The 70201-nt window shown below is 47.2% G+C and overlaps 3 protein-coding genes across 3 annotated transcripts in view; 1 reads left to right on the top strand and 2 right to left on the bottom strand.

The window, feature by feature from the left end:
* LOC148222967 (TOG array regulator of axonemal microtubules protein 2-like) overlaps positions 1–8338 on the bottom strand; it is a 38845-nt gene extending 30507 nt beyond the window's left edge. Inside the window, exons 1-2 of the mRNA XM_088168640.1 lie at positions 8190–8338; positions 7718–7898 (exon numbers count right to left, since the gene is read on the bottom strand). Coding sequence (XP_088024766.1) covers positions 7718–7898; positions 8190–8338 — 330 coding nt within the window. The remainder of the gene's footprint in view (positions 1–7717; positions 7899–8189) is intronic.
* Positions 8339–29620: 21282 nt separating this feature from the next.
* LOC148222966 (TOG array regulator of axonemal microtubules protein 2-like) lies at positions 29621–36732 on the top strand. The gene is made up of 6 exons (XM_088168600.1): positions 29621–29722; positions 30682–30785; positions 32137–32341; positions 32919–33135; positions 34220–34306; positions 36497–36732. The coding sequence occupies exons 1-6, from the start codon at positions 29621–29623 to the stop codon at positions 36730–36732; spliced, it is 951 nt and encodes a 316-aa protein (XP_088024726.1).
* Positions 36733–44367: 7635 nt separating this feature from the next.
* LOC148222965 (uncharacterized) lies at positions 44368–64700 on the bottom strand. Its single transcript, XM_088168773.1, has 8 exons — positions 64468–64700; positions 55626–58956; positions 55274–55447; positions 53489–53592; positions 51910–52114; positions 50210–50417; positions 45027–47351; positions 44368–44507 (listed from the first exon to the last, which is right to left on the bottom strand). The coding sequence occupies exons 3-7, from the start codon at positions 55373–55375 to the stop codon at positions 45937–45939; spliced, it is 2034 nt and encodes a 677-aa protein (XP_088024899.1). The 5' UTR covers positions 55376–55447; positions 55626–58956; positions 64468–64700; the 3' UTR covers positions 44368–44507; positions 45027–45936.
* Positions 64701–70201: the final 5501 nt, after the last annotated feature.

Here is a 70201-nt window from a genome sequence, read left to right as displayed (position 1 = left end):
GCAGCGTTCTCTTGCTCTTGGCTGCCGGCGCACTTGTGGTTGTGTGGCGCCCTTGCAGCAGATTCTGGCCGCCGGCAAGTGAAAGCGGCTCCACGCTTGGGCGAGGGCGGTGAACGAAGCGGCACTAGTCCCGTGCTTGTGTGCACCACGTTACAGGCTACTAGGAGAGGAAGGTGGTTGACTCTCGCTTGCCTTCCCAAGTGCCCTTAGCAGTCGGAAGGAGCAAGCTGAAGCACTGCTGCTTGTGCTGCTCCTTGGTTCCCTTGCAGCCCGCTGTGCAAGCATTGGCGGTCGCTTCTAGGCGCCGAGTTGCACACAGCACCACGGTAAGTGCCGCGGAGAAGGGAAATCCAGAGTGCAGCGAGGAGCTGGACGTGGCTTACGTGCAGTAAGGAGAAGGTGAACCTAGGCACTGCCTCTTCAATCTGGCCGCCTCTGCTCTGGTAGCAACTTTTGCAAGTCGGCAAAGGGAGCCGCGAGTATGTAGAACGGAGGGCAGCGAGACGCCGTGTGTTATGCGCCCTTTCAGGGCTGCTGCCAGGGGGCTAGTTTAAGTACGCTTTTTTCTTCCTCGCGTCCTTCTCCCTTCGCTCTAGCTGCATGGAGTACAGCACAGCGAAGGAGTGAGGACGGGCACTGCCCCAGCTTTTGCCCTGGCGTGCAACGGCTGTGTGCTGCTTTTCCAAGCAGCAAGAGCACTGAGAAGTGAAAGCGATTGTGAAGGAGGTCTTTGGCTGCTCGTGTGCTCTTGCCTGCACTGCGCCGCTCGCAAGCGGCTTCGTTCTTCGCCTTCTGCCGTCCGGAGAGAGCTGAACTCCAGCGGTCCGTTTCAGCTCTGCCCAACAGCGTGTTCTCAGTTCTGCGGGCAAGCACGCCCTCTTGCCTTGGCTCCGAGTGCAAAGTCCCGAGCGAGCACTCGACTCAGTGCAATGCACCCAGAAAGACGCTCTCGCTCGTCTTTCAAGGAGCGATTCCTAACAGCAGAAGCAGCAGAGGCACAAACTGGATGTTGAGAAGGGACAATGTAGAACACGTCTCTGTCCTGGCACATTTTCGTGTGCGATACTTCCCTCAGGGTCTTCGGTCCTTGCGAAGCTCTATGTACTGCGAGCGTTGCTACTTGCAGCTGAGAAGGACCGTGGAGCTAGTGGCGAATTCGGAGAGCTCTTCGCTGCACTGCGCCGCTCGCAAGCGGCTTCGTTCTTCGCCTTCTGCCGTCCGGAGAGAGCTGAACTCCAGCGGTCCGTTTCAGCTCTGCCCAACAGCGTGTTCTCAGTTCTGCGGGCAAGCACGCCCTCTTGCCTTGGCTCCGAGTGCAAAGTCCCGAGCGAGCACTCGACTCAGTGCAATGCACCCAGAAAGACGCTCTCGCTCGTCTTTCAAGGAGCGATTCCTAACAGCAGAAGCAGCAGAGGCACAAACTGGATGTCGAGAAGGGACAATGTAGAACACGTCTCTGTCCTGGCACATTTGCGTGTGCGATACTTCCCTCCGGGTCTTCGGTCCTTGCGAAGCTCTATGTACTGCGAGCGCTGCTACTTGCAGCTGAGAAGGACCGTGGAGCTAGCGGCGAATTCGGAGAGCTCTTCGCTGCACTGCGCCGCTCGCAAGCGGCTTCGTTCTTCGCCTTCTGCCGTCCGGAGAGAGCTAACTCCAGCGGTCCGTTTCAGCTCTGCCCAACAGCGTGTTCTCAGTTCTGCGGGCAAGCACGCCCTCTTGCCTTGGCTCCGAGTGCAAAGTCCCGAGTGAGCACTCGACTCAGTGCAATGCACCCAGAAAGCCGCTCTCGCTCGTCTTTCAAGGAGCGATTCCTAACAGCAGAAGCAGCAGAGGCACAAACTGGATGTCGAGAAGGGACAATGTAGAACACGTCTCTGTCCTGGCACATTTTCGTGTGCGATACTTCCCTCCGGGTCTTCGGTCCTTGCGAAGCTCTATGTACTGCGAGCGTTGCTACTTGCAGCTGAGAAGGACCGTGGAGCTAGCGGCGAATTCGGAGAGCTCTTCGCTGCACTGCGCCGCTCGCAAGCGGCTTCGTTCTTCGCCTTCTGCCGTCCGGAGAGAGCTGAACTCCAGCGGTCCGTTTCAGCTCTGCCCAACAGCGTGTTCTCAGTTCTGCGGGCAAGCACGCCCTCTTGCCTTGGCTCCGAGTGCAAAGTCCCGAGCGAGCACTCGACTCAGTGCAATGCACCCAGAAAGACGCTCTCGCTCGTCTTTCAAGGAGCGATTCCTAACAGCAGAAGCAGCAGAGGCACAAACTGGATGTCGAGAAGGGACAATGTAGAACACGTCTCTGTCCTGGCACATTTTCGTGTGCGATACTTCCCTCCGGCTCTTCGGGCCTTGCGAAGCTCTATGTACTGCGAGCGCTGCTACTTGCAGCTGAGAAGGACCGTGGAGCTAGCGGCGAATTCGGAGAGCTCTTCGCTGCACTGCGCCGCTCGCAAGCGGCTTCGTTCTTCGCCTTCTGCCGTCCGGAGAGAGCTGAACTCCAGCGGTCCGTTTCAGCTCTGCCCAACAGCGTGTTCTCAGTTCTGCGGGCAAGCACGCCCTCTTGCCTTGGCTCTGAGTGCAAAGTCCCGAGTGAGCACTCGACTCAGTGCAATGCACCCAGAAAGACGCTCTCGCTCGTCTTTCAAGGAGCGATTCCTAACAGCAGAAGCAGCAGAGGCACAAACTGCATGACGAGAAGGGACAATGTAGAACACGTCTCTGTCCTGGCACATTTTCGTGTGCGATACTTCCCTCCGGGTCTTCGGTCTTTGCGAAGCTCTATGTACTGCGAGCGTTGCTACTTGCAGCTGAGAAGGACCGTGGAGCTAGCGGCGAATTCGGAGAGCTCTTCGCTGCACTGCGCCGCTCGCAAGCGGCTTCGTTCTTCGCCTTCTGCCGTCCGGAGAGAGCTGAACTCCAGCGGTCCGTTTCAGCTCTGCCCAACAGCGTGTTCTCAGTTCTGCGGGCAAGCACGCCCTCTTGCCTTGGCTCCGAGTGCAAAGTCCCGAGCGAGCACTCGACTCAGTGCAATGCACCCAGAAAGACGCTCTCGCTCGTCTTTCAAGGAGCGATTCCTACCAGCAGAAGCAGCAGAGGCACAAACTGGATGTCGAGAAGGGACAATGTAGAACACGTCTCTGTCCTGGCACATTTTCGTGTGCGATACTTCCCTCCGGGTCTTCGGTCCTTGCGAAGCTCTATGTACTGCGAGCGCTGCTACTTGCAGCTGAGAAGGACCGTGGAGCTAGCGGCGAATTCGGAGAGCGCTAAGCACGAAGTCAAGAAGCGAGACGTGTCCCTGCAATGCGGTGCTAATAGCAGCTTCCTCGCGGCGGGGGCGAGCTCCGGCCACAAGACATTCTCGTCCTGGCAACGGATCTCTGTGAAGGGCGTAGGCGAAAAGCTTTCGTTTTCCATTCGAACTGCGAGAGAGGCAGACTGTTGCACGGAGCTCTGAGAACAAAGGTGCACGCCCTAGGCGGGCTTGGGCAGAAGCAGCGTTCTCTTGCTCTTGGCTGCCGGCGCACTTGTGGTTGTGTGGCGCCCTTGCTGCGGCTTGTGGCCGCCGGCAAGTGAAAGCGGCTCCACGCTTGGGCGAGGGCGGTGAACGAAGCGGCACTAGTCCCGTGCTTGTGTGCACCACGTTACAGGCTACTAGGAGAGGAAGGTGGTTGACTCTCGCTTGCCTTCCCAAGTGCCCTTAGCAGTCGGAAGGAGCAAGCTGAAGCACTGCTGCTTGTGCTGCTCCTTGGTTCCCTTGCAGCCCGCTGTGCAAGCATTGGCGGTCGCTTCTAGGCGCCGAGTTGCACACAGCACCACGGTAAGTGCCTCGGAGAAGGGAAATCCAGAGTGCAGCGAGGAGCTGGACGTGGCTTACGTGCAGTAAGGAGAAGGTGAACCTAGGCACTGCCTCTTCAATCTGGCCGCCTCTGCTCTGGTAGCAACTTTTGCAAGTCGGCAAAGGGAGCCGCGAGTATGTAGAACGGAGGGCAGCGAGACGCCGTGTGTTATGCGCCCTTTCAGGGCTGCTGCCAGGGGGCTACTTTAAGAACGCTTTTTTCTTCCTCGCGTCCTTCTCGCTTCGCTCTAGCTGCATGGAGTACAGCACAGCGAAGGAGTGAGGACGGGCACTGCCCCAGCTTTGGTCCTGGCGTGCAACGGCTGTGTGCTGCTTTTCCAAGCAGCAAGAGCACTGAGAAGTGAAAGCGATTGTGAAGGAGGTCTTTGGCTGCTCGTGTGCTCTTGCCTGCACTGCGCCGCTCGCAAGCGGCTTCGTTCTTCGCCTTGTGCCTTCCGGAGAGAGCTGAACTCCAGCGGTCCGTTTCAGCTCTGCCCAACAGCGTGTTCTCAGTTCTGCGGGCAAGCACGCCCTCTTGCCTTGGCTCCGAGTGCAAAGTCCCGAGCGAGCACTCGACTCAGTGCAATGCACCCAGAAAGACGCTCTCGCTCGTCTTTCAAGGAGCGATTCCTAACAGCAGAAGCAGCAGAGGCACAAACTGGATGTCGAGAAGGGACAATGTAGAACACGTCTCTGTCCTGGCACATTTGCGTGTGCGATACTTCCCTCCGGGTCTTCGGTCCTTGCGAAGCTCTATGTACTGCGAGCGCTGCTACTTGCAGCTGAGAAGGACCGTGGAGCTAGCGGCGAATTCGGAGAGCTCTTCGCTGCACTGCGCCGCTCGCAAGCGGCTTCGTTCTTCGCCTTCTGCCGTCCGGAGAGAGCTGAACTCCAGCGGTCCGTTTCAGCTCTGCCCAACAGCGTGTTCTCAGTTCTGCGGGCAAGCACGCCCTCTTGCCTTGGCTCCGAGTGCAAAGTCCCGAGCGAGCACTCGACTCAGTGCAATGCACCCAGAAAGACGCTCTCGCTCGCCTTTCAAGGAGCGATTCCTAACAGCAGAAGCAGCAGAGGCACAAACTGCATGACGAGAAGGGACAATGTAGAACACGTCTCTGTCCTGGCACATTTTCGTGTGCGATACTTCCCTCCGGGTCTTCGGTCTTTGCGAAGCTCTATGTACTGCGAGCGCTGCTACTTGCAGCTGAGAAGGACCGTGGAGCTAGCGGCGAATTCGGAGAGCGCTAAGCACGAAGTCAAGAAGCGAGACGTGTCCCTGCAATGCGGTGCTAATAGCAGCTTCCTCGCGGCTGGGGCGAGCTCCGGCCAGAAGACATTCTCGTCCTGGCAACGGATCTCTGTGAAGGGCGTAGTCAAAAAGCTTTCGTTTTCCATTCGAACTGCGAGAGAGGCAGACTGTTGCACGGAGCTCTGAGAACAAAGGTGCACGCCCTAGGCGGGCTTGGGCAGAAGCAGCGTTCTCTTGCTCTTGGCTGCCGGCGCACTTGTGGTTGTGTGGCGCCCTTGCAGCAGATTCTGGCCGCCGGCAAGTGAAAGCGGCTCCACGCTTGGGCGAGGGCGGTGAACGAAGCGGCACTAGTCCCGTGCTTGTGTGCACCACATTACAGGCTACTAGGAGAGGAAGGTGGTTGACTCTCGCTTGCCTTCCCAAGTGCCCTTAGCAGTCGGAAGGAGCAAGCTGAAGCACTGCTGCTTGTGCTGCTCCTTGGTTCCCTTGCAGCCCGCTGTGCAAGCATTGGCGGTCGCTTCTATGCGCCGAGTTGCACGCAGCACCACGGTAAGTGCCTCGGAGAAGGGAAATCCAGAGTGCAGCGAGGAGCTGGACGAGGCTTACGTTGAATTGAACTTCTCAGTGCTCTTGCTGCTTGGAAAAGCAGCACACAGCCATTGCACGCCAGGGGAAGAGCTGGGGCAGTGCCCTTCCTCACATTTTCGCTGTCTTGTACTCCATGCAGCTTGAGCGAAGCGAGAAGGACGCGAGGAAGAAGAAGGCGTTCTTAAAGTAGCCCCCTGGCAGCAGCCTTGAAAGTGCGCATAACACACGGCGTCTCGCTTCCCTCCATTCTACATACTCGCAGCTGCCTTTGCCGACTTGCAAAAGATCCTACCAGATCAGAGGCGGCCAGATTGAAGAGGCAGTGCCTAACTTCGCCTTCTATTTCTTGGACGTAAGGGACGTCCAGCTCCTCGCTGCACTCTGGATTTCCCTTCTCCGTGGCACTTACCGTGGTGCTGTGTGCAACTCTGTGCCTAGAAGCGACCGCCAATGCTTTCACAGCGCGCTGCAAGGGAACCAAGGAGCAGCACAAGCAGCAGTGCTTCAACTTGCTCCTTCCGACTGCTAAGGGCACTTGGGAAGGCAAGCGAGAGTCAACCACCTTCCTCTCCTAGTAGCCTGTAACGTGGTGCACACAAGCACGGGACTAGTGCCGCTTCGTTCACCGCCCTCGCCCAAGCGTGGAGCTGCTTTCACTTGCCGGCGGCCAGAAGCCGCTGCAAGGGCGCCACACAACCAGAAGTGCGCCGGCAGCCAAGGGCTCGAGAACGCTGCTTCTGCCCAAGCCCACCTAGGGCGTGCACCTTTGTTCTCAGAGCTCCGTGCAACAGTCTGCCGCTCTCGCAGTTCGAATGGAAAACGAAAGCTTTTCGCCTACGCCCTTCACAGAGATCCGTTGCCAGGACGAGAATGTCTTGTGGCCGGAGCTTGCCCCCGCCACGAGGAAGCTGCTATTAGCACCGCATTGCATTTTAGGGGCACTTCTCGCTTCTTGTCTACGTGCTCAGCGCTCTCCGAATTCGCTGCTAGCTCCACGGTCCTTCTCAGCTGCAAGTAGCAGCGCTCACAGTACCTAGGGCTTCACAAGGACCAAAGACCAAGGTTCCTCAGATGCCCATGTCAACTGGCCTTGAACACCTTCAAGGATGGAGCAACAACAGATTCTCTGGGCAAAACCTTCCAGCATTGCATCCTCTTCAGTATAAAATAATACTCTCTGATATCTAATCAAATCTACCATCTTCTGCTTTAAAACTAAACTACAGTGATGCTTCCCCTAAGAAACAAGGACAACCCAGTATTGCTTTTGTTTTCCTGTTTTAGAGGCTGGCTGGGGAAGCTCCCAAAAGAAAGTGCAGATAACCTTGTGTGATGCCCTCGGCCTAAGTGCTGCCCCCAAGGTTCCTGCTTCCACCCTCGGGGCAGAGAACACAGCACTACAGCCAGAGCCCCTCAGCCGGGATTCACTCGGGAATGCTGCTTGCTCCTGGGGCTGCAACAGAAGCACTGGCTCGGGGCTTCAGCACAGCTCTACAGCGCCAGCTCCTTGGCAGGGAGTAGTGGGACAAGGATCTATGGGGTTTTCATTAGGAGTTGTATTTGGTTTCTTCCAGGTTGCACCTTGGTTGAAAAGCATTCTCCTGGACTCACCTTCACTGGAAGCCCAAGTCTCTCCAAGTCTCTCTCCAAGAGGCCTTTTTAATAAATAAATAAAGGAGAGTTGTGGAAGCCGAAAGCCCCACAGATAAAGAACCTGCTTCTCTCCCATGGAAGGAATACCCTTTTGAACTCCCGCGTCATAATGGTTATAATATTTCCCCTAGCATGCCTGTTTCATTTAAAATATTTGTAGCCTATTGTTCGTTCCCCCTTCCCCCCTGCCCCTGTGCCCTCAGATGATTAGTTTGTTGTTCTACCCCGACCCCAGGCTCTCCTGTATGAACCCCTCTCCCTCTGCCCTTTCGAGCCATTTTATCCCTGGACCCCTCGAGAAGGAATAAACTCCGCCTTGGATCACCACACGTGGCTCCTGTCCCTCTCTCCACCGTCGGCAGAAGCGGGGCTCACACAAGAGAGCTGAAATCACTTACCTCCCAAGAGCGGGAACTTGCCTGTAAGCACCACGACGTCTTTCTCCAGGAGTTTCTCTGGAAGGTCACGGCACCAGCTCGCACCCCGCTCTCACCGGCACTTTTCCTCCTGCTGCCGCTCCGCTCTGCTTCCACTCCGCTTCCGGGACAGTTCACAATGAAGCAGATTGCCCTGCTGAACCTTCAAGGGACAGTAGTGTACACCATGCCTGTTTTATGTTCAAGCAAAGCTTGTCTTGCCTTATTAGTATGGAATAAATAGAAGAGTAATGAAATGGACAATTTAACTGATCACTTTGGAGGAGATCCTCATGCTTTTGCATGTCAGCTGTGTACCTCATGCTCCCAATGCTTGTTACTCATCACCAAACTTATCAGGAGAATAATCTCTCATGTTCCATCTGAATAAAATTGCTCCAGATCATGGAGATTTCTGCTGGCAGGAACAGGACAAAAACCTTCCAAGACTCACTTGCCGTTGTCCTGGATTTCTGCAGCCCTGTGTGGAAAGCTGCTGTAGGCAGAGTGTTTGGAGTTGGTTGGATGGCCTTCATGAAAGATGTGTGGAACAGCATGCAGGGCTCTCCTGGCAGAAAACTGTTTGTCCAAGAGCAGGGACATGGTGCTGGCAGAAGTGGAGCGGCCCCGCTCCCAGCGCAAGAGTCTGTGAGCTGAGCCGTGCCAGGGAGAAAAGACACCGAGGGGCTCCAGCCCAGCTGCTTCACCTGCCGGGACCGTTCCATGGAGCTGTGCCATTAGGAGAAAGTCAGCGCCGGACGAGCCACCAAGCTTTCATCTGCTGCTCGAACTGCTCCGTGACAGCTCCTGTTTTTCCTGAGAGAGAACCCTGCACATCTTGTGCGCACGTCATGGGAGGATTTTCCTCTGGCATTTTGGGTCTTTGTTCCAGTGGGAGAGTGTTTTGGTTTTAGATGGAATTGGGTGGAAACACTAATTTAATGTACTGGATTTGTTTGTTAATTTGAAATTTTTTTGTTGTGAGACAGGATTAGGAGGTAGGTAAACCAGGCCTAGCATTAAATGGTACAATGACAATCTTTATTACTAGAAACCATAAGAAAAAAATAAGAATAAAACTTAGAATAAAACTTTAGACTATTCTTCTTCTTTCCACATTTTTTTCTTTTTTACATTCACAACATAACAGAAAACAACTCAGTTAGTCTACCATTTCTAAAATAGTCTTTTCCTTATCTATTTGAGAGAGGAGACTTTTCAGTCTATGTAGATTTTTTTCATAAGAAACAGGTTTTTTTGTGGCCTTGCTGTTATAGTGATTAGCCAACTGGGAGAATGGAAATCTGATTGTTACATAAAAAATTGTTTCTTGACTAACAGTTTTTCATAACTGTTACTAAGGACCATATCAACTCATGAGGCACACTTTAAGGATTGTAATAGTTTAATGAAAAACTGACTTAATTTTTGAAAATAGAGGGGTTTTGTTTTTCTTCTCTGGGGAACATGAGGGTTTTTTTCACTATTTAAACTTAGAGGATTATAACAATTTTAACATTTGCTTATTTTAACACCAAGGCTTCTGCTTATATCTACAGTTAGAATATTTAATCCACCCTATAATTTTTTATGTGTTATAGGGAAACAACAGTCTCTTTTCTATAGCATAAAAAAAGAAATTTTAGTCTATGACTTTCCTCCTTCCCTCAACTGGGATTTGAATCTTGTCTTTGTTTGGAGTTTGGTGTTTTTTTGCTGCTTTTGTCCATATTATCATTTTTATTTTATTTTTTTTTTTTTACTCAGGAGAGAGAACAAAGTATTTAAAAAGTCTTATTTTTGGGCAGTGAATAAGTTAATAATTTGCCTGGGAAGCAGAGGTTTTTGTGATTATTTTTAGGTGGGGCTGCCGGAGCTATTTACGATAAAGAGTCTTTTAAGGCCGCACTGGGGCTGGGCTGGGATTGTAAGGCCCGGCCAGAAAGCGGGGATGAGTTTTCTGGTTGTATGGCTGTTTTTTGTCGTTTGTTGTATTCAATTTGAGTCGTGGGCTGGTGGTTTTCTTTTTCCTTTGCCTGGCAGGCAAGGCTGGGGCGGCCTTGCCAGGACGGGGCCCGGCTGTCTCTCCCCCAGCCTGCGAGGGCACTGGGCAGGCCCGGCTGCCCGGAGCCGCTCTGGGCCGGCGGCAGGGCAGGTTCTGCCCAGCCGTGGCTCCCTGCCGGTGCTGGGACGTCGGGGATTTTAGCACCGGGCCTCTCCTCCCCCTGGCTATCGGGGCCCCTGGTTGGAAACGGGGCCCGGCGGCTTCCCGAGCCCTGCGCCAGAGCCTGCCTACCTTTGCCCGGCCTGGGTCGTGTGGAGGGGGCCGGGCCAGTGTTCCTTTGTGAGAGGCCGGAAGGGAAAAAGAGCTTTCCTGGGGCTTTTTGTCTTTACATGTGTGTTTCACAAAGATGCATCAACTTTTTTACTGCTGTTACAATGTGCCAATATTAAAAATTGGACACTGATTAGTCTTTGTTAAGCACATGAAAAACCGTCCAAATATTGACAAGTAATAATTTCAAAATCCTTTACAAACCACCACAGGGGAACAGGGTTGTCTGACTGTTGATATCCAGAAGTCACTGACTTTCTTCCTTGCTTTGTAAGCATTTTGTTTGTTAATCAACTGTTGCATTTTTTCCACTGTTATGTATCAGTATTCATATCCTATTGCTGGAAAGGGATTGTCAGAACGATTTAGAGGAGACAATTTCTTCCATAATGTTCTGTTTTAAGGTGTCTCAAACTGTGTGAGAAAGATGGCTTCACACAGGAACATCACGAAGGCTGCTGAGGGGAAGGAACCACTTTATTTGTGGTGCAAAAAAAATCAACAAAATCCCTAAGCAACAAGCTGCAGCGCAGAACTGAGTGGGAATTACAGAAATAAAGGCCTTGAAAAGTAGCTTTGGAAAGTAGCTACCTCCTAGACAGTGTCAAATCCTCAGGCCTGGCCTGGCCGGGCCTAGAGCTGGCTGCTCTTGGCAAGGGAAAGGAATGGAGTTGGGGCGGGGGCTCTGTGGCCATGGAAACGAGAGAACCAGGGGCGAGCGCGTCACAAAGGGGCAGCCCCGCGCTGCGGCTGTGAAGGTTGTGGTTGACACGGACACAGCGGCAGGAGACGCGTCTGGATCTGCCTGTCTGTGCCGACTGCTGGCGATTGGAGTCACCCCACCTTGTTCTAGGGCTGGGCACCAAGCTCCAATTGCTGTCTAGTGCCAGAGTGCTTCCAAATACAACCCCAGATACTTCTGCCAGACAGAAGCACGGGTTCAAACATGGATTTGACTAGAAAAGGGAAGATATCAGAAGGAAAAGGTGAGGCTAGAAAGGACCCGAAAGGCCTGAGGCAAATGGAAAAAATCCCAACAGATTTCAAGGAAAATTGCTGCATAGTGGTCAGTGCTGTCTCTGTGTAAGAGTAGGTGGCTGACTTACACAGAAGATCCTGCAAGGATGCCCATGGCATCACAACATTCTGTCATCAGTTTACTCTGCTTCCTCCTTTTTGACAGTAGCCAAATCACTCATAGTGTCAGCCAGGACAGGGACTGTGGCCACAGCTGACCTCAAATTAGACATGGTCATGAGATGCAAGTTCTAGTTCTTTCTTTGCCATCCATGTAGGGTCTCACTACAGATAAATTTCTTGTTCTTCCTCTGCTTGGTGGTTGGGTGCAACAATGAGGATGGTGGTATAAAAACAGCAGCAAGGCCTGCCTGCTTGCTGAGGGCTCTTTGTGGTTTGCAGGAATAGCAGTCACAGCTGTGAGGGTCTTTACAGGGTATTCACAAAAGGCCAGTGTCAAGAAGGAATCTTTTCTCCCCTCTTATCACTGGAGCCTTCCACCATTCCCTTAAGACATGATCACTCAATACTGTTCAGAGGAATTAAACACAGGCTAGTTCCATGAAAACTGAAAACAAAGAAATTTTCACAAAACTTCAAAAATCCCTCTAGTGCCCCACCCATTAGATGTGTTTATGTTGGGATAAAGGTGAGAGTTCACCTAACTCACTTGTTCCCTTATGAGCATGGCTCAGCCTCACACAGAGATAAGGTGGGAGCTGGGCCACTCTCTGGCAGGAGGAAGGCTCTTGTGCCAGCCTGGAGAGCCTGTGCACATTGCCAGGGAACAGTTCTGCCCTGCAGCTGTCCCCTGCCATCAGCTCTGCTGCTGCCAGTGCCCTATGGAGCTGCAGGGCTGCTGAGCTGTGGGGCAGGGAGAGGAGCATGTGCAGCTGAGCCATTGCTGGCAAGCACAGGGCTCTGGGCTCCCTGCTGTCCCAGGGCATCCCAGAGGCCAGGGTGTTCCCTTGGGAGCTCTGTGGAATTGGTCACTATTTCCTCTGGCGTCCGTCAAGTGGCTGCAGACTAGAGAATATTTCCATGTGTAGCTATTTAGAAGTTTCCAGGAAATAGGTCCCATTCAGATGGGCTTCAGATGTTTTAGGTTTGCATTATTTTATGTTATATTTTGTGTCTCCACTTTGCAGGCCTGGCTGGCTACCCTCTTGCCAGGAGGTTTTCCCAGGCAAATCCATCTATGCTCCTTCCCTCCAAGCCATTGCCGCCCATCCGGAAGAGCTCTCCTTCCACCAAGCCAAACAAGATGTGCAGCGGAGAGCAGGAGAATGGGAAAAACTGCACTGGCTGTGAGGAAGACAGAAAAAACAGGAGGGAGCGAGGTTCAGAAGGAAAAGGACATAAGGTAAGGAAACCAAGCTAAGTCCTGTGCTCCAGATTTTCAGCTGATGCCCTGTAGGCAGAGCTCAGAGAACTTTTCCTATGGTGTGAGCCCAGGGAAGCAGCTGAGCCAAGGAAGACCTCAGCTGGACACCGTGCTTCAGGCTGTCTTTGCAATGGGTGTGCAGTGCAGACTGCACATCCTCAGAGTGTAACAAGAGCAGGAGAGGTCTTTGAATGGTTTGTATGCTCAGCTGTGGTTCTTCCTCTGTCTTTTGGCTGAGAAAACCCCAACAAGCTGTCACAGCTGCTAAAGTTGTCCAATCTGGCCAAGCAATCCTTCTACATTTAGTAACCTATGGATATCTGTGAACCATGTCTAAGTCTTGGTTTTGGTTTTGGTTTGCTGTGTCTGGTTGGGATGGAAAAATGTGTTTGCTGGAAGAGGCAGTCCTGCAAAGTCAGTTCCAGGTTGTCTCAGCTTCTGAGTTGTACAGCCATGGCCTTGTGCACAGTTGTCTCTGATGCTGTTTCTAGAGTTCATCAGCTTCTGGGCAGCTGTGTGCTCTGGCATGGCTTTGTCCAGAGGGAAGGGATGGGAGGTGGCCATGGGGAGAGCAGCCCAGAGTCCAAACACACGATTGCCTTTGCAGCAGGACCAGCACCTGCAGTTGTTTTGGGTTTGCCGTGGGGTGCAGGAGGATGCAGATGAACAACAGCTTTGGTAAACAGAATGTCCAATCAAAGGCTTGTGTACTTGAATTTACCTTTCCTCAAAAAGTCCTCAATCTATCCCTGGCAGGACCTGATCCTTTCATAGGAGTTTGAACAGGTCCTGATTTGGCTCTTTAGCTGTGCCAGAAAGGATGGGATACTAAGGAAGAGTGTGCATCTGCCCCCTCTGCCTCCAGCTCCCTTCCTGGCCAAGGCAAGGGGACCCTGGAGCAACTTGGGCAGGCAGAGACCTTCCAGAGAGCAGCAGGGCAGGGAGCTGTGCTGAACTTCCTGAATGCCAGTGAGCCTGAGATGATGGAGGTGTGGGAGCTGGAGAGCTCTGAGCATCCCGAGAGCTCAGCAGCTTCTGGGCTGAAAGGCTGCTGGGGAACTGTAAGAGGGAAGGGCAACAGCAGAAGAAATGAGGGGCTTGAGAAAAGCAGGTTTTGACATCCTGCAGAATGGCTTTGTGGAGACATAGAAGGAGATGAGCAATGGCTATGAGGTGCCTAAGGGGCAGGGAGAGAATAGTGATCTAAACCCATTCCCATACCATCGAAAAGGCCAGTGGACACATTGGCGCCCCTGAACATCTTGATGCCAAATATGTGGATTCCACCCAGGAATCTAGCCCCATATCCAGAACTGTTAGTATGAGGCAAATCTGGGACATGGGCTCTCCTTCACCACTTCCCTTTCCTAGGCCAGCTTTGCTAATCCTGTGCAAAGATGCTCCATCAATTTGCCTTGTCTTTTCCTTCCAGGTCCCAGCTGAAAACATGGCTAAATGTCTTGAGCCATGAATGAGGGCAAGACTGGATGCTATGTCTGAGGACTGTGTTCTACTTTTTCCAGGCTTCCTTGCTGTATCCCTGTGGTGGGGATATGAAGAAGGCGTCATTGGGACTGCCTTTGATCCCCCCTATACACAAAGCAGCATGTCCTCATCTTGGCAGTGCAGTAGGGTCTCTGCTCAGCTCTGTGCAGCTGGATGTGCAAGATTCCCAGGAGATGAGGTAAGCCAAGGTGTCTGCTGCTCCACATTGCTGTTCTGCTTGCATCTCGTGAGGTTGTTTTGCACAATCAGCTCTCCCATGTATTTAAGCGAACCTCTGTGTAGTCATCATTTTGCCCATCTTTGATGATCCAGATCCATGTCAAACCCCACACCAATATGTCCCAGGAACAGAGGTGGTGGGGGGGAAGAGGAGACAGGGCTTAGAAGCATCTCAAGATAGGTCCTCTGCTGGACTTGTTGATTGATTCCCTCTGTAATGTTTGTGGTGTCATTTGGGAACTCTGTTGCGTGGGTCTGGATCCTACAGATCATTGAATACTGTGATCCTTGACTGTCACCTTCAGCATACACAAGAATATGTTTGGACAAATATTGGCTACTGGAGAAGTGTCTGCACATTCTGGTGCTGCTTCTTCTACTTTTAACATGGGGTGATGTTTTTCATGTGCCAACATTTCCTTTATTGTAAGGAGAGATATTAACAACCGACCAAACCCAACCTAAAACAGAGCGGTGTAGTTGTAGGTTTGGGGTATTAATCCTTTAGATGTGGTGGAAGTAAGACACAGCTACAGAGTGGGAGTGAGAGAAGCAAAAGCAGCTTTGGAAAGCAATGACTTCCTGGGTGTAATTGTCCAATTCTGGAGACCACTGTGGGTTGCCAATTGCTTGGAAGCAAAGGGATCCCCAAGTAAATGTCAGGCGTAACTTCTCTGTGCCTGGGCCTCCACTATGAAATGAGATCCCATCAGTTTTGGGGTATAGATATATAATCAGATGGATATTTAATTTTTAGATTTGGGATTAAAATCAAAGAGGGCAAGGTGCAAGGGAAGAGTTATAGCTCTATAGATGATGGGCAGATGTTGGCTTGGATATGCATGAGAAAATGTAGCTGTCAAGATTATCTGAGTGATAACAATAAAGAACGATTCACAGAAGTATTATTCCAATTGAAAAGCTTAGGTAGGTCTTTTAAAGTGCAATCTTGATATCCTTGCCTAGCAGCTGAGTTGGAAAAAGCCTCTTTCTTCTAGATAGAGTAAGGAGGTGGAATATCCTCAGAACACAGCAGTGCTCTGACCACATGCAGCACAAGACTGACACCAGTGTCAGGCACGAGCAGGCAAAGTCAAGCTTTCACAGCAGTACCAGAGAAGCTGCCCTCCATACGGACTCGTGTCTCAGCTTATCAGCTCTTGCTGCTGCAGAAAGCCTGTAGGAGCCCCTTGGCTCCAAAAGGAGAGACAGCAGAATTGGGGAGTTGGGATGCAAGTTCGAGAATGAGTGCTCTGTTTCAGATGAAGCTTGACCAGCTCTGTCTGACTGCAGCAACTGAAAGCTTAAGGACAATTAATCAGCTTTGCATCTTGTTGGGTTTCTATGTTACATTTCCTCCTTCATCAGAGTGACCAAACTAGGAAGGTTTGCCTCCTTTCATGCTACACCTCTTGTATCACTCTCTTTCTCTATCCTCATATGTTCTTTTTTCCTTCATTTTCTCAAGGCCAAGATCCAGCAGCAGAAGCAGAGAGAACTCAGAGCATGCCGGTAGGTACAGGGCATGTCTGTCCTTAAATGACCATTGGAATCTTGAATCAGAGGTGACATTTTGAAGGATAGCTTAAAAAACATTTTTTCAAAAACATCTGTAAATTCATTTCAATTTCTTGATGGGCTCAATGGACTCTCCCAGAGCCCAGTCACTGCCAGTGTGCTCCAGTGGTGCAGTAAAAATTCCTCCAGTGTAAAGTGCTGAGTGGCAGGAGCTGGAGTGGGACCTTGGGGCCTTGGATAGGCAGCGCAGGCAAAGGATACATTCCTCTCCATCCCACACACGCCTTTTATTTCTCTGCAGCCTTTCTAGTGTCAGAATTACTATAGAATAAGAAGGCAGTTAGCATGAAATGAGAACTGTTCCCACTACTTCCTCCTACTTTTGAAGGAGAACACCTTTCTTTGGGGCAGCTTCTGAGCTGAACTCTTTCAGATCTGAAGGAAATTGCCGGGTTTTTCACTGGGAGAAATAGGGAAACCTCCTGTGACAGAAAGACCTTATGAATTTTCCAATTAAGGAGAAGCAGACTTCCAAATGGATGCAGCCTATGCAGGGTCTGAGTTTGTCATCCTCTGACAGCACAAGCCCAAAGCCACCTATGGCAGGTTGACGAAGACAAATCTCTTGCCCGGCTCTCTCTGTCTGTGTCAGTGTTGCAGGCTGAGGCTGGGGGAGGAGATGCCTTCTGCCTTGTCCCCCCATCCCTGCCTTGGCTGATCCCTGAGAAGTAGAATTGTGGCAGACAAAATGGGGTCTCTGGTGCATCTGTGTCAGGCAATGCTTTCAAGTTGAAAGCCTCCATGAAATTTTGTTGTCATTCCTTTGCCATCTCTTGGCAAGTAATGATAGAAGAGATGAAATTTGAAGAAATAATTTTGCTGATACAGAAAAAAAGGTATCAGATCCCCTGGTCCCTTTGCTCAGGGTTAGTTCTATCAAATCCTGGGTATAGCCCCTTTGGGATGACTCCTTAATTGCTGATACACAGCTGGAATACTTTATGCAGCTAGAGAGAAGTATTGCTCCGTAAGGAAGGTGACATTTTTGCTGGACTCATTCTGGACTAGAAATGTCCTGTCACACTAGACCTTTCCTTTCTGTTTTTTATTACTGACTGGACAATTCTACAGGAGAAAATAACCCAGTTTTCAGACCGTTATTCCTCTCTTACTGCTTGGCTGCGTTACGGTTTTATCCTGTGCAATGCCATGTGAAGACTGAGTAGTTCTCCGAGTTTTAACACCTCACTTGAAGAGTATTTCAAAATGACCTGCCCTCTGCTATTTCCATTAAGAAAATTTGGTATTTTAGGTATTCGCCAAGATCAGAAATCTTCTGAGGCAGATGATGTTTATCTTGGGTTTGGATATCTCTGTAGAAGAGGAAGCAGGCAGTAAAGCGATGGAGGAATGAAGCAGAGCAAAAGTGTCAATTTGCAATTGGATGGTCAATTTGTTCCCTGCAGATTTGGGCTCCTTGAATACTGGGGATTTGTAATGGGCAGTGCAAAGATTCTTTTCCTTCTAACACGGGATGCCAATGTTTATGTGTCAGCACCTCCGTGTTGAGGTGACCAACTAAAGGCAACCCAGAACTAAGTGGGAGTTAGAGATAGAAAGGCCGTGAAAACTAGTGTTGGAAAGCAATTCCTTCCTAGTTGTAATTGTCAAATTTAGGAGACCACTGTGGTTTGCCAGTTGCTTGGAAGGAAAGGGATCCCAAAGTAGTGGATGGTAATGAGCAACACATAAGCAAATAAGTAGAAGCTCTGTCTACTGGCTTGCCAGCTCCAGATTGCTCAGAGGAATTAGAGTGGTGGTAGTTTCATGAAAAATAAAAACAAAGCGATTTTCTGAATAATTCAAAACCCCCTTGGATTCCTCACCCATTAGATGGGTTGATTGTAAAGGTTTGAGTTCAGCTAATTCACTTGTTCCCTTATGAGCATGGCTCAGCCTCACACAGAGGTAAGGTGGGAGCTGGACCGCTCTCTGGCAGGAGGAAGGCTCTTGTGCCAGCCTGGAAAGCCTGTGCACATTGCCAGGGAACAGTCCTGCCCTGCAGGTGCCCCCTGCCATCAGCTCTGCTGCTCCCAGTGCCGCGTGGAGCTGTAGGGCTGCTGAGCTGTGGGGCAGGGAGAGGAGCAGGAGGCTGCATGTGCAGCTGATCCATTGCTGGAAAGCACAGGGCTCTGGGTTCCCTGCTGTCCCAGGGCATCCCAGAGGCCAAGGTGTTCCCGTGGGAACTCTGTGCAAGTGGGTCAGGGTGTGCCCCTGTCCTGCCTCAAGTGACTGCTGGCAGGAGCATGTTTCCATGTGCAGCTATGTAGAAGTTTCCAGGAAATGTGTCTCTTGATATATGGAGCTTTAGATGCTTAAAAATTGCATTGCAAACTCTGTTATATTTTGTGTGTCCATTTTTCAGACTTGACTGGCTGCCATGTTCCCAAGAACGTTACCCTGGGGTCAGGAGTTTCCCTGCCAACTTCCCAGATGCCCTTATTTTCCAAGACCTCGCCTTCTACCCAGATTTCCCTCCTTCCTCATAAAGCCCATATCTAACTCCCTCTTCTGATTAAGCTGGCCAATCTGCACAATGAAATAGTATTGATTTAGAACACTGGTTTTCTTACACTTTGCAGCCACTTGATTTCAAGTTCTTAAAGGTTAAAAGATGTTGTATAGAATGAATAATGGTCTGAATTTTAACAGTTGTTTTGGAGACTATCTCAGAATGAGCTACATTGTTCTACTTACAATAAGAAAATCAGCGTTTAGTCAGGCTGGCCCGAAAGTAGCCCAAGCTCATACAGTTTAGAATGAAAATCCTTGGGGAAAATGAATTATCTCGTGTCAAGAAAACCATTTATGTTTGGTAACACTCCTGCAATCCTAAGTTTTTCCTTTCATGTCCTCTAAAACATTCCAACAAAGTGAAGAAGATGTTGATCTAAATGCATAAGGTATTAGAATCTGGGAGTTCTTTTAGGAAACGGAAAGAAGATGTTTACTAAAATCAGCATAAGGGCAGATAAGAATCTCTGTCAAGAGCAATCTCCATCTCTGCCCTTCCCTATCAAACACAGAGGCTCTCCAGCATTGGGGGGCTGAGGCCTACATCATGTAGCAGGTTTCAGTCTGCTGGCCAACACAGTAATGTCATGTCTGCTGCCAGTAGCCCATCCACTGGGATAGGGTCCAGGCATATGTACCTTGCTGATCTCATGCACCATCTCTGTCTTATGAGAGCTCTGCAGTCTGGAACCTGTCTTGCCTGTTGCCCAGCATGATGTTTTTGAGGGCTTGAGTCTGCCAGAGATTTACAGGAACCTTTGCTTCCAGTAGCAGGCCTCCCACTGAGCCAGGCCAAGGAGATGGATCATCCCACGAGTCCTGGTCTTACAAGTGACAAAGACCTGAGGGACGGCTTTGGAAAGGTAAGGGATAAGCACAGGGATGAGCAGAGTTCCTTTCCAGTGGCTGTTTAGTGCTTGGTCCAAAATGTGCCTGAAAATCATCATCTTCCACTCTTGAGGGATGGGAATTCTCTTGGGAATGTATTTGACTGCTACAGAGCAATGAATGGCTTGGCTATTTCCAGTGGTGCCAAAGTCACTGGTTTGGAGATGGTGCTAAGGTCATGGCTGAATCATTCTTTATGTGCAAAGGCCATTTTAGAGAAGTGCTGAATGGCTGAGCAAGCTGCATATCAGTGAAGGTGGGCAAAGGGCACCCTGAGAAGCAGAGAAGCAAAGATTCTAATGCTGAATATAAGCAATGCTGCAAAATAAAATGGGAGCATTTGTTTTTCCTGGTTACCTTTCTGGCTGTATCTCACAGCCCTCTCATTGTCAAATTTTCTGCTCATCAGTATCAGTGATCCTGCACCTTGTTTTCACATGTTCCTTCCTTTTGGTCTCCTGGTCTCAGAGACCAAGTCATTCAGAGTCCTTTGGAGCTGAGTCCTTCAGAAGCCAGGAAGTGAGAAACAGCTGCAATTCCTGGCCAGGAGTGTTAAGCAGCACCTAATTACTTCTTCTTGCTGCATATTGCACATGGTTTTTATTCTCCTGCCATGGTATGTAGGAACTGAATTGTCTGCTCACTGGTCATGGGAGCTCTTCATTTGTCTTGGAGCATTCCTATGATTTTCATGCATCAAGCAGGGCTTCCTATCATAGATGGCATTTGGAGCAGTGTAAGGTTGTGGCACCAAAGTGTTCCATCTCACTGTGTGTAATTGTCATAGTGAGGATGGGAGATATTCTCCTCAAACTGTTGGAAAGTGTATGGAGCTGGATTCAAGACTATGGCACTCTATGGACTCTGTGCTCCTGATGAGATGTTGTGCCTGGTTTGTTAGTCTCTGCTTACAGGCTGTGATGTATTTCCATTGCAACTAGATCCGTGCTGCACTGTGCATGTTGGCTGAAAAGAACTTAGAGCAAAGGATGAACTTAGAGCAAAGAACTTAGCAAAGGATGTGGAGCATTTTGAGGAAGAGATGAAGAAAAGGAGAGAGGAGAAAAAATCTTTGCAGCTGCCTCCACAGAGAGTTGAGCCCAGGGATGCAGCTGAAGCAAGTAAGTGGTGCCTACACTTGTGGTCCTTTTTGACCCCTTGCTTGCCCTTTGCACAGTGTTGCAATCAGATGGGGCGGCTATTCCACTTGCATCTGAGTGGAAGCTTGCATGGATTGATTTCCATTGTCCAAAGAAAAATCCAGAGGCATGAAGTGTCTTGCCCATGGCCTCACAGAGTCAGGAACAGAATATCAGCTTCCCACCTTCACCTCTAAAGTCTTTCATAATGGAAAATTCTCTCTTGCAAAGTCGCCTGGGTCTTCAGTCTCTCTCTTGGAAAGAGGCATGGAGAGACTTGGGCTTCCAGGGAAGGTGAGTCCAGGAGAATGCTTTTCAGCCAAGGTGCAACCTGGAAGAAACCAAATTCAATTCCTTCTAATGAAAACACCAGAGATCCTTCTCCCGCCACTCCCTGCCAAGGAGCTGGCGCTGTAGAGCTGTGCTGAAGCCCCGAGCCAGTGCTTCTGTTGTAGCCCCAGGAGCAAGCAGCGTTCCCGAGTGAATCCCGGCTGAGGGGCTCTGGCTGCAGTGCTGTTTGCTCTGCCCCGGGGGCGGCAGCAGGGACCTTGGGGGCAGCACTTACGCCGAGGGCATCACACAAGGTTATCTGCACTTTCTTTTGGGAGCTTCCCCAGCCAGACTCTCAAACAGGAAAGCAAAAGAAAGTAAAGCAATACTGGGTTTTCCTTGTTTCTTAGGGGAAGTATCACTGCAGTTTGGATTTAAACTAGAAGAGGGTAGATTTAGATTAGATATTAGAGAGTATATTTTATAATGAAGAGGATGCAATGCTGGAAGGTTTTGCCCAGAGAATCTGTTGTTGCTCCATCCTTGAAGGTGTTCAAGGCCAGTTGACATGGGCCTCTGAGGAACCTGATCTTGATGAAAATGTCCCTGCTCCCAGGGGTTGGACTAGATGGTGGTTAAAGGGGCCTTCCAACCCAAAGGTCTCTGTGATTCTGTGATGCTTGTCCCATGTTAGTGTGCCAGTGTACTACTTGAAGTTCTTTGGCATAACAAAGAGATGTTAGCCAGCTCCAGCCAGTTTTCTGGCCATTTCCATTGTCACCATGTCCAGCACACTCCACTTACAAGCTCCTCTTTGGTCCCTGCAGGCTTTAGCCTACCACCTGTCAATGGCACAGCTTCCAGTGTGCAGAGAAAACACCCTGGTAGTGCCTTGAAGAAGAAGGTCTTGAGGAAGCAGGACAAGGTGCCCTCAGTGGCCAGTATGCCCATCATCCAGGAGGAAGGCAGTGTCCCATGCAACTCCTCAGGTAAGCCTGCTCCATGGCAGCTTTTTCCCATATGGATTTTTCCTTGCACAAGGAGCACAAACTGCCTCCTGCCTCAGCCAGCACAGCTGGGCTCTTTGGTCCATAACCTGTCCTGAGAATGAACAGCAAATCTACTTTGCAGTTACTCCAGCTTGGTAGTACATCAGCAGTTGGTTCTTAGAGATCCATTGGAAAGCTGAGCTGAATAAAATAGTGGTAAAGGCCTAAGCTCTGGCTTTTGCCCATCCTGATAGTCAAAAGTACAGCGCTGGTGCCAGGAGCCAGCTGGAACTGCAGAGATGAGGTGCGGGGCAGTGTGCCAGGGTGTGCTCACTGTGCACCTACGAGTGCCACCACCATCACTTGTCCACTGACCATCTGGGCCCTCTGCCTGTGCTGCTGTCCGGCTCTGCAGCCAGCTTTTCTGCTATCCCAGCAAGGCTTGTCTCTGCATGGCAGGCAGTGGCTTGGTGCAGTCGTGCTGCAGCTGCCACGAGTGTGCAATGGCTCGTGGCTGCTGCCATCCCATGGCCTGCAATGCCAAGAGGGAACAAGCAGTGTCTCCTGTGTCACAACACCCAAATAGAGTGGCTGTGTGTAGCAGATGACAGCCAGGAGGGGCTGCCTGGTGCTCCCAGGCTGTTTGCTGCCTGCAGCATATGCACAGCACATTATCCCTGGTGGCTCTTATCTCTCTTTTCTGGGTAGTCTGCCTGTGCTATGATCCCAAGTAAGGTGAGATAAGAAGAAGGGATCTAGGAATGACACTTGGAATGCTCTTTCCTAGTGATGCTACTTCCACATTCAGAATTGGCCAGAACGAGCCTTACATGGCTCTCCACTCTTATGGAATCTAGATGTGTATGTCTACATACTTCTGTAGGGACATCACTTATGTCAGTGACAGGGGTACATCAGTGATACCCAGATTAGCTCTCGTCTGAATATTTTTGATATTACAGTTTCCCTCACAATTTTTGAGATCATGCAAAGTAGCACAAAAACCCTACTGATTCTCGACTACTTCATCTAGATTCTGTGCCATATTTATACTCCATCATTTTTGAAAGCTCAGCTGTTTTCATCTACACATTAGAAAATGAGCTTTGGAGTGCATGACATGAAATTTTTGATTGACAGTGCTTTTGATGACAAATGGGTTTCATAAGAAATGCATGTATCATCTGATTTTGCTCACACCTTGTAATTTTTTTTCCTAACAAAAAAACCTTAATTACAGTAAACCCAGGACAACATATTATCAAGAGAGTGCATCTGTCAACAATTTGCATCTCTATTTGAATGTTTTTATCCTCAGTTTGCATTTGGAAAGCTTCTGTATGTATTATCTAAACTGGAAATTACATTTTTCCACAAAAGAAAGCTTAGACATTGCAGAGTGTGCACACACGTCCATTTGACGGCAAATAAATTCCACTCAGCATGTTTGAAATACAGCCAGTGTGTACCTCGGAGACAGTAAAGATTCCTGATGTTAGGAAAGAATAAAATCTATAAACTCCTCCTTTCCCAATAGTAGGCTAACATGTATGTGCACTCAGCTACCTGCTGTCTAGACTATTTGAAGTCAATGGGATCAGAGGCGCGGTCAGGCGTGATGGGTCTGGTATGGCTGTTCCCTGGGAGTTGCTCCATGAGGATTCAGCCGGGCCCAGCAGGGCTGGGTTGTTCACGCTTGGCTTGGTGCTGCCACGAGGCAGCTGCAGGTCTTCCTCAGGGAATTGCAGTGTCTCTGTCCTCAGGGCTGGAGGCAATCAAGGTGCTGGGACAAGAGAGGCTCCTGGAAGTTTCCTCCTGGGGTAGCCAGTCCCGCTGGTGGGCACAGTGTGGCAGGGAGTGGGAGTTCTGCGGCCTCAGGAACTGCCGCTGGCTGTGCTACCTGTGGCACTTGGGAGCTGGCAATTGCTGTGTGGGCAATTGTCAGGTTTAGCCTGGAGCTGTGCCCAGCTGGGGAGCTGTCAGAAAGCAAGGAGCCCAAGGTGGCAGAGGGCAGGGAAGTGTGTGAGCCAGTGCCAGTGTGCAGCACATGGAACTCTGTGTGGGAGCTGGGGCTGCAGGCCGCTCCATGGCGCGTGCCTTGCCCGGGGCTGCAGCACTCAGGGCTGACCCTCTCCTTACAGTGACCTCGCAGACGGCCACTGGTGCCGAGCGCCGAGAGGAGCTGCTCTGTGGCAACGGGCACAAGGACACAGCCTCTCCTGTTCCACAGCAGTCCTTGCGGGAGGCACTCTCCCTGCTCGACAGCGATGACTGGTAAGAAAGGCCCCGGTCACTCTGTCTCCCTCTTAGTGTTAAGGGAGGTTAGAAGTGAATCTTGCTAGTGCCTCTGAGCCCTGACAGCCCAGAAGGCCAAAGGGCACTTGTGAAACCACCTCAGAGCTGTGAGGGGATAAAGACTGGAGTGTTGCCTTTTCTTGGCCTTGGAATGCAGCTGTGCTCCAGCTGCAGCAGGTCTGTGCTGTTTCCTTGCTTTGCCTGCTGGTCTGTGGAGTTGCAAAGGACATCTTGAGGGAAGAGAGGAAGCTGTGGGACGAGATGATTTGCTAGCTGAAGGCAGAAGCAGGATGGCAGCAGTTTTGACTGTAGAGATTTGGGAGCCTTGAGGCACTGGCCCAGTGGGACTGAGTCAGATTTCTCTCTGGTCCCACTGCTGACAGCAATGACAGGTCACAGGGTCTCCCTGTGACCTGTTGCATGTGGATCTCAGAAGCAGCTGCAGGGAGTTGCTGTTTCTGAGAAATAGACTGATCTGTGCTTTCTTGTCTCACAGCCTGTCATTGATCCTGAATGGGTCATGGCAGAAGAGAAGGAGAAAGAAATGAAATCGTCTAGGAATCTTGCACTTTTAGAATTGAACTTCCTTCTCACTGCTTCATATGGGCCTAGGATGTTTTGTCAATACTCACCAAGTATCCCAAAAGTAGACAGAATGAGGCCCAGATGTGATAAGCCTACAAATGTTAGGAGATGCTGACTGTCTTTTTGATGTCGAGTTTAGCATCCCCTCACTGGTGGATGCTTCACTCACTCAGGGGTAAAGACTCCATTCACACTGGGATAAGCAAGAAAAATCTGCCACATCTGCCACATCCTTGTGCAGAGTCATTTCCTTTGCTTTCTCTTCCCCATTTTTGTTTGGCGCCCTGTAAGGTGCTGTGAGTTTCTGCAGGTATTGGGGGGTCCAGGCGACACTCAGGGGTACCTGTGGTATCTGTCACCAGCCCTGCGCAGCAGCCCTGATGCCTCACACACCTTTCTGTAGCTCCAGGCCTGCACAGCGCAAGAGTTGAGAGACAGAGTTGTCTGCACCTTTTAAATGACATGTGTCTGTAGTGTGGATTGTTTTAGATAGAGGATTTTGGGAAAAGGCAGACTTTTGACTATTCTTGCCCAGGTGTGGAATCTTCTGGGACATTCTGCTGCTGTTTGAGAATGTGGAGGTGGAGTGGAAGGGAGTGGGTGACAGACAGGCCTAGATTGTAGAGTGGAAATTCAGCTCCAGAGTGCCAGTGCAGACTCACCCTTATGAACTGCCTGCTGAGGCTGGCAAAGAAGGAAAATGTCCCAGTGACAGCCCGATGAGATTGTGTCTTAGGTACAGGTACAGGAATGTGACAAAAAAACCCAGCATGGGCCCATCTCACAGCTTGTAGGAAGCCATGCAATAGGAGCCAGAGATTACAGATAGGCTGTCTTCTAAAACAGCCATAAATTAAGACTCTGAAGGTCCTGTATTTGCCTCTTGGATTTGTGTATGCTTTTGAATGCCACAGCATCCTGTGGAAATGAGATCCAATTCATTAAGTACTCCTTGAAAAGCACCTCCCATTGTTTGACTGAGCTGCCAGCCTGGTAATTGCAGGGGTTGCTTCTTAGTTCTCGGCTGGAGAGAAAAACCAATCTTTTTGGTACTTGCCTTTCAGGGAGATGAAGGAGAAGGGACTGGGCATCATCAAACACCTGGCTGGGTCCCATTCCGAAGTCCTGCTTTCAAGACTTCGTGAGATTTGCTTGGCTGTTACCAGTGAGGTGAGGACACTGTTCTGAATTGTCCCCTGTACTTCATACACGATGTGTAGGGTAGATATGTGCTTGTTCATCTCCATATGTGCTCAGGGACTACCTTCATTTCTGTTTTTCTACCTTCTATTTCTAATGTCTGTCAGCTATCAGTAGGATCTGTGTGTACATGGAGCTGTATTTACTGGTAGGTTGGGTATCTGACACGCATCTTTGAGTGAGCTGCCATTAGAATGAAATGTGCAAATGCAGAAACAGATCCACTAGTTATGTTATTTGCCAGCGTTCTAAGCTCTGCCCGAGCTGTAATTCAACACTGCAAATTAGTCTGTAGACCTGAGTCTGTGTTTTCTGTTTCCTGGCTGCTTGCTTCACCTGCTAGTGTAGCTTTTCTGAACAGGAGCACGTGACTCTTTTATCCTTATGACTTGTGCCTTTGTGATTTGAACGCAGCACTTGCTTTCATTTGAGTCTTTGTTTATCACATAAAAGAGCCTAAAATCAAAGCACATGTCATTATAGAGGGGTTAAGTAGAACATTTCAGTGAAATGGGGCTTCTTTTAGGCCTGAAGTAAGCAGGTGTGAGGCCAGAAATTGGTGCCAGAGGAAGTGCCTTTCTGTGCTTGTGCTCTTCTGCTCATTGGGTGCTCTCATGTTCCTCTGTACACAGTGGGACATGTTGTCATTTCCTGGGACTTTTGTCGAAGGCCACTGGTTTTCTATTCAAGGTGATTCTTATGTTTCCCCTCATGACTTCCCCAGGTGGCCAACCTCCGGTCTAAGGTGTCCCACTCGGCCATTATCACTCTGGGAGAGTTTTTTATGACCTTGAAGGAGGACATGGACTCTGAGGTGGATGAGGTTGCTCGGGTCCTTCTCAAGGCAGTGTGTAACTGCCCAGAGTTTGTTGAGAAAGCAGCCAGTCAGACCCTGGGGATCATGATGGACAACGTGACTCCTGCATGAGCAATCACGGCTCTTGTGGACAGTGGAGTCAGGTTCTTCTTCTTTCAGTGATGTTCTTCAGCTTCTTGTGTGCAGGTGGGAGAAGGGATGAGAGAAAGAATAGGAATAGTGGGACGGAAGGGTCCTGTATCCTTCATCTTCTGTCAACTCAGTGTCTGGATTCTCTAATCCAACTCCATCCTTTCCTCTTGTCTCCAGTTTCTGCCCTCCTGCCGCCTATGAGTTCTCAGAATCACAGAACTGTAGATTATGGGGAATTGGAAGGCACCCATCAGGATCATTTAGTCCAGCACAGAACACCTCGAGGGTCACACAATGTGCCTGAGATTGTTGTCTAAATGCTTCTTGAACTATGTCAGGCTTGGTGCTGTGACCACAGGTCTGAGAGCCTGTTCCAGTGCCCAACCACCCTCTGGGTGAAACATCTTTTCCTGATCTCCAACCTAAACCTCCTCTGACTCTGCTTCCTGCTGCTTCCTGGAGTTCTCCCAGTCTGTCAGAGTTGTCTAAATGTGATGAATAGTGGGGAAGAGAAAATGCCTGCAAAGGCCAAGGATTTGCTCTTTTGTGCTTTTGTGGGAAGGGACACAATTGCAATTGCAGGTGTGATCACTCTTTAATAATTCAGAGCACTAAGCACAGAGGCCTTGGGAAAAACCATGCATCCTCATTATTCCATTAACTTGAGAAATAGGGAGGGGACTTGATGGGGCATGGAGTATGTGGGGGAGAATGTGCTGCATGTGGCACAGGCTGCACAGCAGGTACAGCTCCTGCCAGAAGGAGGCTTGTATGACTGTCCTGGCCATAGAGCTCTATTTTCTATTCAAACTGATATTTCATGTTAGCCTTGAGATGATGAATCACTTCACAGGCACCTTCACATGCCAACTGCCATGAGACAGCTGAAGCAAATGCTGCCTTAAGTGTTTGTGCTGGGCCTGGTAATTGCCACTCTCTAGAACCAGTCTAAAATGACTGCCACTCATTCATCAGCTTTGCAATATATTAAAACGTTCAGATGTATCCCTTGCCAAGCCTCAGAGAAGAAACAGGCTGTACAGCTGTATTTTCTGCAACTTCAGAGCCCCCAGCATGTTTTCTATTCATTTGCTGTTTTGCAAAGCTCTGCAGATTTGGAGATTAATGGCTGGACGGAGCCTCAGTCCTTCTTCAGTGCTGTGTAGTGGGTACCCTCTGATGGGTCAGCAGGAATTGTCTTACATTTCTAAAGAAGTCATACGTAATCTATTTCTTTAATCTTTCTCAGAGTAAATATTGAGAAAGCAATTGAGTATCAGATAGTGCAGGGAGACTGAATTCCTCCCTCTTCCTTGCAGGCAGTCCTTCTGTCCAATGCTAACTTTGAGTTTTTCTGAGGACAGAACCTTCTACAGGTTTCTAAAGTGTCAGGGAGAGCCCAGGCCTCCTTCCCCCAGCAAGGACAGGGAGCACGCTCTGGCCAAGACCTGTGCTGCTCTTGCTCCTTCTCCCTGTGCCCCAGTGTTTGCTCTCCTGTTCCCAGAAACTGCCACGTCCAGGTGCGGAAGTGTGCGGCCAAACTGCTCCTGTCCCTGATGGAGAAAATTGGAGTCACGAAGCTCCCAGGCACAGCCAGGGCTGAGAGGCTGGCACACGCGGCAGGGACACTTGCTCAGGACTGTCACAAGGATACAAGGTAATGATCTTCATTTCACCTCCTGAGACAGGAAAACTCTTTTGTGTCTATAAAGGTAAAACCACAAAAGAGTGGAAACTGAAGAAAATATAAAATTACCTGTGTGCATAAAGGCCAAACTCTCAGAGAATATGGTGAGTGGTATGGGACCCATAAGGGTTATTGATTCCAGCTCCTGGCCATGTGCAGGACATGCCAAGAGTCACTCCATGTGCCCAAGAGCATTGTCCAAATGCTTCTCGAGCTCTGTCAGGCTTAGTGTTGTGACCATTGCTCTGGCTTGCCTGGGGAAATGAGTGTACTGGGTGTCCTGAGGTTGTCCAATATAAATTAGTATTGCCTACTTCCTGTGACTTGAAGGACTCTTTCCTGAGATAAGAAGAGCTCCGATTAGGCAGTGAAACAGTTTTGTTTGGTCTTAGGTGCACAACACAAAGCCAAATTTTTAGCTAATATTCATCACTGGAGGATCCCAAACATCTATTTCTCATTAACTTGAGACTTTCCTAGAAGCATTTCAGAGGTCTTTAGCTAATATATTTAGGCTTTCTAAACTTTTTCTGCAGATTTCTCTAATGCTGTCTTCTGAGGTTTAATGACCTCCAAATTTCTTCTTGAAGAGAAATGTGTGTTCCTAGTGGCAAAATCAACCAAAGCCACCAAATTCCCCTTACTGTGATGATTAAATTCCCATTAATAGCATCCAAGAACGAAGAGGAACTAGCTGCCCCTGTGCATACATATAGTATAGAATTACCAATAGGAAGCATGAGGTGTTTTGTTCTGGCTTCCCTGTTAGTTCAAGAAAGGCAAATACTGTTATTGTATTGCCATTGCAAATGGCAGGAAGGTGCTGCTAAGAGGATCTAATAAGAAAGCAGATGTGTTATGCTTGCTCCCTGGGATCCTTTGATCCCACAGAAGCACACCCGCAGTTTCAGAGTTAAATGGTATTTTTCTGTTGCCTCACGTTCTCCTCTTGCCTCTTCTGTTCAGCTGACAGCACTGCAGAGTGACAAGTAGTGGTAAAGCTCTCTCTTTGCTGAGTAGGTAATGCCTTCTCATGCAAGGATTGCACCTGATGAGTTTAAGGCATCAGCCTCTTCTGCTAACCGTCTCCCTTTCTTTGTTCCTTTTTTTTTCCCTTTTCCTTCCTTCCTTCCTTCCTTCCTTCCTTCCTTCCTTCCTTCCTTCCTTCCTTCCTTCCTTCCTTCCTTCCTTCCTTCCTTCCTTCCTTCCTTCCTTCCTTCCTTCCTTCCTTCCTTCCTTCCTTCCTTCCTTCCTTCCTTCCTTCCTGCCTTCCTGCCTTCCTGCATTCCTGCCTTCCTTTTCATCTTTCCATAGGCATTATGGACAGGAGATGGTGAAGATGTTGCTGAATGACCAAAACTGTAAAAAGCTTTTGGAACGATCCGTTCCGCCCTGTGACCTGGAAGATATTCTGAGAAGAATGAAGAAGAAAGTAAGTGCTTGGCAGGAGAAATGTCTCCTTTGTGCAGGTGTTGCCACTGCTAATAGGAGATCAAACATACCTAGTCTGTCTATCTCATTCCTCTTCTGCTGAATCATTTTGCTCCTGGGAATGAGCTGTGAATCCCCACCCTCTTCATCTGCAGTCCACAAAGGAACTGATATTATTAGGGAAAAAGTGGGGTTTTGAATATTTTGAATAATGGTCACAAACAGGAAAGCAGTAGAGGAGAAAATGAGTTTACATTTGGGTGTAACTCCCCCACTGCGCTCTCCCTACTCTGCCCCCAGTAAAGCAATTAAAAGACAATAGTGCTTCTGAAGAGAATAAAGTCTTTGCAAAAGACACTGGAAGTAGTAGTGCCAAGACAATTTCCAAAAATGCAAATTTGTCCAAGTCAATCCTAATTACTGCAATTACTGTCTCTCTTTTGGGAATATTGCTTGCTGTCAAACCTTGTGGAGCTGGTAGAAGCTTGGTGAATTCAGCAGCATTCAGTAGAAAATGATTTCTTTGTTTGGAGGGAAATTTTATTCTTTTTTATCTACCTTATAGAAGGGATTGTGCCTTTGAGCGGGAAAAGGGAGAGCCAGGTTGAACCAAATCACCATCCAACATAATGGGACCACTCCCCAAAGAGTCCAAATTTTTCTGCTGCTTCCTTTATGAACATTCGTTGCCAACCAGTTTGCATTCTTCCCATTTATAGTCAAGACTCATGCATTTGGGTTTTAGACTGCTGCTCAGTATTTCATCACCCATAACCTGCCTTGAGCTATTGCAAACAGAGTGTTGGCATCACTGATTCTCTGGCCTGTTTCCTTCTGTCAGTTAGGAAATGTTTCCCTAAGCCTTGCTAGAAGTGATCCTGGTTCTAACTTGTGTTTTAAACAGGCAATTTCCTATTTAATATTCTAAAGATTGATGGGGCTTTCTCTATGTCTTTGTAGGGGATGGAAGAGCAGAAGGGTGAACGCCCATCTGTCAAGAGCCCAGTGAAGAAGAGGAGCGATGGCTCCAAGAAGCCCCAGGCCACATTGCCTTCTAGTCAAAGGTACTGAGCACTTTTGTTAGATGTGACAAAGCACATGACAAGCTGGACATGTCTCTTCCTCAGGAAAATCTTTCTAGCAGTGATGGCCTGTGCCAGAGATTGTTTCCTTTCCCTACAAATGCTCTATGGCACGAAATGTCTACTTCTGCATTGCACTGAAGAAACTTCTCTGGAGAGAGAACATTAGGCGACAAAAGGCACCCATTGGTTGCAGCTCAGACAATTCAGTGCAGTGTTGAGGGCAGTGTTGTTGTGGTTAGGAGAGGGCTATATTTCCACTGCCTGACTTGGGACAAGTCAATTCAACCAGGGTTTTTTTACATCTGAGTGGAGTTTTTTCAGATGGGTGTTTTGATGAGAACTCCCAGCCTAGAAGCATGATGCCATTCCCTAAACCAGCCATTCCCGTACAAATGGTTTGGCCTGGCTGAACCATGCTTTTCTTACCCTCCAACATTACCAAGTTTGAGTAGTAAGTAGCAAGGCAAATCCTGAGCAACTTTGGTCAACAGGTGTCTCAATGGGGACTTTTTGTCTTGATAATTCTGTCCTTCATATAGTTTGCTTGATGGACAGCATGTTTGGTTGATTTCCCACTGTGCTGCAATCTGCATTGAAGAAAGGAATTTGGTCCTTGCTGTGTCTTCATGACAGTGGCAGAGCTACTTGTACCTGTTCTGCCCTGACTACAGAGGGGATTTATTTAGCTCTGTCATGCTCAGCGGTGGCAGCAAAGGACCACATGCTTCAGTAGCATAGCTAGGAGCTTCCCATGCTCCTGGAAGAGACAGGTTGATCCAGGAGAATTGTTCCCAGTGGGTTCATGAAGCTGTGGATCTAGTCTCTAGGAATGCAAACTTAATGTGAGTGTTGTGCTGGGATGTCTGTCTTCTGTTTTTATCTGTGTTACTGATTTTCTGGATGCTTCAGATATGCCCCTGTTCATCTGCTCAGATGCATGTGAGCTCCTGTTCTAGATTGTCATGCCTGTGTAGAGACATTTCTCCAGAGTGATGAGTTTACTTATTAAAAGACTCACATATCCCATAAGAGAAGGCATTTAAACTTGGCAGTAGTGTTTCTCTTTCCCCACAAAGCAATGTGTGCCTGGGAAGCCATCTGAAGATAGATGAGATGCATCTCATCCTTGGTTTTGCTGAGTGAGCACTGGCGAGGATGTTACTTACAGATTGACTCCCATAAGGATTGTCATGAGGTCCATGTGGTTTTTCAGAGCCTCATGATTTTCTAGCTTGAAATCACATCATTAGGAAAGCTCCCGTAGATGTTTTGCTCACAATTATCTGCAGGTATTGTCACCAACAAGTTGTAATTTCGTTTGATTTTCCAGGGTGAATTCGACCTCTGAAGGACGCCTCCTCCACCGTCGAAAAGCCCAGATCACGTTACCTCCAGCTAGGGATGAAACGGAGACGCTCCAGAATCTTTACAATCTCCTGGAAGCCAAGGGGTTTGAGGCACGGCTGGAAGGAGTGGCACTCCTCCTAGAGCTGTGCAAAAACCACCCCAAGCTCATCACCACTCACATTGTCCAGGTATGTAGGGTATCTTCACTGTTCCTTCCCGTTAGCTCCTCTCCCAAGCCTGTAGCAGTAAAGTTAATTCAGTGTGTCTTGGCACTACATCCTGGCTGTTTGGGACAGGCTGGTCCCTCTGACCCAGACCAATTTAATGGAGGTCCAGGCTTCAGGACAAGTTCTTTCAGTCCAGCTGCATTTGTCTGGCAGGTGCCTATTGATGCTGTTCATCAGATGATGCCAGAATTTTCCATTGGTGTAACTTCTGCTGTCTCCTAGTCTCAGTTGGGTTAAGTGAAGGGAATCCAGCCACTGAAAGCATGGCAATTATTCTCTAGACAAAAAAATGGGTTTGGATGGGGAAGACAAGTATCAGGCTGAGTTGGTTTAATCCAAATATTTTTAAAAGGATACTTCTGTAATGTCCATCCTGTTTGCACAGGCAAAACACGGGCTACTTCTTTCAATCCGAGTCTCTATTCCACTTGGTAAAGATGGTGTTTACCCTTCTTGGATACTGAATGCTCATTTCTACATCCCTTCTTCAAACTAGAACATTATAATCCAGCTTTCATACTGTTTGTTCTCTTCACAGATTTTTGATTATTTTCTCCTGAGAGTATCTGACACACACAAGAAAGTGAAGCAGATGGCGCTGGACGTGCTGGCAGAAATCATTGCCATCCTGGAAGATGCCTTGAACCCGGTGATCGTCCTTTTGGTGGAAGGAATCCTGAAGAACCTGAACTCAAAGGACCCTGCGGTTCATGCCACAGCTGTGAATGCGCTGGAAGCATCCATTGCTCATTTAGGTAAGGCTGAGCCCTGACATGGACTCTCGCCCACTGTGTCTCTGCCTCTCTGACACAAGAGAACACTGAGTTCCTTGAGAGCTCTTGGTGCCTGTGGAACACTCCAGGTGACATCCACTAGAAGCTGTGGGGGTGCAGTCCTTATGCACCAGACCCCAACAGGCTTGAATGGTCATCAGCATTTCCCAAAAGTGCCAGGAGCCCTTGGGTCTGTGCTGCTTGTCTGGAGAGGAGATCCTGGACAACAGCTTTGCTGCAATTCAGAGGCAAAGGAGGTTTTGGAGTTTGCTTGGATCCCATTTGATTTCCCAGATGAAGAGCTTTGCTGTTGACATGAAGGGACACTGGCCCATCAGAGCTTCTGCAGAGCATCCTCCTGGAAGGCTCCACATTATAGGCATGAGCTGCCTATTTTCCACCTTTCTTCTTTGTCTTCTTTTTTCAGCGGGGAAGTTATGATTCACCAATTTCATTTCCTTGAAACTAACAGATAGAAATCCAGCTGTCAGTTATACATTCTTACACATGTTGTTTTGCATGGGGCAGGATGGCTGCAGCAAATAGCTACACAGGCAAGGGCTGCTCTAAATTCCTTTGTTGCAGAGATTTATGTCAGCTCTGAAAATGATGCACTGTGGAAATATGCCTGAAAAATGGAGAGTTGAAGATGCAGATCTTCAAGGGCAGTTTCTACTTTCTCCACCACAGCTGCTCTGTGACCTCATGGACTACCTGATTCAGTGCCTTTCTGTATCCCAAGTCTGGGCTTCTTCCTGCTTACTCTGCAATGCAAAACCGTTTCACTGCTTACTTGTGATTGAAGTCTTGAGGTCCGTGATGGGAAATGTTTAACATAGCTCCTGGTACAGCAGAGAATGTTGCATTTACAAATGTGAAAGGAGAGATTTTCTTTGGGAATTTAAACCCCTCCCAAGTAGGCTGGAAGGAAAGAAGAAAAGGATTCAAACATCAACAGAAATTTACTTGATTTTATAAACTGAGGCTGCCCTTGCCCTTTCCCTCCCCACTCTCTTTTCTCCTATGACCTCAGAAGAGTGAGCAGAAATGTGTGTTTCTCTCGTAGATAAAGTATCACTGATGAAAGAGTTTAGCAACCAGTGGAGTCAACTGAGTGGCCAAGCTCTGCTGGAGGTCACAGTGCGTATCACAGGTATGGCCTCCCCTTGTAAGTCAAGAGGTCTTCCCAGGGAATATTTACAGGGAACTCCTGTGAATAGAGAGTAGAGTAGCTGCTCCAACTGGGGAGGTGCTGAGCTTGTCCCTGCTGCCCAATCCCCATGGCAGGTGTGTTTGGCAGGTTTTCCCTGGCTGCTGCAGAGGTGTGCAGCACCTGAGATGGGGGCAGCACTCGGCCTGGGGTCTGAGCTGTCCCTGGGGCATCTCAGAAGCCACGTGCAGGAAAGGGAAGGGCTAAAAATACCCGAACTGGCTCCTCTCTTGGAAGCTCAGGGACATCTGTGATTCTTTAGGGAAAATGGTGGCAAGTGCTGTTGCAGGGGATCCGTTTCTTTTGTCCTCATGGGATTGTCGTTTTGCTCTTGGAAAGTTTTGAGGCTGAACCCTGCAGTGCCTGGGGTCACAGCTTAGGTCAAAACTCAACACACATATTAGAGGCATGGATTTGGTGCAAGACAGCCTTTGGGGGCAGAGGGGCAGAAGCAGAGTGCTGAGGCTCCCTGTCTGTGCTGTCCAAGTGGCACTGGACTGAGCATTTCAAGGTGTGCAAACAGTGTCTTCCTGTGTCACTGCTGTCCAAAATGCTACAATTGCAGCTGATAATTGATCCCTCAGAGGAGCTTGCTATGTCAGCAATAGCCAAGGAATGGGAAAATGATAATCTTAATATATAGTAGAGAAGAAGATTTATAGCCTTGCTTGAACTGGGGCTAAATCCACTAAGTGAGGCAGCATCTTGAAATGCAAGGTTTGATACACTTTGTGTCTTCATTTGGAATCTCAGAAGGACAATGTTCAGTGAATAGAAATGTCAAAGGCCCTTTGAAGAGCATTTGAATCGAGTAGATCTCCATGAAGAGGGAATTTAGGTTTGGAGTTATTTTGATCTCCTTTTCAAAGAAAGGAATGAAACATAAAATAGGACTACTTTAGAAAGAGCAGATGTTCTCTCTGAGATTTAGTCGGAAGAGACAGTGGTTTCTCAAGTACCGTGTAGACCACTGTCTTTAATTGCATTTAAACTGAAATTGACTCCCATTTTGAAATGGGTACCATAACCATTTTTCTACTTAGCAGAATTGGTTTTGGGTACTTTCTGGAGCTGTTTAAATGTGGATGACTGCTGGTGGATTAACAGCATAGAAAAAATGAAGTCTCTTCCACTACAGAATAAGAAGTGGCTGCTATAAAACACTTTGCCTGTGCACAAATTAAGAATGGTCCACAGAGCATTTTAGAGTTTGATCTCTCAGCTAAATCTGCCATGCAAGAAGCCTATTGGTAGGAAATTTAAGTCTGTATTTGATATAGTTCAGTTCAGGAAATGAGCAGGGAACAGGCTTCAGAGAGAACGTAAGAAAACACTCGCGCTTTGGTTAAATTTTAGTCCACGGTGTAGCATTTTTTTTCTCTCTATTCTGCTATTTCAGTGCACATTATAAGAAAAAATGTGATTAACAATGGAAGAGGAAATGCCATTAACATATGGAAATGGACAAATGCCACGACAATGGGGTCTGGGTAGTTATCTAAGACACCCTGAGGTTTGAACAGGTGTTTGTTGGAAGCCACAAAAGCATTCTGCCAAAGACACCAGCTGGCCACTAATGTTTCTAATCCAACTGTCAAGTAGCACCCATCTCTGGTGGGCTGGAGTTTGGAAGTGTAGTCCAATACTGTCCTTTGGTATTTGCCACTGAGCAAAGGGAAGAGCCAGATTAGACTTTGGCACTTGATATCAACGGTGACAAAAATGGAATTATCCATTACATTAGAAATCTCTCAATTGCCTCTCTACAGTGCACTTCCAAATCTTCAGTGTGGGCTTAAAGAGCTTCCTAATGGAAATAACAGGCAAGTTGACATTTCAGTCATTAATCTGCTCACTGCATCAGTCTGTTGATGCAGAAGCAGATAATGAAGTGATCTAGTAAAGGTACAAATCCTGCCACAGCTACAAGGCTCTGTTTGGAGAAATTAGTCCTGAGAGGTTGGTGGTTCTGTGTTGGGGAGGCTCAGCTGCTTGGGCCATTTCTGGATCATGGGGCTCTGAGTGCTGTTGCACTGATCTTAGCCAGAGGGGTTTCCCAGAAGCAAAACCAGAGGTAGATCCTGGTTTGCCTTGAGCTCGGTGGTTAAGGAGCTTGTGTCTCTGTCCTGGCAGTGCTTGTGGAAGGCGTTTATGGCAGGAGCCCTGAGGTCGTCCAGCGCTACGCCCTGCCCGTGCTCTGGTCCTTGCTGGAGAACAAGGCGCTGCCTGTCCGAAGCGCCAATGTCCGCACTGTGGTCACCAGGCTTGCCTCTGCCCTCCACGAGGTGATGGGCACCCAGCTGCAGAAGCGTGCTGCCAGCCAGCCTCCACATGTGCGGAAAAACCTCTCCAGCATTTTGGGCTGGTGAAGGATGGATGTTCTCCAGAAAGCTGACCAAGTGCTGAGATGGACACCTCCGGATTTGACATTTTAGCTGTGCCAAAAACGACAAAATACTAAAGAAGGGCGTGCATCTGCCCCTGCTCTCTCCACTGCCCTTCATAGTCATGGCATGCTCAGGGGGCTGAAACAACTGCAGACTGAGGACAAGGTGAAGGCTGAGCAAGGCTCAGCCTCACACAGAGGTAAGGTGGGAGCTGGGCCGCTGTCTGGCAGGAGGAAGGGTCTTGTGCCAGCCTGGAGAGCCTGTGCACATTGCCAGGGAACAGTTCTGTCCTGCAGCTGTCCCCTGCCCTGAGCTCTGCTGCTCCCAGTGCCCTATGGAGCTGTAGGGCTGCTGAGCTCTGGGGCAGGGAGAGGAGCATGTGCAGCTGAGCCATTGCTAGAAAGCACAGGGCTCTGGGTTCCCTTGCTGTCCCAGGGCATCCCAGAGGCCAGGGTGTTCCCCTGGGAGCTTTGTGCAAGTGGGTCAGGTTGTGCCCCTGTCCTGCCTCAAGTGACTGCTGGCAGGAGCATGTTTCCCTGTGCAGCTATTTAGAAGTTTCCAGGATATGTGTTCCATGAAATATGGAGCTTCAGATGCTTTAGGTTTTCACTGCAGCCTCTGTGTTACATTTTGTGTCTCCATTTTGCAGACCTCACTGGCTCCACTCTTGCACAGAAGTTTTCACTGGACACTTCCTTTCTTCCCTGAGCCGCTAAGTCCTTACCTCCCATCCAGAAGGGCTCGATTTCCTCTGGGTACAGAAAGAAGCTGCTGCCTCTCCAAAGAGTGATTGAAGAGGGGGATTTATTCATTACTCTTTATACTTATAGACGTATATATAACTAGGTGTAGGTTTGAATGAAGGTGTTTTTATTGTATCTATTAAATTTTGAGGTTATCTTTTTAATTGTAAGTAGTTTGATTATTTTTTCTTAATAGTTTAAATAAAATTATTTTAAAAAAAAGCAAGAAGAGATTGTGCGTCCATGATCTACTAGTGTAGAGGCTATCAGAGTGCAGCTCACTCGATGTACCCGTGTTTCATTATATTCTTTCTTCACTTGGCTTCTCCTCTTCCTCTTTGGCCTTGTTATCTTGGTGTCATTTGTTTCTTACTGCTGTTTATTTCTTGGAATTACAAGGGGGGCACCCACTGACATGTTTGAGGGACAACGGACCCAAAATATCCTCTATAGTCTAAAGTTTGCTAGTTAGATTTATTCTGCGCTCTGAGGAAAGAAACAGAGAGACGTGTGCCCAAATCCCAAAGCTTTGCTCCTTTGCAATCTCCCTCAGATCTGGCCCTGAGGTGTCTTCAATCACAATTTCATAGGTAAGAAGAGGACATGGGAAAAGATGCACTGCTTTGGAAAAGACGTTTGTATGTATATTTACCCAGCACAGCAGACCAACAGCGCTGTTTGGAACATGTATGCAGAAGGATGAATGGGCTGTGAGGTCAAAAACATTTGTCAACTGTTCCTCAAATCGATTCCACAGCCTGGAATCCATTCAGCCCAGGGATATTGGATCATTTCTTACCATGGATCAGTGCTTACAGGGTAATAAATTCCTGAATAGCTGGAACAAGCACTTCTGGATTCAGCTCCAGCTTTTGGTGGGCTGCATGATCATTGAGAATGCTGCCTTTCCAGTAATTATTTTGCAGTTTCCTGTCATCGTCATTTGAATCTTTTAAACTTTCAAACATTTCAATTTGCTTTGCCTTTGGGAAAAACAGTTTTGAGCCCAGTGCAAACTGTAACCTTTTGACAGCCAAGTCCTCACAGTTGCCAGCTTCAGATGTTACAGAAGAAAATGAATGTGACAGTGTTAATTAGGTTTTCTGAAGGAAAAACTCTCTGTCAAACTCTTATGTGTTTGCTTAGCTATGGGTCTAGTCCTGGCCTAGTAAAGCCCAGGCAGGGTGGCAGGTGTCAGGGAAAACTAGTCTGTGAGCTTATAGGATTGCCATCACCAGCAGAGGGATTCCTCTGGAGACAAAATTAGGGACCCTCTCCATGTCCCAATATTCTCTTCGAACTTTCCCAAATATCTAAGAAAAGGCAGTGCAACTTCACATCTCCTTGCACACCCACTGTTTGAATATAGGGGCATTTTTGTCCCTCCTCAAAGTCATTGCTCTTGCACACCAGAAACATGAACATCCACAAAGGGGAATGATGCCTGGTCCTCCTGCTGGTGCTTCAGAGTCCTGGTACGTGAAGATCTGAGTAGCTTCCAATATTAACACTTAACAGGCATTTCATGCTCCTTCAAGATATCCAGATGTCAGGGCTTTTTGTTTCAAAGCAGCAGCTGTAGCATCACTCTCTGGCGAAAAACAGTAAATGGGAAACAGCGATTGCCAGCATTGGAAGAGTGGGGAAAAACCTCAAGTGTCTTTGTCAAAAGAAAAAAGGGAAGAGTGTAATTGCCAAAGTCAAATGTTCATTGGATCAGTTCCTTACTGCATGCTTGCAAGAAGATCATTTGGGACCATCTTTTTGAATCTCATGCAGGAAAGGAGCTCTTAATAATACCATGCTACTTAAACCCACATTGGGCTGTAGCTCTGTAGTGGCTCACAATGAAGCAGATTGCCTGCTTTGTCACTGCCAGCCCTGTTGATCCTGAAAGTCACCGTAGCGTATCCCATGCCTGTTTTGCCTCCACGAACATCTTGGCATCCCTTATTAGTGTGTGAAATAAATAAGGAGTAATAAAATGGACAATTACCTGGTCACTTTGGAGGCTATGATCATGCTTTCGCATGTCAGCCCTGTACCTCATGCTCCCAAGGCATGTTACTCATCATGAAATATTTTAAGAATAACTCTCAGCTCTCATGTTCCATCAGAATAAAGTTGCATCAGATCATGGAGAATTCTGCTGGCAGGAACAGGACAAAACCCTTCCAAGACTCACTTGCAGTTGTCCTGGATTTCTGCAGCGCTGTGTGGAAAGCTGCTGTAGGCAGAGTGTTTGGAGTTGGTTGGATGGCCTTTATGAAAGATGAGTGGAACAGCATGCAGGGCTCTCCTGGCAGAAAACTGTTTGTCCAAGAGCAGGGACATGGTGCTGGCAGAAGTGGAGCGGCCCCGCTCCCAGCGCAAGAGTCTGTGAGCTGAGCCGTGCCAGGGAGAAAAGACACCGAGGGGCTCCAGCCCAGCTGCTTCACCTGCCGGGACCGTTCCATGGAGCTGTGCCATTGGGAGAAAGTTGGCACGGGCCGAGCCACCGAGCTTTCATCTGCTGCTTGAACTGCTCCGTGGCAGCTCCTGTTTTTCCTGAGAGAGAACCCGGCGCATCTTGTAACGCACGTCATGGGGGGATTTTCCTCTGGCATTTTGGGTCTTTGTTCAAGTGGGGAGGACAGTGAGGTCTGACTGTTTGATATCCAGGAGTTACTGACTTGTTTTTCCTTGCTTTGTAGGCATTCTGTTTGTTAATAATCTGTTGTTTTTTTCCTACTTTCATCTGTTAGTTTTGATTTCCTATTGCTGGAAAAGAATTTTTGGAACATGATGAATGAGACTTATTCTTATTCCATAGTGTCCTGTTTTAAGGTGTCTCAAACTGTGTTAGATAGATGGCTTCACATAGGAACATCCCCAAGGCTGCTGAGGGGAAGGCAGAGAGGAAGACAAACCTGGTATTTCTGAGGGAAATTCCTTGACATCAAACCAACCTGAGTCATCTAACAGCTGATCTGACATCTCGAGACATGGGCCAAAAGGGAAACCTTTCAGTGTGTTTGGTCAAGGCCAGGTTATGCTCAAGGCAAAGTTGTGTCAGTGCACTTGGCTCCTTCTCTCCTTATTGTGTCTGGCACACACAGGAGCCCACAGCTCCTGCAGAAACCATCACAGCACTCAGTGGGAGCAAACTTGCGTCCAGTCCTCACACAGAGCTGGGGTATGCAGCACTCCACCTCATTGGAATGAAGAACTGTTCCAACCCTCTTGGTAGGAGCTGAGGAGGCTTGGCCTTCAGATCAGCTTCTTGCCAGCTCTTGATTTGCTGCCCTGGCTAAGCTGCTGCTTGTGCCAACATTTTTTCCACGGCTGACAGCCCTGCTCTGCTGGCAAGAGGCCCCTGCAGGAGCTTGTGCTGGTGCCATTCAATCTTTCAGATCTTCCAAAGGAAAGCTCAGGGCAGAACTTGTCAAAAGATCTTTGCCAGGTCAATGCTTTTAACGTTAAATCTTTCCTCTGTACTCCATGTCATGCTCAGTAAATGTTTGAGGAAGCAATTTTGCTGCTCCAGAAATTCCACAAATCATGCAGTTAAACCTTAAGAGAACATGATTTGGGACATGTAATCACACTTGAATTCATTGTGCAGAAAACTACAGGAGCACTTCTTGTGAGCTCTGTGTCTAAGCTAAGTGACCTTGCCACCAAGAACTTGGAAAAGTGGGGAGAGATGGAATCAGTAGCACATTGTGATTCTCCCACATCACGTGCCTGAGTGACACAGTGACCAGAGCTGTGCTCACTTTGCCACTACGGTCCCTTGCCCAGAGTGGGTCACACTGCGGGAACAGGAGGCCTTAGATGTGGCTCAAGCTATGGCTCCATGGCCTTTTGGCTGTCAGATTGCATTTGAAGGAGGCAAGGAAGATGGGGAGTACTTTTGCACCGGATAAAAAGGATTTATTACTTTGGGCAATCCTCGGGACAAAAGACAGAAATGGCAAAGCTGCAGCAACTTAAATATGGGGAAGGTTCAAGGGGAAGGTATAACTTCTTATCAAATTGGAGAAATTCTGAGGAGGGATAAAGGGTAGAGTTTACAAAGGCATTGTCCAATGAGAAATGTATGGGGGAAAACTGGGCCACATGGACTAAAGAGATGTTGAGTTTTAGGGGATTTCCAAAGAGGAATTCTAAGCAGGAGGCAGGCACAAAGCAGGATTGACAGGTAGTTTAAGATAGATTGACAAGGTGGGTGAGAGGGTATAATTTTGGACTAAACCACAAGATTAGACAATGACAAAACCTACCATTAACAAGAAACACACTGCAACACATGAGGAACTGGCTGACTTCCACTGCGGCAAGGCCTTTTTACCCTACCTCAAAACTTCATGCTTCAGATAGTGGTGGTGAATCCCCCGTGGCCTTGTCAGGCCACACCGTGATCTCAGAAAAGCTTGTTAGGCCTCGGCCTTGCTGAACAGCGCCTGGGCTCAGCTCCTCTGGAGCTGATCACAAACACGGAGTGCTCCCAGGAACTTGTGCTGCCTAACGAGCTCCTGGGCTTTCCCATGAGCAACCTTGGAAACTGCTTTTCTTGCCTGGATGGCATAACATCCCTCCCCTCACGCTTTCAAAGGCAGGCTGCTGCCCCAAAGTGCGGCCATGACAAAGCATTTTATGGCTGAGGCCACTCTCTTGTGGCCCATCAACAGTGCTCCAAAAGGAGCCCTTGGAGCTCTCCTAGACCACAGCGGCTTCCAGCAGCAACCTCCCTTGCAGTGGGGCCTCTCGGAGCCAGCGAGCTCTCCAGTTTGCTGCACTCGCAGGATCGCCCATCAACAATGGATCCTGGGCCCATCCCCCCTCTCCTGGAGGCTCCAGTTTAACTTCTGTTAAGCTTGAGTGAGTGCTGCTAAGCTTTTAGGCCGTATTCCTTTTTATCCTTGTCCTTTCTGTCCCTTTGTCAAATGCACCTAAAAGCACATACACACACACACCCACACACACTCACACACATGCACACAGTTCTCGGTTCATTTCTGGTTTGATTGACTCCAATTTGTTCGTTGCTTTTTTTCCCTTGTTTGTGCCTCAACTGACTAGCAAGTACTAAAAGTGAATGTTGTCAACAAATTCTGTAGAGTTCTTGATTAATATTCAATCTGTTTTTCCTGATAAAGCTGCCTGTGAATTTTTAAGCAATATCAAACACTTGTAACAAAGCCTGGGAGTATGAGGTAGAGGCTTGACACTGGAAAGCAGAAGAGTAACTCTAAAGTGATGAGTTTAATTCTCCATTTGATTACTCTTCTATTTATTTCACTCTAAGAAGCCAAGCCTAGCTTTTCTTGGAGGCAGAATGTGTGTGGGATGCACTAGGGTATTATGCCATCGCCCTGAGCTGATTGCCACTCAGGAGTATAAATAGATTTGAGGAAACCTTGTCACTTTTTGTTGGCCTCACAGTCCACTCATCCTTCCGCAATCAAGTTGCCAACAACACTGTTGAACTGCTGTGCTCTGTAAATCTTCATACAAATGTCTTTTCTAAAGCAGTGCATCTTTTCCCACGACATCTTCTTACCTATGAAATGGTGATTGAAGACACCTCTGAGCCAGATCTGGGTGAGATTGCAAAGGAGCAAAGCTTTGGGATTTTGGAACACTTCTCTTTGTTTCTTTGCTCAGGTCTTTTGTGAGCGCAGAATACATCCAGGTGAAAAACTTTTGAATACACAGAATCTCTTGGATCCAGTGTCCCCAAAACATGTCAATATGTGGCCCCATTGTAATGCCAAGTCACAAATGGCAGCCGAAATGTCACAAAGAAAACATGTCAAAAGAGGAAGAGGAGAGGCCCAGCGAGGAAAGGTACAGTGAGACGTGGCACACCAAGTGAGCTGCACTCCCATAAACACAGCACATTTGCCCCAGGCTAGCAGGTGATGGTTGTGGATTCTCTGCTTGTTTTTGAAAAAAATTCGTTTATTTATAATTAATAACACCCATAAGCATTTAATCAAAATAAAATATATACAATTAAAAATATATCATCAAAATATTGAAGATACAATCAAATGTTGAGATTGTCATTGGTTTAGGTCTTCTAAAGAGCAGAGAAGTTGTTGGTTGCTGTAAAGTTGTTTATTGTAAAGGCACATCAATTTCAAAAGAGCAAGAGTCCCACGAGTTAAAGTCTATGCTAAAAGGTTTTGAAGTAGAGTCCTGATGAGAAGCAGAAGCTGCAGCCTGGTACAGATTCCTGAGCAGAGGTACAAGCTGTGGCCTGGCACGGACTCTCAAGCAGAGACAGAAGTTGCAGCAGCAGCTCCAATCTTCTTCCGGACAGTGATGACGGTGGTGAGGAGAGAGGGGGAGAGAGAGAGTCTCTCCCTAGTGCCTGGATTCTTATTTACAAATTACCCAAGGAGCTAAAAACATGAATCTGAAGCATTTCTACTAAACCTATTAGAATTCTAGTTCTATAATATGCAAGGTTACATATAACTTGCACATAGAGCCTATCTGTTTTATCTGAAGAATGTGAGCAGTACTCTTACTGTATTTTTATTATGTCTAGAACAGTTTTTGAGCTCTTACTAAAGCTTTTTTTAGAAGCTTGTTTTTTACACTAGATCCTAAGGCATTTGCTCTTTAAGGCACGTAAAATACATTCTCATTTATTTACTCAAAAGTTAATCTTGCATCTCTATTTCATGTACCAGTGGCTGAGTATATTTTACATAAATGTCTAAAGGTTTTAATTCAATTCCTGCATTCTAATCTCTCTCTGAGAGAGACCCCTGTTTTACACATTCCTACAATCGAAACCTGTTTCTTCAAACCTACAGCTACCGATCATAACATATGTACATCTGTAACTCTACAGGCTAATGTATGAACCCTCTCTTTCAATCAGTTCTCAGACAGGTGGCAGCTCCTTCCTGATCTTGGAGGAAAGAGCCCTTCTGGAGTGGAGGCAAGGACTTCGTGGATTAAAGCACATAGGAACGTCCAGACAAAATGTCCTGGTAACACTGTAGCAGGCAAGATCTGCAAAGTGGAGACACAAAGTATTAACACAGGCCACAAAGTAAAACTAAAGACTCTACAGCTCCACATTTATTGGGACATATTTCCCGGAAACTTCTACATAGCTGCACAGGGAAACATGCTCCTGCCAGCAGTCACTTGAGGCAGGACAGGGGCACACCCTGACCCACTTCCACAGAGCTCCCAGGGCAACACCCTGGCCTCTGGGATACCTTGGTACAGCAGGGAGCCCAGAGCCCTGTGCTTTCCAGCAATGGCTCAGCTGCACATGCAGCCTCCTGCTCCTCTCCCTGTCCCAAAGCTCAGCAGCCCTACAGTTCCATAGGGCACTGGGAGCAGCAGAGCTCAGGGCAGGGGGCACCTGCAGGACAGAACTGTTCCCTGGCAATGTGCACAGGCTCTCCAGGTTGGCACAAGACCCTTCCTCCTGCCAGACAGCGGCCCAGCTCCCACCTTACCCTGCTGTGCTGCCCCATACAATGATGTCATCGATATACTTTAGATGTTCGGGGGCCTCACCCTTCTCCAGTGCAGCCTGGATCAGCCCATGACAGATGGTGGGACTGTGCTTCTACCCCTGGGGCAGACGATTCCAGGTGTACTGCACGCCCCTCCAGGTGAAAGCAAACTGAGGCCTGCATTCTGCTGCCAGAGGAATGGAGAAAAATGCATTGGCGATATCGATAGTGGCATACCACTTTGCTGCCTTGGACTCCAGCTCGTACTGGAGTTCCAGCATGTCTGGCACAGCAGGGCTCAGCGGTGGAGTCACCTCATTCAATGCACGATAGTCTACGGTCAATCTCCATTCTCCTTCCGATTTACGCACTGGCCAGATGGGGCTGTTGAAGGGTGAGTGGGTTTTACTGACCACCCCTTGACTCTCCAGTTTACGGATCATTTCATGGATGGGAATCACTGAGTCTCTGTCAGTACGGTATTGCCGGCGGTGTACTGTTGTTCTGGCAATTGGTACCTGTTGCTCTTCAACTCTCAGTAGTCCCACAGCAGAGGGGTCATCTGCAAGACCAGGCAAGGTGCTCAGTTTTTTAATGTCGTTTGTCTCTACAGCAGCTATCCCGAAAGCCCAGCGATATCCTTTTGGGTCTTTGAAGTATCCATTTCTAAGATAGTCTATGCCAAGGATGCATGGGGCCTCTGGGCCAGTCACGATGGGGTGTTTCTGCCACCTGTTTCCAGTTAAACTCACTTCGGCCTCCACTACAGTCAGCTGCTGGGATCCTCCTGTTACCCTAGAAATAGAGATGGATTCTTCTCCTACATGCTTTGATGGCATCAGAGTACACTGGGCGCCGGTGTCAACCAAAGCCTTATGTTTTTGTGGGTCAGATGTGCCAGGCCATCGGATCCACACAGTCCAATAGATCCGATTATCCCTCTCCTCTACCTGGTTAGAGGCAGGGCTCCTCTATTCCTGATCCTGGTACACGTTGCTCTCTCCCTGTAAATAGGTTCTTGAGGTTCCTTTAAGAAGATCAGTCATATCATCATTCTGATACTGTCTGGAGTTCTGTACACGAGAGACTGGAGCAGCATTGACTCTAGATGAGCTTCTTGGGGTAGGTGTCCCTCTTTTCAGCTCACGTACCCAGGCTGCTAAGGAGGAGGTGGGTTTTCCATCCCACTTCCTCATGTCTTCTCCATGCTCCTGAAGGAAAAACCAGAGGTTACCTTGTGGAGTGTGTCCTCTCTCCCTGCCTGAGGAACGCCGGCTCCTAATGGCAGAAACTCTTGTTGGTTCAGGAGAGATCTGGTAGTTGTTTTCCTTAAGTTCTTTTTTTAGTTTCTGATGGCCCTCTTCAATCAGGCTTCGGACTTGCTCCACCAGCCTTGTTTCCACGGATGAGACATGGGTACGAAATGGGGCTGTGACAGTGTCCTCATAAATTCTTAGTTTATTGGCCAAGACGCCTACCATGTCCTCACCTTCCCTCCACTGCAGCGTTGCCAGGTAACGGGAATACATCTCTGGTCCAAGTCGTGCAAATCTCAACCACATCTGTGACGTGCACCGGACACAGTCTGGGCTCTTAGGAAATCTCTCATCTTCTGAGAAAATGATCTCCAGCACGGCCAGTTCCCTCAGGCATCGGATACCTTGTTCTATTGTGCTCCATTTTCCTTGGTGCACCTGAAGATCTTCTTTACAAAGGTATCTGTCCTTTACACTTGTCAGCAGTCGCCGCCAGAGGCTGAGAGTTTCTTGGGTTCTCCCAATCCCCTGGTCAATGACCACATCCCGGGACAGAGATCCCAGTTGCCTGGCCTCACATCCATCCAGAATGGTGTCATTGGCTGCAGCGTCCCAGATGCGGAGCAGCCAGGTCAAGATGGACTCATTTGTCTGGCGGGTGAATTCCCTCCGCAGGCCACGCAGCTCACCCAGGGATAGAGAGTGAGTGATGATCTCTGGCTCTGTCACTTCTGCTGGGTGCGAAGGTCCTGCCACGTCCTCGTCAGTCACTATGCGAACTGATTTGCTCTTTGATTTCTTCTTCTGAACGGGCGCAACTGCTACTGGTCTAGGCTGTTCTGGCTCAGTGATGGTTTGTGTGGAGATGCTGATGGTGCTTCTGTCTTTTTTCTCCTCTGTGGCAGACTGCATAGACACGGACACTGTTGCTTTGCTTTTGGCTTTTTCCTCCTTTGTGGCAGTCTGCGTAGACACGGGCACTGTTGCTTTTTGTTTGGTTCTTCTCCTCTTTGTGACATTCTGTGCAGTCGTGGACGAAGTTGATTTGTTTCTTTTTTCCTCTTCTTCAAGAATACGCATCAATATGCCATGTAGTGTTCTGTTTCTAAGCATGTTGTAGGCTGAAAAGGCTGTGCAGAGGAGACAAAGCAGAACTAACAACAATATTATGCTGTCCTTAGCATCCAGCGGGAATTTCCAACATTTCCAAAAACTACTGTATCAGGCCGGAAAGATTGGAAAAAATCATCCTTTACCCCCCCCCCCAAGGGCTGGGTGTGATTGTTAAAACCCCAGATGTAGCAACCTAGACTAGGACAAGCAAACAAAGTCGAGTATATATTCCGGATTATGTTCATTGCCTCAGAGGTTATCATGCAGTAGACATAATAGGCCAGTAAAGCAATTTTTATACCATATCCTGGTCTACACAGGAGCATTACAGCTGGCAGATAGTTCCCCATGTGTGGAAAAATATAGAGAGCAAGATATAAAACCCATGTAAGCATGTTGAGAATCATGGTGAAAACAAAATTGTAATACTGACTGTTCTCAATACCCTTCGTGCCCCACGTTGGGTGCCAATTAATGTGTTGGTTTGAAAGTAAAACCAGTGCGAGACTTCAAGTCAGTAATACAATTTAATAGGAGAAAAGAGAAAAAAAGATAAAATACATGCAATAATATAAAAGAAACAACCACCAACACAGTCAGAAATACAACCTGACACCCTGTCAGTCAGGGTGTTGCTAGCAGTCCCTATAAATGGTGGCTGCAGTCCTCCTGGATGACAGATGTGGTTCTGTTGAAGCAGTGCTCCTGTAGAAGGTGCAGTTTTCCTCCGAAGATCCAGCGATGATGTGGAAAAAAGGTCCGACTTTCCTCTGGGATCCAGTAGAAAGGTTTTCCCTCGGGACCCAAACCCCAGTTTTTTATCTAGGTAGGAAAGGCTTGGCTCCTGCCCCTGGTTGGGGCATCTCCCAATGGGGTGATGTAATCTTATCAGTCACACAATAGGACTTAATGGCCCATTAACGGAATATATCTTCTGGAGGAAGGATGGGTTGTGAATAGATAACGATGATCATCCCCGATCTTATCAGATGGCACATCAGCAGAGGATATCTCCCACAGAGATAAGGATCACCACCCCTCCCACATTTTAACAGATGGTGATAGAATACACATTTTTGCATTGTACCCCAGGACAGGTACCCATTTCAAAATGGGAGTTAATTTGATTTTAAAAGTATTTAAAGACATCAGTCAATATAGGACTTGATAAACCACTGTCTCTTCTAACTAAATCTCAGAGAGAACATCTGCTCTTTCTAAAGCAGTCCTAATTTATGTTTCATTCCTTTCTTTGAAAAGGAGATCAAAATAACTCCAAAACTAAATTCCATCCTGATGGAGATTCCCTTTGTACAGATGCCCTTTAAAGGGCCTTTGACATTCCTATTCACTGAACATTGTCCTTCTGAGATTCCAAATGAAGACACAAAGTGTATCAAACCTTGCATTTCAAGATGCTGCCTCACTTAGCAGTGGATTTAGCCTCAGTTCAAGCAAGGCTATAAATCTTCTTCTCTACTATATATTAAGATTATCATTTTCCCATTCCTTGCCTACTGCTGACATAGCAAGCTCCTCTGAGGGATCAATTATCAGCTGCAATTGTAGCATTTTGGACAGCAGTGACACAGGAAGACATGAAATGCTCAGTCCAATGCCACTTGGACAGCACAGGAAGGGAGCCTCAGCACTCTGCTTCTGCCCCTCTGCCCCCAAAGGCTGCCTTGCACCAAATCCATGCCTCTAATATGTGTGTTGAGTTTTGACCTAAGCTGTGACCCCAGGCACTGCAGGGTTCAGCCTCAAAACTTTCCAAGAGCAAAACGACAATCCCATGAGGACAAAAGAAACGGATCCCCTGCAACAGCACTTGACACCATTTTCCCTGAAGAATCACAGATGTCCCTGAGCTTCCAAGAGAGGAGCCAGTTCGGGTATTTTTAGCCCTTCCCTTTCCTGCACGTGGCTTCTGAGATACCCCAGGGAGAGCTCAGCCCCCAGGCCGAGCGCCGCCCCCATCTCAGGTGCTGCACACCTCTGCAGCAGCCAGGGAAAACCTGCCAAACACACCTGCCATGGGGATTGGGCAGCAGGGACAAGCTCAGCACCTCCCCAGTTGGAGCAGCTACTCTACTCTCTATTCACAGGAATTCCCTGTAAATATTCCCTGGGAAGACCTCTTGACTTACAAGGGGAGGCCATACCTGTGATACACACTGTGACCTCCAGCAGAGCTTGGCCACTCAGTTGACTCCACTGGTTGCTAAACTCTTTCATCAGTGATACTTTATCTACAAGAGAAACACACATTTCTGCTCAATCTTCTGAGGTCATAGGAGAAAAGAGAGTGGGGAGGGAAAGGGCAAGGGCAGCCTCAGCTTATAAAATCAAGTAAATTTCTGTTGATGTTTGAATCCTTTTCTTCTTTCCTTCCAGCCTATCCTTTGACATTTGTAAATGAAAAGTTTTCTGCTGGAGCTATGTTAGACATTTCACATCGCAGATCTCAATAGTTCAATCACAAGTAAGCAGTGAAACGGTTTTGCATTGCAGAGTAAGCAGGAAGAAGCCCAGACTTGGGATACAGGAAGGCACTGAATCAGGTAGTCCATGAGGTCACAAAGCAGCTGAGGTGGAGAAAGTAGAAACTGCCCTTGAAGATCTGCATCTTCAACTCTCCATTTTTCAGGCCTATTTCCCTTGAGCAGCATTTTCAGAGCTGACATAAATCTCGGCAGCAAAGGAATTTAGAGCAGCCCTTGCCTGTGTAGCTATTTCCTACAGCCATCCTGCTCCATGGATATCAGCTGGAGCGTTCCACAGGCACCAAGAGCTCTCAAGGAACTCAGTGTTCTCTTGTGTCAGAGAGGCAGAGACACAGTTGGGGAGAGTCCATGTCAGGGCTCATCCTTACCTAAATGAGCAATGGATGCTTCCAGCGCATTCACAGCTGAAGCATGAACCCCGGGGTCCTTTGAGTTCAGGTTCTTTAGCATTCCTTCCACCAGACGGATGATCACCAGGTTCAAGGCATCTTCCAGGACAGTGATCAGCACGTCCAGCGCCATCTGCTTCACTTTCTTGTGTGTGTCAGATACTCTCAGGAGAAAATAATCAAAAATCTGTGAAGAGAACAAACAGTATGAAAGCTGGATTATAATGTTCTAGTTTGAAGAAGGGATGTAGAAATGAGCATTCAGTATCCAAGAAGGGTAAACACCATCTTTACCAAGTGGAATAGAGACTCGGATTGAAAGAAGTAGCCCGTGTTTTGCCTGTGCAAACAGGATGGACATTACAGAAGTATCCTTTTAAAAATATTTGGTTTAAACCAACTCAGCCTGATACTTGTCTTCCCCATCCAAACCCATTTTTCAGATATTCTCAGGACAAAATAATCAAAAATCCGTGAAGAGAACAAAGAGCATGGAAGCTGGATTAAAACGTCAATGTCTGAAGAATGGATGTAGAAATGAGCATTCAGCAATGTTAAAGATGAATGTGATCCTTTCTGTCAGGTCAGCAAATGCTTGCACAATTTCACTCTTTTCCTATGGGCCACTCACTGGAATGGCTGCGCAACCTCATTCTGGAGTAAAGGTTTTCATCTCTTTTAAGAGGTTTGCATGAGGACAGAATAGTTCCTATGGTGTCTCTCTTCACCTATAAATCATTAAATTAATTGCATTTATTCATTCAAAAGACTACCTTTGCTTTACAAGTGTGGAAGCAGATATTTAAAATGCCCATTTTTCTATATAGTTGCCTCAAGTACTGAGAGCAATTCATGATTTTGCAAAACTATGGCCAGACAACATCTAAGTTTTATTTTGTCTATCTCAGAACCTGTCTGCAGAAATGCAGGTCTCTAATCAACTCTTCCAGAATCCAGACAATTTGTCTAACAAACAGGTAGACTTCTGAAATTTAATGTGCTGTACAGCTCTCATTAGAGCAGGTTCAGTCCCTTGAGAGCCACATCTGGATTCAATGATCTTGAAGGTCTCTTCCAATCTAGTGATTCTGTGATTATTAGGCACCATTTTCTAGAAAAAGGGGGAAAGCAGCTTCTGGGAGGAGAAGGACGAGACCTGTCCTTGGCCATTTTCCTCCTTTTCCAAAGAGAAAAATAAAAACAACTAGGATGAGCACCATCATTACCAAGTGGAATGGAGACAAGAATGGAAAGAAATAGCCAGAGTTTTGACTGTGCAAGACAAGATGGAGTTTACAAAAGTACCCTTGGTTTAAATTAGCCCAGCCTAACACTTCCCCATCCAAATCCATTTTTTGTCTAGAGAATAATTGCCATGCTTTCAGTGGCTGGATTCCCTTCACTTAACCCAACTGCGACTAGGAGACAGCAGAAGTTACACCAATGGAAAATTCTGCCATCATCTGATGAACAGCATCAATAGGCACCTGCCAGACAAATGCAGCTGGACTGAAAGAATTTGTCCTGAAGCCTGGACCTCCATTAAATTGGTCTGGGTCAGAGGGACCAGCCTGTCCCAAACAGCCAGGAGGCGGTGCCAAGACACACTGAATTAACTTTACTGCTACAGGCTTGGGAGAGGAGCTAACAGGAAGGAACAGTGAAGATACCCTACATACCTGGACAATGTGAGTGGTGATGAGCTTGGGGAGGTTTTTGCACAGCTCTAGGAGGAGTGCCACTCCTTCCAGCCGTGCCTCAAACCCCTTGGCTTCCAGGAGATTGTAGAGCTTCTGGAGCAGCTCGATTTCATCCCTAGCTGGAGGTAATGTGACCTGGGTTTTTGGATGGTGGAGGAGGCATCCATCAGAGGTTGACTTCACCCTGGAAAATCAAACGAAATTACAATTTGTTGGTGACAATACCTGCAGATAATTGTGAGCAAAACATCTACGGGAGCTTTCCTAATGATGTGATTTCAAGCTAGAAAATCATGAGGCTCTGAAAAACCACATGGACCTCATGACAATCCTTATGGGAGTCAATCTGTAAGTAACATCCTCGCCAGTGCTCACTCAGCAAAACCAAGGATGAGATGCATCTCATCTATCTTCAGATGGATTCCCAGGCACACATTGCTTTGTGGGGAAAGAGAAACACTACTGCCAAGTTTAAATGCCTCCTCTTATGGGAGGTGTGAGTCTTTTAATAAGTAAACTCATCACTCTGGAGAAATGTCTCTACACCAATAACAATTGTAACAGAATGACAATATGGAACAGGAGCTCACATGCATCTGAGCAGATGAACAGGGGCATATCTGAAGCATCCAGAAAATCAGTAACACAGATAAAAACAGAAGACAGACATCCCAGCACAACACTCACATTAAGTTTGCATTCCTAGAGACTAGATCCACAGCTTCATAAACCCACTGGGAACAATTCTCCTGGATCAACCTGTCTCTTCCATGAGCATGGGAAGCTCCTAGCTATGCTACTGAAGCATGTGGTCCTTTGCTGCCACCGCTGAGCATGACAGAGCTAAATAAATCCCCTCTGTAGTCAGGGCAGAACAGGTACAAGTAGCTCTGCCACTGTCACGAAGACACAGCAAGGACCAAATTCCTTTCTTCAATGCAGATTGCAGCACAGTGGGAAATCAACCAAACATGCTGTCCATCAAGCAAACTATATGAAGGACAGAATTATCAAGACAAAAAGTCCCCATTGAGACACCTGTTGGCCAAAGTTGCTCAGGATTTACCTTGCTACTTACTACTCAAACTTGGTAATGTTGGAGGGTAAGAAAAGCATGGTTCAGCCAGGCCAAACCATTTGTACGGGAATGGCTGGTTTAGGGAATGGCATCATGCTTCTAGGCTGGGAGTTCTCATCAAAACACCCATCTGAAAAAAACTCCACTCAGATGTAAAAAAACCCTGGTTGAATTGACTTGTCCCAAGTCAGGCAGTGGAAATATAGCCCTCTCCTAACCACAACAACACTGCCCTCAACACTGCACTGAATCGTCTGAGCTGCAACCAATGGGTGCCTTTTGTTGCCTAATTTTTGTGGAAACCTCTCCAGAGAAGTTTGTTCAGTGCAATGCAGAAGTAGACATTTCGTGCCATAGAGCATTTGTAGGGAAAGGAAACAATCTCTGGCACAGGCCATCACTGCTAGAAAGATTTTCCTGAGGAAGAGACATGTCCAGCTTGTCATGTGCTTTGTCTCATCTAACAAAAGTGCTCAGTACCTTTGACTAGAAGGCAATGTGGCCTGGGGCTTCTTGGAGCCATCGCTCCTCTTCTTCACTGGGCTCTTGACAGATGGGCGTTCACCCTTCTGCTCTTCCATCCCCTACAAAGACATAGAGAAAGCCCCATCAATCTTTAGAATATTAAATAGGAAATTGCCTGTTTAAAACACAAGTTAGAACCAGGATCACTTCTAGCAAGGCTTAGGGAAACATTTCCTAACTGACAGAAGGAAACAGGCCAGAGAATCAGTGATGCCAACACTCTGTTTGCAATAGCTCAAGGCAGGTTATGGGTGATGAAATACTGAGCAGCAGTCTAAAACCCAAATGCATGAGTCTTGACTATAAATGGGAAGAATGCAAACTGGTTGGCAACAAATGTTCATAAAGGAAGCAGCAGAAAAATTTGGACTCTTTGGGGAGTGGTCCCATTATGTTGGATGGTGATTTGGTTCAACCTGGCTCTCCCTTTTCCCGCTCAAAGGCACAATCCCTTTTATAATGTAGATAAAAGAATAAAATTTCCCCCCAAACAAACAAATCATTTTCTACTGAATGCTGCTGAACTCACCTAGCTTCTTCCAGCTCCACAGGGCTTGACAGCAAGCAATATTCCCAAAAGACAGACAGTAATTGCAGTAATTAGGATTGACTTGGACAAATTTGCATTTTTGGAAATTGTCTTGGCACTACTACTTCCGTTGTCTTTTGCAAGGACTCTGTTCTCTTCAGAAGCACTATTCTCATTTAATTGCTTTACTGGGGTGTTTGGGGTTGAATTGTTCCCTTTTCTTTCTGTGGCATTTCTCCCATTGTTATGCTAAGTATTTGTGGCTACACCTTAATAGCTATAGTGCTCTCTCGCAGGGGGGTGGGGGGATGGGGGGAGCCCAGAAAAGGAAAAGGTGGGAGAGGGGTCTGGAGCGGGCTCTCGCTCTCACTTGGCTCGTGGAGTGAACGGAGGACAGCCCGGGCTCTTATCTGGCATCTCCCCTGCCATCCCAGCGCCGAGATCCACGCTCCCTGCCGTTGGACATCGCTCTGCTGCTTTCCCACCTCATCCTACTACCTCTGGACACTCTGCCGAACACCACGACGGACACCGTGAGGGGAGAGTCTCTCCCCCATCCCTCTCACCCCTGGGCTGCTGCCGCCATCACTCAGCCCTCTTTGACTGCGTGGGACCTGCCCTGCCCACAGCACTGGTAACTGAGCACAGAGGGAGAGGGCCTGTGGCCAAAAAAGAGACTGGAACTGAGCTATACTGTTCTGTTTTGTTGTCAATTTTTATAGCTGTTGTTATTTCTGCTATTTTGCCTTGTTAGATATCAGTAAAGAACTGTTATTCCTATCCCCATATCTCCTGCCTGACAGCCTCTGACTTGAAACTAAAATAATTAGAAGGGAGGGGGTGGCACTCTGCATCTCAGGAAAGGGGTTCTCGCCTTTTCTTAGAAAAATACATATCTTTCAAACCAAGACATGGGGGCAGAGTAGGGAGAGCGTGCTGGGGGAGTTACACCCAAATGTAAACTCATTTTCTCCTCTTCCCCTTTCTCGTTTGTGACCATTATTCAAAATATTCAAAACCCCACTTTTTAAACTAATAATATCAGTTCCTTATTGGACTGCAGATGAACAGGGTGGGGATTAACAGCTCATTCCCAGGAGCAAAATGATTCATCAGAAGAGGAATGAGATAGACAGACTAGGTATTTTTGATGTCCTATTAGCAGTGGCAACACCTGCACAAAGGAGACATTTTTCCTGCCAAGCACTTACTTTCTTCTTCATTCTTCTCAGAATATCTTCCAGGTCACGGGCGGGAATGGATCGTTCCAAAAGCATTTTACAATTTTGGTCATTCATCAACATCTTCACCATCTCCTGTCCATAATGCCTATGTGTCACGATCTGCTATTAATGCAGAGCGGGGGTCGTGATGGTTCTTTTGATCTCAAAGGTGCAAACAGGCAAAATGCAGGGGACAAAATCAGTTTATTCAACAGCAGAAAATCAGTTTAATCAACAACAGCAATGCATTTCATCAAATGCCAACAATTCAGTTACGGTAAAGGGGAGAGGTATAGGATAGGGAAAGGGGAAGGAAAGGAAGGGATGGGAGAATAGCTACCAACAGACGAGACGGGCGTCCTCACGGGTCATCCGATAGACGAGTCTTCATCCGTGGGGAGATCTCAGGGGTTTTCTCCAGGGGGTCTTCATCAGTGGAGAGATCTCAAAGGGTCTTTTCCAGAGGGTCGCTCTTTTATAGTCCTTCTCCAAAGCGAGTGGCTTCTGGCCAAAAGGTGGGAAGATTTATGGACCATTGTGTGGTGCTGCAGGAGACAGGTACAGACAAGCAGTCCTCAGTTGATACAACACAGTCTCTGGTTGGTGCCACAACAGCACAGTCCAGTGAACACAATACACCAGCACACAGTCACGAGCATCCACCTGGCCCGGCCAGTAAACCATTGTTTGGAGTCAGCCTGGGTGGGATCCTCAAGGTCTCCTTGCGACAGTCGGGAGGCAAAATCGAGGGGAACTTCGGACCGACCCTTACACCACCCTGTGACTCACGATCATCGTCAAGAGTGCCCCTTTGTAGAGTTGTAGTAAAGCCTTCAGGACTCGTCCAAGTTGGTAGCATATCCCGGAAAACAGAGACAGGAGAGTAGGAAAAAGATAAGGGACAGGATAAGGAAAAGGAGAAAGGGGAAACAAAACAGATTAATTATGTTCAATTTTGTTGATTGCTAACGACTTCAAATGATTTGTTCAATTCTTTAAATTTTTCAATTTTGATTAGAAATAAATCAATTTTTTTAAAGCAAGTTTTTGATTAAACAATTCTAATTGAAATTAGAAGATAATTCTAGTTATTTTATCTTATTTGAAACCTTGTGTCAGTAACCCTAGGGATGTCAACAGTAGCCGATCTGGGTACATCTGTCACAGATGCCAATTGTGTTAATCGTTTCGTTATTCTCCAAGTCATGATGTATAGAATTGCTGATAAAACAAAACCAATTAAAACTAGAATCAAAAGAACAATGGTGGGATGACACAATTTGTTCAGGACACCTGTAGCAGTAGGTGACCACCCAAATAGAGTATCCCACCACCTGTGTTCAGCATCTGTCTTTACCCTTTCTAAAACACGATGCATTTTTTCCACATTGTGATGAACAGCTATTAGAGTTTTCTGTCCGTTTTTCTTGATCTTCTCCAAAATTTCGATCAGATCTTGGTGTAGCAACAATTGCTTCACCAGAGAGAGGTTCATTCCAATTGGAGTGGGCAATAGATGGTGGATCAGTGTGTAATTTGACTGCAAAAGGTGGTGAGAAGTAACTGGGGCTACATAGGAAAAATCACATCCTGAAATCCTAGTAAAATTGCAGACACAAAAGTTTGAATGACTTTTAGTATTCAGTACCAAATTTTCTATAAAAACACTATCACAAGGAGTTCTAAAGCATGCACATCCATTGCCTATATATACCAGTACAGTTTCAGGAATCTCATTTGGATGGATTTCAAAGTTACAAACATTCTGTTCTGTGTCCAAGCAGATATCTTGAGCTCTGATTGCATTACTTTCACAGATAAACCCTTGTTGTTCCCAGACAATGCAAGTTTCCAAATTGACAGTTTGCCACCTCCCACCAATTTGACGGGCCCATTCCCTATGCTCGAAAGGATGGAGAATAGCTCCATCATGGTTCAACCCCAATGCAATAATGGGGAATATTGAATGCACTGAAGCATTACGAATTGTCAGTACAAAGGCTGTGGCAGTGTTTGTGCTGGGATCATAGGTAAAATTTACTAAGTTCCACCAGGACTGGAATTCTTTTTCAAAATCAGTGGCACTGTCCCAGACTATTTTTCGGATTTCAGTGGGAAAAGTGCCTTCCTCACCTTCTCTTATAATTAAAGCAGCAACTGACTGCATCCACAACTGGGCCTGGATACAACTGAGAGCCAAAGAGATGTTATTTTGAGTAGCACCAAGTGCATCGATCATCAATTTGTGGTCATTTATGTTTACCTTTTCCCAACTTGGTAATATGTTTCATAACAACCATTGTTGGGTCCCCAAAGCTGTTAAGGTTGTTTGCAGGGGCCATTGTAATTTGGTTACATCTCCAGCTGTGGTAGCCAATTTATTCATTAGTACTTCCGAATCGATGCTATTCAAAATTCCCAATCCTGTTCCCACAACACCGGTTATGTCTCTTGCCATTCGTTTTTTAGCAGGATTTCGTTTCCGCAGCCAGGTTGTCCATCCCTCAAAAGAAGTCTGTAGAAAGCGTGAACAAGCTGGTTGGACTTCTGAGACATTATTTTGCATCAATAATTTGATTTGTTTGAGAGACCATGCCGGATTAAACAATATTTGTTGTTGGCCAGTTTTTCTAATTACATAAGGTCCAAATTGAAAAATTGTAGGGCTTAGCACAACCGGTGGTTGGGTAGTAGGTGTTACAACATTAACATCAAGTTCTCCCCAGTATTTTGTATCATTTTTTCCACACATGATTTTATAGGAAAATTGTACAGCAGTTAGGTTTAGCCAACAGTCTTGATTTTGGGTTCTACAATATAAAGTCTGGCCATGAGATCCTATGCCCCAACTGTATGCAGGTTCGGTGAGGGATCCAGTCGCTAATTTACAAGTTATTGCGACATCATCACCTTGTGTCACCAAGAAAGGGGGGAAAACCTTGTTTTTGTCATCCAACACTAGGGGGGTACTTACACCACGGTATATAACTACGGCGGTTAGTGTGGGGTTTTCTATAGCATTTATTCTGAATCTATAGGTCAGGCCTTTCAAGCTGGACTCATCTGTTGTGTTATTCTGCCAGGAGCATGTTACATAGGTTGGTCTGGTTAAAGTAAAGTTATGCCAACAGTCAGTAAATTCATCCACACAAAGCTTTGTAACTTCAACGTTGTTGGTGTCAGGGTCCAGGGTATAGTTACCAACCTTCCTTTGGCGACAGCACAGTATTAGGGGAGCTTGTTTTTTACATGCCCATACTGTTGTGGGGCAGAGACTCGCCGTGATGTTAGGGTGCAAACTACTAGTTATATCTGATTTTAAGTAATTCCCGGCGATTGTAATGGTGGTGGCTTTCTCATGAAGTGATTTTTCCACTTTTCTGCATCCTACCCTGATTTCTTCACCAACTATTCCTGTTAGTACCCTAGCCCAGTCTTTTTTGTCCCAACCCCAGTCACTTGAACGGTATACCTCAGAATCGTGCAGTACTACGGTCGCAAGGCTTGGGTGACGATCTCTGGGGTAGGGTCCTAGAGCACTGGTATACCTGATGGAAGCTTCAGACCACGGCCATTCGGGCGAGTTTTGGCCATGGTGTGGTGGTAGGATACAGAAAAATATCAAAAAGGTGATCATGGTTCGTCCAGTCCCCATGTCCCTCGGTGGTCTTCTGTGAAAGCAAACACAGCAGAGTCTGCCACCAAAAGGCAGGAGGTCAAAATGATGGAACAATCCAACGGGTACTTATCCGATGCTCTTTTCCCAGAGCATTGGTGGCTACCCATGCATATTTATTAAGAGGAGTTTTTAGTACTAGTGTTACTTCTCCTACAGTAGGGAGGTTTACTAAAACAGGTTGCCCAGGATAATGGACTGGATTTTTAGAATCATTAGGTCCCTGTAGTGCAGGAATGATGCTTGGGGCTTTTAGACAAAAAGCAGTTATTTTGGGACACCCGTTTACCCCCCATCTATCATTTATACCTTTTACAGCTTGCCATAATCGAAGATCCCAACCTCCCTCATGTGGCTTTAGGAGTCACTTTAGACCATTGGTCCTTTCTACAATCCCGTTGGCTTGAGGATAATAGGGGGTGTGAAAAGTCCACTTTATTCCTTCCTCCCTTGCCCATTCCTGTACTACTTTAGCAGTAAAGTGAGACCCATTGTCAGATTGAATCTCCTGTGGCTTTGGAAATGTTCCAAACCATTCTCGCAATGCCTTAACAGTATTTTCTCCTGTAGCTCTATTAAAGGCTTCAGCTTGAACTAACCCTGAAATTATTTCCACTCCCACCAGCACGAAGTGTTTACCACCAGACTTCTTAAAGGGGCCGATATAGTCTACCTGCCATGCATCCCATAGGCCTTTACCTTTCCTTAAGTGCAAAGGGTCATCTTCCAAAGGATGTCTTTCTAGTCGTCTGCGGCATTGCTCACAAGCTGATATGCATGTTTTACACATTTCCCTGGTGACAGGCCAGCCACGAGCAAGGGCTTCTTTGTATAAATCTTTGGCACCTGTGTGTTGTCTTTTTATATGCAACCATTCTAACAGGTGTTCCCAATCTTCTGTAATTTGTTCCTTTTTCAGGGGACTTAGTCTTGCTAACTCATCAGCGGCATTATTCCATTCACCAGCTAAATTTCCATCTGTCTGATGAGAAGCCACCCACCCCACAGCAAAGTTCCCGTGACTAGCTATATCTAGAATTTCTTGCCATTTTTCCTTGTGCCATACTGGGATTCTGTTGACTTCCCAATCATTTTGCTGCCAGAAAGGAAGCCACTCTGTACATCCTTTAAACACAGCATAGGAGTCTTTGTAAATACAAACAAGAGAGGTATTATGTGCCTCCTGCTTGAAAATACTCCAAACGGCAATTAATTCACCAACCTGAGCACTGCCTTCTCCCTCAGTAATAATTCGTTCACCAGATGAAGTATGAAGAGCTACTGCCCTGTATTTCCACACTTTTCCCTCTCGTTTAGCAGAGGCATCAGTAAACCAGGAATTCACTGATTGTTCAGGGGAGAAAGGAGGGGCCACTTTAATTACTGAGGCAGGTTTATCGTGGCTGTTAGCCAAATTCTCAGTTTCTTGTCTAGCCAGATTTTTTACAGCTCCTTATGTTACAGAGAAGATGTTACAGTAATGTTCTATCTGGGCATACCACTTCCTGACCGAGGATCTCTGGGCCACCCCGTCAGGGGGAGGGGTCCCGCTGGTGACTGCTTTAATAACTTTGAAGGGGCTTCTTAATACAATTGGTTGTTGACATGTAATTTTCTCCACTTCTATGAGAGCTATACTAACAACAAAAAGCCCCTTCTCCCAGGTAGTGTATCTTTTTTCAGCATCTTTAAAACCACGAGAATAAAAACCAACCGGCCTTGTAGGACCTTCTGGGCCCCTTTGCCATATGTACACTGATAGTCCCGAGGTAGCAAATCCCCATTCTACCTGGAAAGGATCTGTGGGATGGATAGGGCCTAGGGCTTGATGTGCAGTTGCTTCAAAAATCAGAAATCGTAGTGCTTCCTCCTGAGAAGGGGTCCAATCCCATTTTACTCTTTTCCTCAGCAAGTCATAAAGGGGTCTGGCAATAATTGAAAAATCGGGGATGTGTTTTCTCCAAAACACTAATAATCCCAGAGCTTGCTGAAGCTCTTTCCTGGATCCGGGCATTTTAATTTGATCCAGGGAAGTTAGGGTATCAGGTGGAATACATGTCATACCTCCTTTCCACCAAATCCCTAAAAACTTCACTTCCTGTGACGGTTTTTGAATTTTTTCTGGGGGAATTTGTAAGTCAAGGCTTTCCAGATGAGAGATTATTTTCTGTTGGGTATCCCCCACTACTTCTATTTCATCCCCACCCACCAGAATATCATCAATGTATTGATAGACGGCTACATTGTCAGGTTTGGGTATTTTTTCTAATTCCTGTGCTAAAGCATGGTGGGCTAGAGTAGGGGAGCGTTTATAGCCTTGAGGAAGCCTAGTGAAGGTGTATTGCTGTCCTTCCCAGGTGAAGGCAAAACGGTCCATGTCCTCTGGCTGTATAGGTATCATAAAGAACATGTCTTTGACATCTATAGTTGCCATGATTGTATGAGCCTTTTCCTGAATTGAAGTTATAAGTACAGCTAAATTTGGGACAGCTGCTGTGAGAGGATCTGTGTTTGCATTTAGTCTGCGAAAATCTACTGTCAGCCTCCACTTTCCGTTAGGTTTACGGACTGGCCACACTGGAGAGTTAAAGGGAGAATGAGTGTCAATTATCACTCCCTGATTTCTCAGGTCCTGAATAACTGGCTTGATTCCTTCTTTGGCACCAGTGGGAAGTGGGTATTGTTTCACATTAGTAATTTTACTGAAAGGTAAGGAGGGTGCGGTTTGGAGCAGACTAATATTAAAACGTGGTGTGCCAAAAGACCAGAGACAACCCTCCTCATCTTCCCACTGTCTCCCAGCAAGGACATCCATTCCTAATAAATCATTTGGAATATCTCCAATTACAATTTTAATAAGTAACAAATTCTCTTCTCCAGGTAGTAAGATTTTTATCAGAGCTATATCCATAGCTTCTGTGGTCCCCAAGGCATTAAGGACAAAACATTGTCTCCTCGTTGGAACAACTCCACATTTCTGTGCAGCTTTTCTTGTTAGTGCAGAAATTTGGGCTCCAGTGTCAACCACAAAGGTGACAGGTGACCTTCTAGGACCAACTATTGCTGTTATCAGGAGGTCCCCAGTTTTGGGATTCCTGGTGAGCGTTCTAAGAAATAACCAGTTCCCCCCCCATCCCTCGGCCCACCCACGAGAGACGGGGTTTCTAGTTTCCCTGCTTCTGAAACCGTTTCAGTTCCATTCCCAAAGACTGAGAAGGAGGAAACTCTGACTCAGCTCTCAGAACCTGTAGAGGACATTGATTTGGCTCACTGCCCAGAATCTGTGGAGGGGTTAAGTTTGACTCACTCCACGTGGTGGAGGAGGGGGTGCACTAGGCTGAACAGTAGGAGAGTTTGATGTAAGGATCTTAGGGCAATGCCAATTCACAACAATTTTTATCAACTTGTCAAGTGGTAAGCCATCCATAACATCTTTAGGAATTTGTTTCTTTAACCCCAACGACCACCAGTACTGACAAGAAGTATTCAACTTCCCCTTTTCTGGCTTATCACTGCTAGGAGAAATGATGTGTCTAACACCTTTGGTTTTCTCCACTTTATCCTCTGGGATTTTTACGGGTCCATATTTCCTACTGAAATTCAGCAATTCCTCCGCAACTTCGCTCCATGTCCAAATTTTACGGTTATTGTCCGGAGACTCTGGAGTCCGTCTAGGAGGGGTTTCATAGGGAGGGAAAGAGTCCACGGAACCAGATCGCTCACGTGAGTTTCCAAGAAATCTATCTAATCTTTCTACAGGTGTCATGGATGCGATAGTTTTTTGAAGGAGAATTGCGGTAGATTTGAGTGTTTCTGGGAGACCACGGATTAAAGGGGTCATGATTTCAGGCATTACAGGTGATTGCATAGGTGATTCATAGGTGGTAGTCAGTTTTCTCTCATGTATCATTTGCAAGCAAGCAGCTTTGTGAATGTTTTCCAAAAGTTGGTCGGGAGTACCGACTAAAGCTATAGGGTCTCCCCTTTCCAGGGGGTTAAGCCCCCCAGCCCAGAAAGCTGCACGTTGGGTCAAGGACCACGGGTAGCTCTTATCTCCGGTTGTTAAGAAAACTCCATGTCCCCAATACCCACTAGCTTCGCTTTCTGATAATTTAATCTGATCTCCCCCAGTAAGAGACACTCAAAATACATATTCAGTCTCTGTTTCATGAGGGAGTCGCCCATATTCTTTTTTCAGTTTTGCTAATTCAGTGGCAGAATATGGGATTTCTTTTGTAGATATGTTTGGTTCAAAATCATCAGGACCAAGATAAGTATATTGTGTTTTAGCCATAGGTCTCAATTTTGGACAGCAGTTTTCCCCAAGATTTTTCATTACAGTTAGCTCCTTTTGGGGATAAATTTGATTAATGTGAACAATTTCCTTCTCCTCTGTTTCTGTGTGTGTTTCATTCTGCTTTAATTTTTTGGTACATTCTTCTCTTAGGGCAGCCTGTAGCATATGATTTTCATCTCGCAACAAGTGGTTCTCATTTTGCAGAATTTGAACAAGATTTTGCAAAGAATCTATAATTGTGCTTTCTTCACTCACTCGCTTAGAGCGAGTTTCTATGGCTGCCGTAAGACAAGCTCCCAAAACTGAGCAGAGTATGGTTTTATTTTTGCCCAGTTTGAACCTTGACTCATGTTGCAAAGAATATATTCTATCAATCACATTCTCCAGATTAAACCAATTATTGTTCGCCCATTCCTCCCCACCTTGGGACGGTCTGGCGCTATACTTAGCTAATAGAGCATAAAATGCAGCTTTATCTGTTACAGTGGAATTCTCAGTCATTTTGTGAAAGGACAAGTAAAAACCACAACAGGGAGGTCTATTGCTTAAGTTACCACACACAACGAAACAGCTTCCACTGTGTGCCCCCCTTCGCTTCCCTGTGTGGGTGAAGAGACCAAACTACTTGGGAGGTACTCCTTAGTTACAAAACACCAGGTTGTCTCTTCACTGCACCAAGTAGTCAAACATCATAAAAAACAACAACAACAACAACAACAGTGTCCCGCCTTTTGCACCAGTAGATCTTTTGTGAAATTCTGACGACAGAACCCTCAAGCGAGTCTGGGGATGCTCCACACCAAGGTGTCTGCAGTCTGCGGGAAATCAGAAAAACCCCCCTTGCTTTCTAGACAGGCTCACCCATCCAAGGTGGCCAGCTAGGTGCGGCTGGAGTAAGACTTCCTTCCCCTGATACAGACTACAGACAACCTTGCATCCCTTCTGTCTGCCAGAAAATCCTGTCTGTCACGCCAATTTAATGTCACAATCTGCTATTAATGCAGAGCGGGGGTCGTGATGGTTCTTTTGATCTCAAAGGTGCAAACAGGCAAAATGCAGGGGACAAAATCAGTTTATTCAACAGCAGAAAATCAGTTTAATCAACAACAGCAATGCATTTCATCAAATGCCAACAATTCAGTTACGGTAAAGGGGAGAGGTATAGGATAGGGAAAGGGGAAGGAAAGGAAGGGATGGGAGAATAGTTACCAACAGACGAGACAGGCGTCCTCACGGGTCATCCGATAGACGAGTCTTCATCCGTGGAGAGATCTCAGGGGTTTTCTCCAGGGGGTCTTCATCAGTGGAGAGATCTCAAAAGGTCTTTTCCAGAGGGTCGCTCTTTTATAGTCCTTCTCCAAAGCGAGTGGCTTCTGGCCAAAAGGTGGGAAGATTTATGGACCATTGTGTGGTGCTGCAGGAGACAGGTACGGACAAGCAGTCCTCAGTTGATACAACACAGTCTCTGGTTGGTGCCACAACAGCACAGTCCAGTGAACACAATACACCAGCACACAGTCACGAGCATCCACCTGGCCCGGCCAGTAAACCATTGTTCGGAGTCAGCCTGGGTGGGGTCCTCAAGGTCTCCTTGCAACGGTCGGGAGGCAAAATCGAGGGGAACTTCGGACCGACCCTTACACTATGGAAAGATGAAAAGGAAGGCAGGAATGCAGGAAGGAAGGAAGGAAGGAAAAGGGAAAAAAAAGGAACAAAGAAAGGGAGACGGTTAGCAGAAGAGGCTGATGCATTAAACTCATCAGGTGCAATCCTTGCATGAGAAGGCATTACCTACTCAGCAAAGAGAGAGCTTTACCACTACTTGTCACTCTGCAGTGCTGCCAGCTGAACAGAAGAGGCAAGAGGAGAACGTGAGGCAACAGAAAAATACCATTTAACTCTGAAACTGCGGGTGTGCTTCTGTGGGATCAAAGGATCTCAGGGAGATAGCATAACACATCTGCTTTCTTATCAGATCCTCTTAGCAGCACCTTCCTGCCATTTGCAATGGCAATACAATACAAGAATTTGCCTTTCTTGAACTAACAGGGAAGCCAGAACAAAACACCTCATGCTTCCTATTGGTAATTCTATACTATATGTATGCACAGGGGCAGCTAGTTCATCTTGTGTTCTTGGATGCTATTAATGGGAATTTAATCATCACAGTAAGGGGAATTTGGTGGCTTTGGTTGATTTTGCCACTAGGAAATCACAGTTCTCTTCAGGAAGAAATTTGGAGGTCATTGAGCCTCAGAAAACAGCATTTGAGTAATCTCCAGAAGAAGTTTAGAAAGCCTAAATATATTAGCTAAAGACCTCTGAAATGCTTCTAGCAAAGTCTTAAGTTAATGAGAAATAGATGTTTGGGATTCTCCAGTGATGAATATTAGCCAACTCTTTGGCTTTGTATTGTGCACCTAAGACCAAACAAAACTGTTTCACTGGATAATCGGAGCTCTTTTGATCTCAGGAAAGAAGCCTTTAAGCCACAGGAAGTTGGCAATACTCATTCCTATTGGACAACCTCAGGATACCCAGTACAGTCATTTCCCCAGGCAAGCCAGGGCAGTGGTCACAGCACCAAGCCTGACAGAGCTCGAGAAGCGTTTGGACAATGCTCTTGGGCACATGGAGTGACTCTTGGCATGTCCTGCACATGGCCAGGAGCTGGAATCAATAACCCTTATGGGTCCCATACAACTCTGTGCATTCTATGATGCTTTGGATTTCATCCACACATTGAGGTAATTTAATATTTTCTTCAGTTTCCACTCTTTTGTGGTTTTAGCTTTATAGACAGACACAAAAGAGTTTTCCTGTCTCAGGAGGTGAAATGAAGATCATTACCTTGTGTCCTTGTGACGGTCCTGAGCAAGCGTCCCTGCCGCGTGTGCCAGCCTCTCAGCCCTGGCTGTGCCTGGGAGCTTCGTGACTCCAATTTTCTCCATCAGGGACAGGAGCAGTTTGGCCGCACACTTCCGCACCTGGACGTGGCAGTTTCTGGGAACAGGAGAGCAAACACTGGGGCACAGGGAGAAGGAGCAAGAGCAGCACAGGTCTTGGCCAGAGCGTGCTCCCTGTCCTTGCTGGAGGAAGGAGGCCTGGGCTCGCCCTGACACTTTAGACACTTTAGAAGCTTTTGTCCTCAGACAAACTCAAGAAGGACTGCCTGCAAGGAAGAGGGAGGAATTCAGTCTCCCTGCACTATCTGATACTCAATTGCTTTCTCAATATTTACTCTGAGAAAGATTAAAGAAAGAGATTACATATGACTTCTTTAGAAATGTAAGACAATTCCTGCTGACCCATCAGAGGGCACCTAATACACAGCACTGAAGCAGGACTGACGCTCCATCCAGCCATTAATCTCTACATCTGCAGAGCTTTGCAAAACAACAAATGAATAGAACACATGCTGTGAGCTGTGAAGTTGCAAAACATACAGCAATATAGCCTGTTTCTTCTCTGAGGCTTGGCAAAGGATACATCTGAACGTTTTAACCTATTGCAAAGCTGATGAATGAGTGGCAGTCATTTTAGACTGGTTCTAGAGAGTGGCAATTACCAGGCCCAGCACGAACACTTAAGGCAGCATTTGCTTCAGCTGTCTCATGGCAGTCGGCATGTGAAGGTGCCTGTAAAGTGATTCATCATCTCAAGGCTAACATGAAATATCAGTTTGAATAGAAAATAGAGCTCTATGGCCAGGACAGTCATACAAGCCTCCTTCTGGCAGGAGCTGCACCTGCTGTGCAGCCTGTGCCACATGCAGCATATTCTCCCCCATATGCTCCATGCTCCATCAAGTCCCCTCCCTAGTTCTCAAGTTAATGGAATAATGAGGATGCATAGTTTTTCCCAAGGCCTCTGTGCTTAGTGCTCTGAATTATTTAAGAGTGATCACACCTGCAATTGCAATTGTTCCTCTTCCCACAAAAGCACAAAAGAGCAAATCCTTAGCCTTTGCAGGCACTTTCACTTCCCCACCATTCACCACATTTAGGCAACTCTGACAGACTGGGAGAACTCCAGGAAGCAGCAGGAAGCAGAGTCAGAGGAGGTTTAGGTTGGAGATCAGGAAAAGATGTTTCACCCAGAGGGTGGTTGGGCACTGGGACAGGGTCCCCAGACCTGTGGTCACAGCACCAAGCCTGACAGAGTTCAAGAAGCATTTGGACAACAATCTCAGGCACATGGTGTGACCCTTGGCGTGTTCTGTGCAATGTCGGGAGCTGGACTAAATGATCCTGATGGGTGCCTTCCAACTCCCCATATTCTACAGTTCTGTGATTCTGAAAACTCATTGGCTGCAGGAGGGCAGAAACTGGGGACAAGAGGAAAGAAATGAGGTGGATTAGAGAATCCAGTCACTGAATTGACAGAAGATGCAGGATACAGGACGCTTCCCTCCCACTATTCCCATTCTTCCTCTCATCCCTTCTCCCACCTGCACACAAGAAGCTGAAGAATATCACAGACAGAAGAAAAACCTACCTGACTCCACTGTCCACGAGAGCTGTCATTGCTCATGTAGGAGTCACATTGTCCACCATGATCCCCAGGGTCTGACTGGCTGCTTTCTCAACAAACTCTGGGCAGTTACACACTGCCTTGAGAAGGACCCGAGCAACCTCATCCACCTCAGAGTCCATGTCCTCCTTCAAGGTCATAAAAAACTCTCCCAGAGTGATAATGGCCGAATGGGACACCTTAGACCGGAGGTTGGCCACTTGGGGAAGTCATAAGGGGAAATAGAAGAATCACCTTGAATAGAAAACCAGTGGCCTTCGACAAAAGTCCCAGGAAATGACAACATGTCCCACTGTGTACAGAGGAACATGAGAGCACCCAATGAGCAGAAGAGCACAAGCACAGAAAGGCACTTCCTCTGGCACCAATTTCTGGCCTCAGTCCTCCTTTTAGCTGGCCTAAAAGAAGCCCCATTTCACTGAAATGTTCTACTTAACCCTTCTATAATGACATGTGCTTTGCTTTTAGCCTGTTTTATTTGAAAAACAAAGAACAAAATGAAAGCAAGTGCTGCGTTCAAACCGTAAAGGCACAAGACATAACGATAAAAGAGTCACGTGCTCCTGTTTGAAAAAGCAACACAGAGAACCAGCAGGTGAAGCACGCAGCCAGGACACAGAAAACACAGACTCAGGTCTACAGACTAATTTGCAGTATTGAATTGCAGCTCGGGCAGAGCTTAGAACGCTGGCAAATAACATAACTAGTGGATCTGTTTCTGCATTGCACATTTCATTCTAATGGCAGCTCACTCAAAGATGAGTGTCAGATAGCCAACCTACCAGTAAATACAGCTACATGTACACATAGATCCTACAGATAGCTGAGAGACATTAGAAATAGAAGGTAGAAAAACAGAAATGAAGGTAGTCCCTGAGCACACATGGAGATGAACAAGCACATATCTACCCTACACATCGTGTATGAAGTACAGGGGACAATTCAGAACAGTGTCCTCACCTCACTGGTAACAGCCAAGCAAATCTCACGAAGTCTTGAAAGCAGGACTTCGGAATGGGACCCAGCCAGGTGTTTGATGATGCCCAAGTCCCTTCTCCTTCGTCTCCCTGAAAGGCAAGTACCAAAAGGATTTATTTTTCTCTCCAACTGAGAACTAGGAAGCAACCCCTGAAATTACCAGGCTGGCAGCTCAGTCAAACAATGGGAGGTGCTTTTCAAGGAGTACTTAATGCAATGGATCTCATTTCCACAGGATGCTGTGACATTCAAAAGCTTCCACAAATCCAAGAGGCAAATACAGGACCTTCAGAGTCTTCATTTGTGGATATTTTAGAAGACAACATTTCTGTAATCTCTGGCCCCTATGGCATTGCTTCCTACAAGCTGTGAGAGTGGCCCATGCAGCTGGTTTTTGTCACCTCCCTGCACCTGTACCTAAGACACAATCCAATTGGAAAATGTCCCACTGGGACATTTTCCTTCTTTGCCAGCCCCTGCAGGCAGTTCAGCTGTGAGAGTCTGCACTGGCACTCTGGAGCTGAATTTCCACTCTACAGTCTAGGCCTATCTGTCACCCACTCCCTTCCACTCCAACTCCACATTCCCCAAACAGCAGCAGAATGTCCCAGAAGATTCCACACTTGGGCAAGAATAGTCAAAATTCTGCCTTTTCCCAAAATCCTCTATCTAAAACAATCCACACAACAGACACATGTCATTTAAAAGGTGCAGACAACTCTGTCTCTCAGCTCTTGCTCTGTGCAGGCCCAGAGCTACAGGAAGGTGTGGGAGGCATCAGGGCTGCTGCACAGGGCTAGTGACAGATCCCACAGGCAGTCCTGAATGTCACCTGCACCCTCCCACACCTGCAGAAGCTCTCTGCACCTCACAGGGCACCAAACAGAAATGGGGGAGAGAAAGCAAAGGAAATGACTTTGCACAAGGATGTGGCAGATGTGGCAGATTTTTCTTGCTTATCCCAGTGTGAAATGAGACTTTACCTCAGAGTGAATGAAGCATCCACCAGTGAGCGGATGCTAAACTCGACATCAAAAAGACAGCATCTCCTAACATTTGTAGGCTTATCACATCTGGGTCTCATTCTGTCTAATGGTGGGACACATGATGAATATTGATAAAACACCCTAGGCCCATATGAAGAAGTAAGAAGGAAGTTCAATTCTAAAAGTACAAAATTCCCAAAGAATTTCATTTCTTTCTACTTCTCTTCTGCCATGACCCTTTCAGGAGCAATGACAGGCTGTGAGACAAGAAAGCACAGCTCAGTCTATTTCTCAGAAACAGCAACTCCCTGCAGCTGCTTCTGAGATCCACGTGCAACAGGTCACTGGGAGACCCTGTGACCTGTCATTGCTGTCATCAGTGGGAGTAGAGAGAAATCTGACTCAGTCCCACTGGGCCAGTGCCTCAAGGCTCCCATATCTCTACA

The sequence above is a fragment of the Sturnus vulgaris genome, chromosome 8, assembly GCF_052056855.1.
Source record: "Sturnus vulgaris isolate bStuVul1 chromosome 8, bStuVul1.hap1, whole genome shotgun sequence".
Taxonomy (NCBI): Eukaryota; Metazoa; Chordata; class Aves; order Passeriformes; family Sturnidae; genus Sturnus; species Sturnus vulgaris.
The sequence above is the reverse complement of the archived record's forward strand: the minus strand, read 5'-3'. Positions and strand labels throughout refer to the sequence as shown.

Coding starts and splice junctions, on each gene's coding strand:
- LOC148222966 (XM_088168600.1), top strand. CDS start 29,621: ATGGTGAAGATGTTGCTGAATGACCAAAACTGTAAAAAGCTTTTGGAA. Junction 29,723..30,681: donor TGAGAAGAATGAAGAAGAAA/GTAAGTGCTTGG, acceptor ATGTCTTTGTAG/GGGATGGAAGAGCAGAAGGG. Junction 33,136..34,219: donor AGCATCCATTGCTCATTTAG/GTAAGGCTGAGC, acceptor TTTCTCTCGTAG/ATAAAGTATCACTGATGAAA.
- LOC148222965 (XM_088168773.1), bottom strand. CDS start 55,375: ATGGTGAAGATGTTGATGAATGACCAAAATTGTAAAATGCTTTTGGAA. Junction 53,593..55,273: donor TGAGAAGAATGAAGAAGAAA/GTAAGTGCTTGG, acceptor ATGTCTTTGTAG/GGGATGGAAGAGCAGAAGGG. Junction 47,352..50,209: donor AGCATCCATTGCTCATTTAG/GTAAGGATGAGC, acceptor TCCTCTGCACAG/CCTTTTCAGCCTACAACATG.